The sequence below is a fragment of the Eptesicus fuscus genome, chromosome 4 (assembly GCF_027574615.1).
Source record: "Eptesicus fuscus isolate TK198812 chromosome 4, DD_ASM_mEF_20220401, whole genome shotgun sequence".
In the NCBI taxonomy this organism is placed as follows: domain Eukaryota; kingdom Metazoa; phylum Chordata; class Mammalia; order Chiroptera; family Vespertilionidae; genus Eptesicus; species Eptesicus fuscus.
Genome location: NC_072476.1, coordinates 101,037,137 through 101,109,225, shown reverse-complemented (window position 1 = coordinate 101,109,225; position 72,089 = coordinate 101,037,137). Strand labels below are relative to the sequence as shown.

Below are 72,089 nucleotides of genomic sequence, written 5' to 3'. Positions count from 1 at the left end.
AGAAGTGAGAAACCATTTCCTGAAATTGGGTGCAATCATTGCCCACAGAGTACAGATTCTGGGCCAACACACAAGGATGCATCTGTTACCTACAGTACAAAAGAGAGTTTCTGGAATAACAACATAATTGTCACAATAATTTCAGAGCATCATTATCATAAATAAAAACAAAGCGTCTGAAACGTAACAATGCCACCAAGAAGGAAATGACTTTCATTCGCCACCCACCCAGCTATTTTGATAAAATTATGCCAAACTGTGTCATATGTTGTTTCAGTTCAGAAATGAATTTTGGAAACCTTCATTCAAATTTCTGAAGGTTATGACAATTTCCAAAGACAGCGCTGCAGTTATTGTTGGGTTCTCTCAGAACACTTGTGTGGAGTCTCACCTGGACGGTGCTTTGCCACTGAGGCACAGCCACCATGGAGATGTGGGGCCCCGGGGTCTCTTTCCCAGCCCACAATATGGCAGCAGGGAGAGACGCTGTGAACCAGGGGATGCAGATCACAAAATCATCAGCATGCCTTCTCTGCAGCTGCCTGCTTCCGGTGGGTGTGTCACCCAAGTGCTGCAACAACCAACGCTGACCCGGTTAAACACGTCACGCCAGGGGCCGTTATAACTCAAACCATGGACGTAAAAGGCAATGTTTACCAGGGTTTGGGATGGGCTGGGTTTAGCAGGGTGAGCATGTGTTTTTGTTCTGTATTTATTCTGTGTATTTGTTTTTTGTATACGATTAACAATTACAGAACTCACTCTAGCAAACAGACATATTGGTTACCACAAGCTAAGGGGAACACAATGAAAATGCACGCATGCGGCAATGTCCCAACCAAATGAGTCAACACAAAAGAGGGGGTGACTCTACTCCAGGAAGGTCCCAGTCGCTCCCTTGGACCAGAAGGATGCTCGTGCTTTTGTGGTGCCACCTGGTGGAGCAGAGGAGACTGGAGCAATTGGTCATAAATACGGTTGACTGTCCTCACCCCACACCCACCCTCAGGAGACCTTTTACAAGAATCAAAGCATTGCTACTCTTAAAACTTCACAAACTCTTATGGGGTACTTTGAAAAACAAAAGTATTTAAAGAGAAAACATCAAACAGTTTAGTGCCATTTCTTTATTCTCTTTCTATCCCCACCTGAGTCAACTTTCCCATATTAAAAAGTCATCAAGTCCAAAATAAAGGCAAGGAATGGATAAAAATGCTGAGTGTATTTGGTAACGAATACACTACCAAATCGCAGGAACTGCACTGTTGGTAATGGCACCAAGAAGCTGCGCCTCCTGTGGGACATGAAGACTGCCCCATTGGTCGAATTATATGGATATACGTTCTCTCCTTCCCCCATTAAACTGCAAGCTATTTGAAAAAAGACAAACACCTTCTATACCTCTGAATATCAGTCAATGTCTACACACAGTAGGCTCTACCAACAAGCTAATATAAGTGCATGAAGTTTAACATCTCACATCCTTTCTAGTGGTCCAGAAATAGACACTTCGATTCTTTAGTATCTCATTTTTCTGTTACTTTAAATAAGGATAAGTAAATTACAGCCATACCAGATAGGTAACAAAACCACCATCAATACATGAATACACATCACTTTCAAAGGGTTTCAACCTGGTTATGTATCATGAACTTGCATCCTCTAATAACAAAAACCAAACTCCACGTGGGTTCCCGAGCAGAGATTCTTCTGACCCACAGCACGGTGACAGGAAGAAACTGAGATAAAGTATAGGAAAACTGAGAGGAAAAAGGCCACCAAAGTTAGTGCTATCTTGCAAAAGTTTTATTTTACAGAAATAGAGACATAAATAAATAGGAAACAATGAGAAAATATATGGGATGTGAAGCTCCATTAGCAAGCATCCATCTGTTACTCATATTTTAATATCTTCTGCATCACCCTACAGAACAACACATGCAATTAAGCAGAAATTGCAAAGCCATTTTTTCCCAGTAAGTTATTGTCAACAGGCCGACCACACAGAGCCAGATGCAAATCACTAAGTCAATTTAGCACCAGTTTATAAAGTTTTGATTCATCCTCAACCCATTTGGGGTGATTATAATGCATTATCATTAAATGCAACACACGGTTCCGACTCAATCATTTGTAAATCCGCCACATATTGATGGTGAAGGTGGGGCGGACATCTTCCCCAGGAGGCCTCCGAAGCGATATTCTTTCCAAATGACACAAAAACTGCTCACAAGACACATGTGGAAAGCTGTCTGGCAAAACACCAAACCTTCCAAAGGTTTTAATCACGCTAGCTCTCGGTGTGTGCATTTTCAATCAAAGCGTGCCTCGCTAAACAACCAAAACCTCTCATTTTCCCCCGACGGATCCAGAGGCCTCCCCTTCACCCGGGGATGCGCCCAGGTGATCCAGGCTGACGGAGCCCAGCGGACCACCCTGAGGTGCCCTGAAGATAGGGCGCCAGAGAAAATCCAGGATGCCTAGTTAAATTTGCACTTCAGATACCAAGGGATACCTTCTTATGATAATCATGCCCACACAACCTTTAGGATATACTTAGACTAACATACTGACTAACTCTGGCACCCCGACCCACAGAACATCAGGTGGTGGTGTGTGCCTGGCCGGCCCCGTCCACACTGTTTGTTTCAAAAGACGAAAATGTTTGATGGTGTTCCAAGCACACTTGGTCCCTCTTCAGTCTCTCCCTGCCTTTTTGGCGCTTGCCAACACATCGCTTCTACGCTGGGCCTTGACTCCATAAGGATCTTTTATCAATATCTTCAGAAGCTGCGCTGTTAATTAAAGATCAAACTAAATTCATCCCCTAGTGAAAGAACTAACTACCGCTGCCTTTATGGAAAAAAAATGAAAAAAAAAAACTAACACATTTAACAGCCATTGTGCGAGGCTAACTTTTCCTGCATTGATTTTCTTGATACTCATAATAACTTATAGAAAGACTATGGGGGAAAATTAACAACATTCTAAATAAGACAGTGTTTCTTCAATTTGCTTAATTCACAAAACACATTTGCAGTTTCATACATATAGCTTTGTTAAAATAGTTGCTAACACAATTTAGTCCCTAACCTGTTATTAGAATTTGACTATGACATAGAAAAATAAAATCCATAAATATTACATTTAAAAGTGTAGGGGGCTGCCGAAACCGGTTTGGCTCAGTGGATGGAGCGTCGGCCTGCGGACTCAAGGGTCCCGGGTTCGATTCCGGTCAAGGGCATGTACCTTGGTTGTGGGCACATCCCCAGTAGGGGGTGTGCAAGAGGCAGCTGATCGATGTTTCTCTCTCATCGATGTTTCTAGCTCTCTGTCCCTCTCTCTTCCTCTCTGTGGAAAATCAATAAAATATATTTAAAAAAAAAAAGTGTAGGGGGCTAAGAGAAGAGAAGATAACCTAAATTGCCAATAAATTATATTTTACTCTAAAGACAAACAGCAAAATACAGTCATGTGCCACTTCACAATGGGAATAAATTCTGAGAAATGCATAGCTAGGCGATGTCATTGTGTGAACATCATAGAGCTCATTTATACTTTGCATTTATACAAATATGGGAAGCTTAAAACTTTCTGTAAATTCCCTTATAGAAAACGTAACCTGTTCAATTTCTACGTTGTTCCACTGTAATTACTAAACATATGATGGAATGTAGGTATCTACATTTTTACCACAGCATTGGGACAATATTTAAAATGATCAAACATACCTCAGAAACCAAAATAGTCAAATATCTAATCATGCATATTTGAGTAAACTCCCACTCTGTCCCTAAATAGCATTTTTTAAATAAAAGTGACAATATCGTGGATGTGTCTGAAGGGTCTGAGTTAAATGGGGAAAAGAAACAAGCCCTGTACTCAACATGAATCACTTTTCCTTGAGGTAAAGCTCATTGCTCAGCAGCAGTGAAGATGGAGGGGAGGAACACTTTCCAGGCATAGGTGGAATTTAAATAAAAACAGAAGAGGCCATCTATCTGCAACATGGACCAAGGAGAGCTAGTATTTGAGGACTCAGTACCCAGAGATGTATGTGCATTCTAGAGGCACCATCTGGCCCAAGGTAAGCATGTCTGCCTCCGACAGCCATGTTCCTGAGGACATGTGATTTGAAGTACCTGAGACACCCATACCATGGCAAGCCTGAGGGGACAACAGTGTCCCAGCAAACCTCATTCCAGAAATAGCAGAGACCTTGCCTGGACTCCCTGCCAGCTATGAGGATCTCTAAACATCCTACATCTTGGGCTTACAGAGTTTCCATGCGATTCCTCAAGTGTGAGCCGGCCACTTCTGCGCAAGGAAACACGTGCTGAGCTTGTCACTTGGCACCAGCCCAGTGAAACCAGAGAGCCCGTCCTGGCAGGAGGCCCTGGCACGGCAGTCCTCAACTTCAAGTAGAGGAACAAGTTACGTCTTTGAAATCCCTCAGAGACATGCTGCCTGAAAATGTAGAGGCCACAACATAATGAAATAGTCTTCCCAAATGGTTCCAATTGGGGGCAGAGGGAGGGGAGGAGAAGGAAAGAGAAGCAAGGATGGGAAGGGAAGTGTCAGGGATCAACAGGTCTGGTCCCATTCTGTGATTTCCTGCATATTTTCCCAAAGGGGCACACGAGAACACGAAACTGCTCAGCCCAGGTTATATAAAGTTTTCTTCTAGAGAAGATATTTTCTTGATCCTTTCACCCTGGGCTCTGAATACGTTATGTATCCAAATAATGATAGTATTATGTTTTCATACTATTGTATGCCTGGTGCACCAGCTTGATGTCCAATCACCTTCAGCATTCCTATAACTGCATTTTCCATGGAAATAAAAACTCATCAGCAAGTAATTTCTTCTGACCAAAAATCTCAATGAAGTTCAGAAGGCTGATGAATTAAAAGTCTAATTTAGCTTCCTTATTTATCTTCTATGGGGGCAGAACAATTACAACTTGGGGGGGGGTGCTGGAAACACCCATTCTCTATATCTATATATAATAGAGAAATATGCTAATTAACCGGGATGCCATAACAGGTCGACCGGACAGGAGGAGGTTGCACACGCAGCATTGGGGGTGGGGCAGCAGGGGCCTCCACAGGCCTGATCAGCAGCGGTAGCGGCTGCTTCAAGGGCCAGAGAGGGAGGCAGGGCTGGACCGGCAGTGGCCACGGCTGCTGTGGGGCCTGGAGAGCGAGGCAGGGCCGGACCAGCGACTAGAGGGTGGGCGGCGCCGCATGATTTTGAATCGTGTGCTGGGCTCCTGGTTACTATAATAATTATTAAGCAGTTTCACCTGGGGGGACTAAGAATGCAATACCCAAGTTCCTCCCCCTATCCTGGGTCTAGCTTTCAACAGAGAGCTCATTGGGCTCGGCTTACCCAGTGAAGAAATGGGTTTAGTATAATTTTTTAACATTCTACATCATGTGCTTATGAATCAAACTTTTCAATTACGACCCTATTTCATCAGTTATTTTCACTAATTACCAGCTGGAGATCTCAGGTACAGCCTCACTCTTTAGGGAAACAGGAAACCGTCTGCTGGATGGATCGCAGCCTCATTTCCCCCATGGGGTTGGTCTACAGATTGTCCCAACTCTTTGCGATTACAAGGTGGAAGCTGTTAAACTCCCTCTCGTCCATTTGCCTTCCCTGCACCACTGAATGGAGCATTAGCTAGTCACCCTCTTCCTAAAAGCCAGAGCAGGCAGTGTGCCAGTGCCCACACACAAATAACCCGTCCTGAGACCTGAGGACCCCGAGAGGAAGAGTCTGGGCACATGGCACCCAAACTCCTCTGCCGGCAGTGTTTCCTGAGAGGACCGCCAGATTCCTAAAGCTAAGACAGTGATTTCTTTTCTAACCACTGCAAAGAAAATAAGGTACAGGCTCATGGATGGGGGCATGATTTTTCTTCATTGCCTTTGACTTCCAGGTTTATAATTTCCGTGATCAATGATAAGAACAGCCTCATGGTGAGCAATCAGAAATTCATCCTGGTAGATTAACTGTCATCCAAGCAGCTATTCTGCACATTCACCATGCACAGAGCCAGATGAAATATGCCAAAAATAAAACCACATGGAGTAGATATTAAGAGAAATGGTGCCCTGGCCCACGAAGGGGGTTCTCAAGCTCGTGAAAAATTCCAAATATAGGTAAATTAACACATCCCACCAGTATAATTTATATGATGTGATGGCTACAGACAGATGACATAGAAGGGACCAGATAATGCAGAATCATTCATAGACTGAGCATTAGACAAGTTCCAATTTCACTGTAAAAGTTTAATTTTATATTAGCTGCAACTGGACATTTTTAGCAGGCTACACGTTTTAACTTCAAACCATTGGTTAGAAGTTGCTAAAATTACCTGACATCTTAGTTTGTTCATATCTACATTGAAGTGCTATAATATATATTAATACGTAATTAAGGTTCTAGGCAAGATGTTAAACAGCTCTGATGCTCAACTCCTAAATTACTGTTTTAAACCCAACATTAATATGAAACGTCTCTTTTTGAAAACTGTAAATAACCATCATCAGACAATCTTACGTGGTCCAATTTTTGACAAGATGATGGACAAGAAACCCATTTAAGGAGGAGGCCAAACTTAATTACAACTAAGTGCATCCCCATGGAGCGAGGGGAAGGAAAGGCCCTGGAATAAGGGAGGAGATCTGTGTGGCTTTGTTGGACCCTCACTAACTGTTGCCAAAAATGGCAAGTAGACATGAAAACAATGTCTTTATATCCCAAAGTCAACAGGGAGCTTCCAGACAGCAGATCTTGGTTATAAGGTCCTGAAACACAATGGACCTCAACCACCATGAGCGCACTACCATGCTGAAGCCATGCCCCCCACCCCACATGCTACCCAGATCACCACGTGTCTTACAAGGACCCTTCTCTGTAATTACTCTGAAGCATGAGCTTGTGCCAAGATAACCTTTAAAATTCAATAATTGCCCAGTATTTGTTAAACGCTGATCTGATTTAATGTTTGCCACACACACCAAAAACGAAAAGGGTGTCAATTCCTTATAGACCAATGTCTATTCTTGTGAGAAAAGGAATGAAATTAGGGAGGTAGCATAGGTGTTATTTTACGAGAAATGAAATAAATTCAGTAAATCATGTGGATGCATTCCATCTCAATTAGATCTAATTACATTTATGGCTGTAATAAAGGAGCACGTGCTTTGGATGAGGGAGTCATTGAACTTTCACCATCACCCTGAAATAGCAGGTCTCCACCTCCATTATCTTCGAGTCACTTCCAGGTTAAAACCATCCTGGATTATGCGGAGCAGATTTACATGTCAACTAGTTCCTTAGAGAGAGGGGATGCCATCTGGCCCCCTACGACTTCTCATCAGCAGTGTATCTGAATGCCATCGTCTCGTGTTTCCCACACATGCCGCACTCACCTTCTTCAGGAATACACTGACTCTCTCATCAAACTTCTTTCCCTGTGCCTCTGACACAATACGGATACAGATGCTTATTCCTTCTTGCAGGATGTACTTCTGAGGTACATATTAGAGGTACATATGTCCACAATATGGCCTTCCTCTCTAAGACCTTTTCTGAACCTTTCCTTATTGCTTGGTTTCCCTATCTGATGCAACACCGATAAAGCCTATGACACTATTCTCAAGTCTGCCTACGAGGGAAGCAAACAGGCTCCTGTAATTGCGATACAATAACACAGGCAGGACCCAAGTTCCAGCCTAGAAGCATCCATCATGGAAAGCTATTCTTCATAGCCAAAGGAAAACGTTAGAAAGGCAGTGTGCGGAAGTGTTTCTAGAACATGATTATAAGGCTATGGTAGCAACTGGTGAGAGATGAGTCACTGTGAGTGGGTGAGTTTTAAGACCCAAAGATTTAAATTCATCCCTCTACACCCCACCAACATAACAACTAGTCGCCTTCTCCAGTTTCTCACCTTGGAACACAGCAAAAACCTTTCTTCTAAAGATCAAGCAAACACCAGTGAGTGTCATCTCCCTCTTTAGCACGAAGCCCTCTCCTCTTACCACATCCAACAGGCACCAAATCCTGTACATTAAGCCTCCTAGACTCCTGTTAAATGGACCTATTTCCCTCTCGCTCCACTATTACCTCTGTGATAAAAGCCACCACCATATCAGGCTTGGGCTATTGAAGAGGCTACTACATTGGTCTCCCTGCATCCAACCTTATATCCACCAATCCATTCTCTACGCTGCAGAAAAGGAGGGTTTGTAACATTCCCATGGGTGCATGGCACTGACTGTAGGGATACATGCTGGTTAGATGAACTTTTCCGGTTCTTTGAGAGTGAGCTTTCACGCTCTTCTAGCCTACTAACATGCAGCTCCTTTTGCCTGAACATCTTCTCCCACCACCCACCTCGGCCAGGTCCTCTGCCTTCCATGGTTGTCCACATAATGGCCTTCCTCTATGAGACCTTTTCTGAACCCTTCCTAATTGCCACCTCCTTCCTGATATATACTCTGGAACTTTCTCTACCTTCCCTTCCAAAACCTTCCTCCCATTTCACGAAGTTACTTTTAAAACTTCCCATTTTCTTTGGCCCAATGAAAGTTGCGGGATTGGAGGTAAAGAATCTGGAAACACCCTTTTTAGTTTAGGAATGAATGAAGGTAAAGGGGCATCCATTAGCCTCAGGTTCCTGGCATCGAAAGTTAGAGGAGGTCACAAGTATGGCTCCAAGAAGACCTGAAATAGCCCCAGATCCTCCTCACATATTTCACAGCCTGGGAGCAGATCTGATTCTTCTCAACACCACCCAAAACATAAACACATGTGCAAAATCTTTCCTTTATCCTGACTTCAGCACTGATCAAAACAACTTCATACTTAAGCATTTCTTTTTATATAAAATTATATTTTATTAAATGTTTCCAGAGACCTAATCTTCATGCTCTGAAAAATCCTGAATGGGAAGCAAAGCACACATTGCTAGTTTGCAAATTAAATGGAGGCTCAGCCCAGCCAGCGTGGCTCAGTGGCTGAGCATCAACCTATGACCCAGGAGAATTGGTATGACCCATCAACCAATTCCTGGTGAAGGCGCATGCCCAGGTTACAGGCTTGATCCCCAGATGTGTGCAGGAGGCAGTCAATCAATGATTCTCTCTCATCATTGATGTTTTCATCTTTCTCTCTCTCCCTTCCTCTCTCTGAAATCAATAAAAACATTTAAAAAATAATAATAATGAAATAAAAGAAATGCAGGCTCAGTGCCTGAGGCGACTTGTCTAAAGCTACTAGTATATGGGTAAGAAGTGATGACTCCAAAAGCAGAGATCCTGGTCTTCTGATTCATCATCCAGTGATACTTCTTTCTCTCTTTGTGTAAATCAGGTGTTCATAGTAACTGAGCAATCTCAATGAACACGGAGTGGATTTAAAAGTCAGCGTTCATGCTCAGCTCTGCTACGCTGTGTACGGTATCCTGGAAAGACCTCAAGAAGAGCCTGGTCCCGTGCCAGCAGGAGCGCCAGATGCATTCTGCTTCTCCTTTTAAGGCATTGTAAACTGAAGAAAGCCTCCACACCCTCTCTTTCCGTTCCACGCACAACCAAATCCCTTCAATGAAAGCACCAATGTGGTTTAGTTGCAGATTATTTGTATCTATTTTTGAAAGGCAACTACACTTAAACTGAACAAATATGTTTCCCTGCATGTTTTCCCGGAATTTCAGTCAAAGTTTTTCAGTAATTAGGCATTTTTCCTAGAGTGTTGTGAACCAAATAGTGTTCTGTGCCAAAGCGAGGAACGTATTAATGAAAACAAAGAATCAAAGGGGGCCAATCAAGTAGTGAAAATGTTCTGCCTTATTTCATCAAAAGGAGATGCGAAGGGAAAACATCAAAGTGAGAATTAAAGTACGTTCAATGTTGTCCACGTGAATTATGCCACTAAAATCTTTTAGGAAAATAAATCTCCCATCACAAGAGACCTATATGATCCTATTAATCAATGTCACCCAATAAATTTAATTTTTTAAAAATCAGTCACATGGGTTAAAGGTATATTTTAATAAATGTAAGGACTTTAATGATTCACTCCTAATAACATATTAAATTGGAGAACTTTATTATCGTCTTACAGAAAACTTCAGCCACCAGGACATGTTTGGGTGGGGCTGGGAGAAGAAGAGAAGGAAAGGTTGTGAAGATCATAAGTCCTCAGCAAAACTAACTCTCTTTGTATGATACTGTGGCAGTAGCAGCCCGTCACTAAAAGAGATGGTACAACACACAGCTGTGCCACAAAATACCGAGAAACTAAAGAATCACTGATTCCGTCTACTTCCACAGCTTTTCCAAACAATCTACATTCCAGAATCACTTCAGAATTTTGGCATTGGAATTCTCCCGATTTGAATTCCAACCCCTCCAAACTATTCCAGTTCCACATGGGCTCATTATACATTTGAATATTAATTTTCTTTTTCTTCTTCTTTTTTAAATTTATTTTTATTGATTTCAGAGAGGAAGAGAGATAGAAACATCAATGATGGGAGAGAATCATTGATCAGTTTCCTCCTGCTCGCCTCCTTTTGGGCATGTGCCCTGACCAGGAATCAAACCTTGACCTCCTGGCTCATAGGTCAATCTCAACCACTGAGCCACACCAGCCAAGTTTAATTTTCTTTTTAAAACTCAATGCCCTTAAGCCAAAAACTTACTAGTTAAATAGTGGAGTGGCAGGTTAGTTTCCTCTGTAAGAAATTACTGCTGTTACAAATTACCATAAACATGGTGACTTAAAACAACTCAACTGTATCCCCTGCATTTCTGGAGATCAGAAATCTGAAACCGTTTTTCCTCTGTCTCCTTGCTTTCCCCATCTTCTAGAGCTGCATTCTTGCATCTCTTGGTACCTGTCATCCCGTCACCTTCAAGGCCAGCAAACAGTACAGCATCGTCAAATCTCTCTGCCCCATCTCCACATCCCTCCCCCTCTACATCTGGGGCAAATACTCATCTGCCTACTTTGGGGAAGACCCTTGTGATTACATCCAGAACCCTCCTGCTTGCGCAAGATCATCTCCCATCTCAAGAGCCTTAATCATATCTGCAAAGATCCTTTCACATATACGGTGACATTTACAGGTTCCAGGGATGATGATGGGGCACCTTTGGGACCACTCTTCGGTCTGTCTACCTCTCAGCATCAACCCCACCAAACTATTTCCTAATCATATTCATAAATGAATATATCCTTTCAAAGACACCTTCATAGCAATCAGCTTTTAGAAACCTTTGGTTAGCTTCCATCCCACTCCACTTAAACCTTCACCCTGTGCATTATGAAACCTTGGGAGAAAACTTACGGGATGGAATGCCTTAAGTTCCTTCATTCTGTCAACAGAGACGCTGGAAAGTTTCAAGTCAGATCCGCAAAATGTGTGGGGGGGATTTTCCCACGCCCAAATCATATTTTTATAACAGCAGCCAAAGTCCAACTAGTAATTTTGGTCCTAGTGAGTAATTTTTATACTTCATGTTTTTAAAAAAATTGTGTGTTAATTTAACATCAGCCTATGGTGTCAAGGGATCGAGCGATATGAGAGTAAGACATGAGCAGCTGTGATCATGGGATATTCTGGGTACAAGAGAAATAACTGGACATTTGAGCTCAGACTTGGCTATTTTCAAGGCGTTGCTGAGCTAATTAATATATTTTTAATTAACATGTCAGCAGAAATAAAATTTTCCAGGTATGCTTTTAAGTTATTTTAGCAACAGTCAGATGAAGCAACAGCTTTGGCATGACTCACGGCTGTGGGAACTGCTCTACAGCCCCCAGCTCACTCCTGCTGGAGGGTCACCGCTCAGGCTGATGGACAAGCTGTGCCCGCACCTCACCCACAGCCCAGCGTCTTCGTGCCTCTGCCCACCACACAAACTCTGTCCTCCCACTCCATCCCTCCAGGGCCTCTTTCTGTCTGCATTCATTCTGTTATCACAAATGTCCCTCCCTGCTCCTCAGGTGGCTCTGCCTGTCCTTGGTGACACGCTGTCCTGTAGCCATGGGCTGCTGTTGTTTCTGGAACAAGCAGTCCATCTCTGCAACACAAGGTCAGTCTGGAGGGCAGGACATCCATTCTGCCCAGAGGCCCCATCTTATCCTGCAGTTCCTGGAACAAAGCATCAGAATCCGCTACAGGCTGCAGGCTCTTAAAATAACTCATTAGGTTCGGGGGCAACTAATGGAGATTAAATAAGTAAAGTATACATGACAGTTATTAGAATATAACAGCTCCTTAAAAACGAAAATTAGTCCCCCTCATCCCAAATAATTTATGTAACTCTAATGTTTAATAAGATAATGTTCTTGATGATGATGATGATGATGATACATATATGACATGTACCAGGCACAGTTCTATGTGCTTTCCTATATTAACTCATTGAACCCTAAAAAAATCCCTAAAAGATAAGCACTATCATCTGCATTTTATAGACACAGAAACTGAGCACAGAGAAATTAACTCATTAGCCCACTGTCAAAAGACTAGTAAGTAGCAGAGGCTGTCCAGACAATGGGTGTCCAGAAACACTATTTAGCACATTGAGCATTGGCACATAAAAAAATTCTAGAAGTTTAAGTAATGGAATAAAATATAAGTAGTATATAAAGATCTGATTAAGTAACAGATCAGTTTGTATGAAAAGTTATAAATAGATATATAGATTTATATTCATGCCTATTACACAAGATTAAAAACACAAAACTCTTGCTCTGCCCAGTGTGGCTTGACTGGGTGTCACCCCATGCACTCAGTGTGGCTCCATTGCTGGTTTGATTCCCAGACACATGCCCGGGTTTTGGGCTCAATCCCAGGTTGGGGGTATGCAGAAGGCGGCTGGCTGGTGGATGTTTCACTCTCACATTGATGTTTCTCTCTCTCCCTCTCCCTCTCCTCTCTCTCAAAATAAAAACAAACAAACAAACAAACAAAAACACAACATTATTTATAAATGCCTCAATACAAAATCTTAGCTTTAAAAATGAAATAAAAAAAACTTCAGCCCTAGCTGGTTTGGCTCAGTGGATAGCACATCGGCCTGCGGACTAAAGGGTCACGGTCCAATTCCGGTCAAGGGCACATGACTGGGTTGCGGGCTCCATCTCCACTGTGGGGCGTACAGGAGGCACCCAATCAATGATTTTCTCTCATCATTGATGTTTCTATCTCTGAAATCAATAAAAATATATTTTTAAAAAATACTTCAAAATGTTCTTCTTTGAATTATATTCACTTACATATACATTTTTAACAGAGTTCTTTAACACGTTAAACACCAAGCCTATTTTGTCTTCCTTTCCATTTAGCCCGCGATATCCGATTTCACCGATATGCTGGCGGCACCAGCGACTGACAGGTCCGGATGGAAAGTATAGTGTCAGTAACCAGTGACTGACATGGCGCTTTACATGTTGAATAATGTGAATTATCATAAAAACATTTAAAATCTTATTCAATTTTAAAATATGGTTTAACACTATTCAGGAAAACACATTATAGATAGATAGATAGATTAGATAGATAGATAGATAGATAGATATATTGATTTCAAAGAAGAAGGAAGAGGGGGAGAGAGAGAGAAACATCAATGATGAGAAAAAATCATTAATTGGCTGCCTCCTACAAGCCTTTTACTGGGGATCAAGCCCACAACCTCCTGGTTCATAGGTTGACACTCAACATTGAGCCACACCAGGCAGGCAAAAACACATTATTTTTAATGTTAGGTGTGACTACTTACATATCCCTAGTCCTAGTGTTGATTAGGGAACTCTAGCCTTGCCAAATTGAGATTTCCATCTCTAAAGGGCATAGAAATGGGAGATCTTCATCTCTAAATAGCAATACAATGAGCTGTAGACAGCAAACAAGGTGAGGGTGCAAATTCATCCTGTGGAACTTCCGAGGGCCTATGCAACCCTCTTGTTCTAGGGTACAGATGAGGGGGAAATACATTATTTCCTACTTAATGTCACTCTTAAGTCAGCTTTTCCAATTCAAGGGTGAGGAAAGCTCCCCTAGAAACCACAACTGGAGCAGGGCAGCTTTCCCACATTCTGGGGATGGATACCATTTCTCCTCCCATGGGGCTAGTCCCTGCAGAGGGTCCCTCCTGTCTGTATACTCAGAGCCCCAGCCAGGGGATGGCCTCCCACACACTCCACAAGCAAGTCCTTCCTTCCTTCGCCCAACAGCCAAAGGATGGACATCTAAAACTCCTTGTTACCACACGACACGTTAAGACATGTGTACTATGCATCATATTTGCAGGGACATAATTTTCAAAACCCACTAGTCCATCATGCAAAAGAAAATTGGACAGAAACTTCATAAAAAGCTGATATACGGCAGCTTGTGTGACAGTAAGAATATATGGAAACTGTCATTGAGATCCTGGAAATAGGTGTGAAAAATACATGCTTAATATGGTTACAGCAATATGGAGCTGAGCAAAAACTTGGGAGAACGTGCAATGTTGCCAATTACTCCTAGATCATCTAAGAACCACAAACAGAGACGCCTTCAGCTCTAACGAAACGCAGATATGTCTTATCCCCCCAGCCAGGCCACAGTGCAGGGCGGCCAACCGATGATAACCCAGCAATAGTAGCTACTTTTCAGAGCTGACCCCTAGGCAGCAACCGATAAGACAGAGAGGAGAAGAAAATATTTTAATGGCAGTATGAAGATCTGAAAATACATTAATCATAGGATTTTCATTTCTTATCTCCAAAAAAATGTGTGCTAAAAATCCAGCTGTGTTCCCTGGTGCAGAGGCCCGTGGTGAACCTCACTGTTCCGTCAGAGGCAGTCGGGTGGTGCCTCGCAGAGGAACCGGTGATGGGAATTCTGTTCACTTAGTAATTCCTCCACTCCTTTCTTAATCATGGTAACTGGAATTTGTCAATTCAACATGAAGGCAATATCTTTTCATTCCATCAAAGCTAGTACTCACGCAGTCAATGCAATTAAGTGAACAGATCTACCGAACACCTGCTCTGTGTAATGCATCGTGCAATGCAAGACTGAGGGTGCAAGGCTGGATGTGACTTCAGCTTTGCCTTTAAGGAGGTGAGTGTACACATACACCACATATACACATGCATACATTCACTCACATACACACACCACACACATGCATACAAATATACACTCACATATATACATATTCATAAGTGTACGCATATACACTCAGACACACACATTACATAGGTACATGCACACCATACACACACAGACACCAAACACATCCTATCTAATAAAAGGGTAATATGCAAATTAACCATCACTCCGTCACAAAGATGGTGGTGCCCATAGCCACAAGATGGCAGCGCCCAGTCCTCTCAGCCCCGCCAGAGTCCCCTAGTCCCGGGGGGGGGGGGGGCGGCTGCTCAGAGCGGGCAGCGTTAGCGGCCTGGCGGATTGCTTGGTTCGTCACCGTGGCGACAAGGCAAGCATTCCGCCCTGGCCACAGATAGCCCTCTGACCAAGCCGGGGCATGGAACACTTGCATCGTCGCCTCAGCAACGAGGCAAGCATTCCGTGCCCAGCCGCAGATGGGCCTCTGGGCTGTGGAGAGCCTCTGGGCAGCAGGCACGGAGGGCCAGGCACCACAGAGAGCTACTGACGCATGGATTTGTGTGCAGGACTCCTAGTCTATATATATAAAAGCCTAAGTGACCAAATGACTGAACAACCGGAACGACCAGTTGACCAGTCGCTATGATGCACACTGACCACCAGGGGCAGACACTCAACGCAGGTGCTGCCCCCTGGTGGTCAATGCACTCCCACAGCGGGAGCGCCGCTCAGCTAACCCATGGGTCCCAGACACAGGGCTCCTGGCTGGTGAGTGCTGGTGTGGGGGTGCGAGTCTCTCCCAACACAGCGGGGCCGGGGTGAGTGGGAGCGACAGGCAGGAGCAGCAGGAGGTGTTGGACTGCCAGTTTTGGCCCGATACCCGCAGGCCATGCCGAGGGACCCCACCAGTGCACGGGCCTCTAGTATACACATAAAACACCACACATCAGTACACATACGACACAAAACATTCACATACCACATGCACGCATAAACACACACACAGACCATACAAACATATGAGCATATAGGCATGCACAGATGTGCACACAGATGTACATACATGCATACATATGTCATGCGTATCCACATATACCACACATACATCACACTGGCATGCACATGTAAACATCCACTTGTGTACACAAATACACATGTACACACACACATACACAGAAATACACACATGTAGAAAGCTACACACATATCCATCCATACACACATTTACACATGCATACACATACCATACACCCTCTGATTTACCCATGAAGAGCAAGAGCTGTCTTGTTAATGACATAGAGAACTGAAAGAGATTGTGGAGCACTTTCACTTGGGGTCACACTTCCAATCTCTAGAAAAACCAAGTCCTCCTGTCCACCAATTCTGCATTCTCACAATCCATCCACACATTCCGTTGTTTTAGTGACAGTCCACACACTAGGGAAATTTTTTAAATTTAGAAAACCATCTCCACTTTAGTATAATACAAGAACCCTGTACCATCCCAACCAAGGGAGCCCAGTGCGAAGAGGCACAATGGTTTGTGAAGTCTTCCATGTACTACCCAACGGTTAGACACTGTCTCACGGAAGCACCCTGGGGCCCAGGCAGGGAAGGATGCCAGGCGGCAGCTGTGTGGGAGCAAGGCTGGCTGCCCTGGCATACAACTGGAGAAGTAGTGACCCGAGCAGACCTGGGGCCACACTAGAGTGACACCTGTGGGACACACCACAGGCCCTGGGAGGCCTTTGCCAACACAGATGTCGAGACTTAATGAACACACCCATTAGACTCTGTCTGCCCCATCTCCCAACGGGGGCAAAGAATAACCGTGGAGTTGAAAGGAATTTCTCAGCTCTACCAAATCCTGGTATTCTCACAGCAGCCTCTTTGGAAGAAAGTAGAGAAAAATGTCAGTGTGAACACGGAATTCACTTCATTACATCATACCAGTTCCTGATTACTACCCTCTTCTCAGCCACATTAACACAGGAACACCCATGACTCTATGGTCCAAAAAAAGTACAATGTATTCTTCGCCCCCACACAAAAAATCCCAAACCTATGTGAATTGGGGAGGAAAGTCCATCATTGTTGCCACCACTCAAAGCACCAAACACCGATGGAAAACAAATTCTGTGAAGCCTGTTGATATTTTGAAATACAGAACAGTGAGAATCTGTTTAGATTTTGCCTCGCCTGTACACTAAATGTCCATGCGGGAGGAGCAGCTTTGTACACAACCCCCACTACTCCAAGTGGAGCCCCAAAGCCAGGGGCACCCGTCCTCAGGGAGCTAGAAATGCAGAATCTTGGGCCCGCCCCGGAACCACTGGCTCAGGATCTGCGGTTCTACAGAACCCCAGACGCTCTGGCTGTACCGTTGGGTAGGAGAAGCAGCAATATGAACATCCAAGTGCAATCAAGACAAAAAAGTCATCTCTTGTAGTTTACTTTTTCAAACTATTGACTATCATTTCTGTCATTAATGAAGCTAGTGATGGCTGGAATTCCTTGGCTAACAGAAACTGTCTCAATGTAATTAATCTGTGAAATGGTGAATTTTTGTGCATCATTAAAGTTTACCAAAAATTTCCCTTATGAAGAAAATGTCACAAAAGAACCTAGTAGCTGTACCTTACCAAGAGCTGATTCTGGTTTCCTGTAACCATAGCAACTCTAATTTGCATCTTTAGAACACAAAAAAAAGCAAACAACACAGAGTTTTCTCCCTTCTGGTCATGGTTTGTGGTAGCAACAGGTGAGAAAGGTCAAGAGAAGCAACATTTGCATCATCCCATGAAAAAGAAATATAACAAGTAACTATGGCAACCAGACAAAAACTTCAAAAATGACTTGCAATTTACAAAGAGCAGAGCAACTCTGTTTTACTCACAAAAAAAGTAATAATAACTATAGGCAAATCCACTGAAATGTTTCCCAGGAATAGGTGAATTTGCAGAAGGTAATCACACACACTTCCTACACAGGCCCCATGAGGGATTGTTTATTTACTGTGGAAGTGTTAAATTGCATGTTTGTACAATTGGGTTACTTAGGTGACATTTTAAATCTAGATCTTCTTGTAGTCTGAAGATAAAATGGGCCCTTTCTTGCATCAGCTAATTCCTTAGGAGAAAGGCTTTTTCTCTAGGAGGTGAATTAACTCCTAAAATTCAGTAAGGAGGCATCTCACCAATTTTCGAAGCTCAAGAAATTCATGTAAGTACCACAATATCTAATGCTCACCTAAAAAAGATGAATGATCAAGGATACTGCCTATTGTACATTTGCTACACTGGTAGCCTCTCTAAGTTTCTGATGTAAGCAATCTAAACTTATACATTATTTCTGTAAGTGCTTATTGATTTTTTAGAAAGAAAGAGGGAGAGGGAGAGAGAGAAAACATCGATGAGAGAGAAACATCATCAATCAGTTGCCCCCTGCGCACCAGCAATCCTGGCATATGCCCTGACCAGGAATCGAACCAGTGATCTCTTGGTTCACGGGTCAACACTCAACCACTGAGCCACACTGGCCAGGCGAACCTTATACGTTATTTACAGGGACAAAATAAAGGAGGAAAACTTGAACTACTAATGTCAACCTACCCACTGCCTAGAGGCGAGTATCCAGCTCCGCGGCCACGGCAACTCCCCCACGTGTTGCTGCAGGTCTTCCTATTAATAATCAGTGTGATGCGCTCTCCCTCACTTTCAGATCAGAAATTACTTACTCCCTGTTCAGACCAGCTTGAGCACTGCCTGGTGCTTAATGGATACCCACAGGAGAAAATGACCGCTCTATTAAAAAAAGAGAGAAGATACTGAATCACAACAGAAGGGAGTAAACAGGAAATTTTTACATGAGTCTCAAGGATACTTTTATAGCCCGGAATGACATGTTTATCGTTCATCTATTTTTTTTTTTTTATTCCACACCAGAACAGAAAGTATTTTTTGAGCTTGATAAATGAAGGCTCCTTTGGGGGCACCTGCTCCTTGAATTACCATTCCTAGGGTCCCATTAATAACTCTGGCATATTAGAAAGTCATAACTACCATTTTGAGCTCTATTCTTCCTAGCATATTAATATGAGTGTTTACCTTATTTTGTGTGTTCGTGTTTGGTTTTCCTTCTTTCTCTTTAAGATACCTGTCATTAAGCACTGACGGAGCCCCTGTGCAAACAAAAGCTGACACTGTTTGCAGAGACACCCCTGGTTGTGGCTTTTTTTTTTTAAAGTGAGTGTCCCACTTTCAACTAAAATCTAAAAGGAATTCTAAAACATTTTCAAAATTAAATGTTTGCATTCCACTGTGTGCTTAGTACATTGTTGATGGATTAACTAGAGAAAGAAAAAGAGCTGTAAGTCCAATTCTGTTTTATTATGTGGCTTCAGCGAGGACAAGGCCCCTGAACTTCCCACTGTCCGACTCCGCGTTTATGAAGTGAGAAAAAGCCTTCCATCTCCACAGCGCAGAAACAACCAAACTCGCTGCTGTAACCATCCCAGCGTCATTGTGAGTTGTGCTAATGCTCTAATTTGCTCATTTATTTGCTCCAATCACATAATTAATGCTGAAAGAAGCCTTTTAGGGGTTTGCCACTGAGCACCCTATGTCTTAGTAGAAGGAAAATTCCTTAGCTACGTTCCCAATCGCCATGCATGTACTGAAGCCAAGAACTAGCCAAGCAGAACTACCAGCTCTCTCCAAATCCTAACAATTAAGTGCGCAGACCACAGGGCTGAGAAGCGTAGGACCTCGCCAGGACCAGCACAGGCGGATTTCTGAGGTCTGTAACTCTCTTGTGTTTCAGTACATTCTGTGCCATCATCATTACGTTCTAATACATCATCTATCACATCTATTACATCACCCTTCCTTTTGTTGTTGAGGCATACTTCTGATTAATTCTGACGCATTTCCCTGATTGAAACCCATTTTAATAACCCATAGACAAAGCGCTTCTGCAAATACTCTCACAACACTTACAGCAACCAAAAGTTCAGACCCTTAGGAAAAAAAGCGCTAGAATAAAGGAGTGCTCCTGAACCCCACAATTCTCAGAATATGTTTGTGAGAAAGATTGGCAGAAAAAAAGCCAAGCATACGATTCCATAAATGGTACTACTACGTGGTCCATCACCAATCATCTGTCTTTATTCATTCCAGATTGGAACATACGTAGTGCAGAGAGGACCGTGGTCTGAATGCTGTGGCCTTCCTCCTACAAGTCATTCACTCATTCATTTGTTCATTCAATATTTTTTGAGCACCTATTATGTCCCAGGCACTGTTGTAGGGACTAAGCATACAGTGAACAAAGCAGGCTCTCCGACCTCCTGCAGCCTGCCCTCTAGGGAGGAGACATCCACCAAACAGACAAATAAACCTACACAGGGTGCCCATGGTGCAGGACAGAGCCGGACAAAACACAGCAGCAGTGGGTGGGACAAGTCCTGAGGGATGGCGAAGCGAGAGGGGCTTGGGCAGTGAGTGGGAAGGGAAAGCACATGGTAGGCCTTACTTAGGGCCTTGGACCCCTCTAGACACTGGATTGGTAAGTTATTGCATAGTTTATACTATCTCAGGCAGGTGATCAAGGTCAACATCACCAGTGAGGAGTCCTGTTGATGGCACGTGCCCTTGATACAATGTGATAAGGGCACTACCTCTTTGTGGTCCTCCCCCCCAGAACCAGCAACTACCGTCTAGTCACGAGAAACATCAAACACACTCGAACTGAGGACATTCTAAATACCTGACCCATACTTGTCAAACCTCCCAAGGTCATCGGAGGTGAAAGCCTGGGAAACTGTCACAGTTACGATTAGCCTAAGGGGACATGACAACTACATGGAATGTGGAATTCTGGATGGAGTCCCAGAACAGAGACAGGACATGAGGGAAATGTTGAGTAAGTCCAAATAAAGTACAGACTATAATTAATAATGATGCATTAGTGTTGTTTTCTCGTTGTGACCCATGTACCACACTAAGATAAGATGTTAACTGGTCGTCTGGATGCATGATATATGGAAACTCTCTGTACTGTCTTGGCAACGTTTCCATAAATCTAAACTATCCTAAAATTTTTTTAAAGGTTTATTTTGTTAAAAATATGAAATGCTTTTCTGTCCAGATAATGATGATCCTGGAATACAAACTAAAACAAAAAAATAATAAAGAGTATGTAACAACATACTAATAGAGGTTAATTATTCAGCTTAGTCCTGCTTAAGTAGTTTATTAGATCTATTGGAAGCCTCAAAGCTAGCCCATTCCATTCCTATATAACTAAATTATGAAGTCCCCCACTTCTTTCTTCTGGGGCATAAATGACAAGTAAACCTCCCTTCCTTTCAACAGTCCTTCAAGTCTTTATTTATGGAAAGCGCTTTTCCATTCAAGTACTTCCTTCCCTTTGCTGGCTTCTGAGGGAACTGCACTAACTGTGTGTGTCTGTGTGTCACTGGTGTGTCTCTGCTTGTCACTATCTCCAGGGAGAAGGCCTGGCATTTTCCAGGGAGGCAGCCACGGGTGAGAAAACCCCTTGATATCTAAATAGGGTCACAGATATGAGATGCTCAGGCAGGGCTGCTGCAACACCTGTCCCCGAACCCCTCCATCCCCCTCTACATAGACTGCTCCTTCTACATAGACTGAACCTTCTCAGCTGACCTCACTTCCTGGGCACCTTCCCAGGTCAACACCATCCCTACACCCACGGATTATTCTACCAAGAATGCTGATAACCTCTAAGGAGAAAGGCAAGATCAGGCTAATGTAATAAATGGCATCATACCTCTGGAGCAGCCAGGCTATATGCATGAGAGAGAAAATGAAGGAAAGGCCGTGGGCCGTGTGCAAACAATGGGAGGTGAGTCTCCAAGGATGCCACACTCTCCTGAAGGGTTTGATTCCTGGACTTCCGAAACTAACTAGTTTTATCTGGAAAGTTACGCCAAGCCTTGGAGGTTCTTGATAACTGTGGAATTAATAGTTAGCAAAGTGAAAAATCTCCTCTGAGTTTAGCCTCCGACAGGGGTCCTAATACAATCCAGCTTCTCCCTTTTATGTTTTAGTTGTGGAATTTCTTCAAAGTTCTTGATCGAATTGGTCTTCAACTGAAACCGAATTCCCACAGCCTTTTATGGAGTGAGGACGGACACAGCTGCTCTTACTTAAACGGTTTCACAGAGTTAATTTTTTTTCTTTTCCAAACTCGTATGCACATGCATATTTTGAGCTTAAGACAGATAAAGATATAAGCAATTTTATAAGATAAAGCAATTAGTAAGTGATTGACACAGCTAATAGAAGTGTTTAAAATCTATTATAAACTAAAGAAGTGTTTCTTTTATTTAGATAAAATGGAAATTAGCTCTTCCAATCAAAAGAAAAATGAAATTGAAAAAATGAAAACTATATGAGAGAACTATGTTAATCGCCAGACTGAGCCCCCAAAAGAACAATATGATCTGAGTAGAAGAACAGAGTAAAATCAGTAGCTGTGGACCGCTATTTCAGATATTTGAATGCTGTGCCCTTTTCCAGAGCCTTCTCTTTATGTTAGAGATCTAAGTTCCTGTACTGTCATCTCTCTTAGAAGGTGGTTTCAATTTCTAAAATGACAAACTTAATCATGCTTATAAATCCCATAAAGATACAGGCACTATAAATATTTATAAAGTGAGAAACGTCATAGCATATTTTCAAATCTTACTGTCATCACAGCCTCTGTATATTGTGTAAGATTGTTCACAAAAGCTCAGAAATCAAAGCCATTAAACACAATCTAAGAGTCTACGTTATCATACAAATATACAAAAAGGTAAAAAGAGGAAGCAAAGGGAAGGTGGCATGAGTCAGTGTTTCAGCAGTGACTTATCATCAAATATCACACAATAATCCCCTCCTGGGTGAACTCCCTTTTGTCAATAGTTGGTCTGGAAGAAGCTCACAGTTACATTACCATCACCAAATGTCTATTAAGCACTCGAAAATTTAGTTCTCCATTCTAGATCCAAAGCAAATAACCATCCCAGAAACAGGAAGGTCTCTGTAGACCTGGGGGCTTCTGCTCAGGATGTCACAGGTACACCTCCAGCACCAGGCATCCTGCATCCTCCCCCACAGACAATGCACTGCGTTGGATAGCGGAATGGTGTTCCCCACCCCTCCCCCCAAATTTATGTCCACCTGGAACCTTAGAATGTGATGTTATTTGAAAATAAGTTTTTTGCAGATGTATTTAGCTAAGTTAAGATGAGCTCATACTGGATTAGTGTGGGACCTAATCCAATGACTGGTGTCCTTATAACAAGAGACGCAAGGACACACTCGGGGAACACGACATGATGACTGAGGTAGAGCCTGTCTACAGCCAAGGAACACGAAGGACCTCAGGCAACCACAGGGGGCTAGGAAGAGGCACGGGCAGATTCTCCCTCAGAGCCTCCAGAGGGAACCAACTCTGCCAGCACCTTGATCTCAGACCTCTGGCCTCCAGAACCGAGAGAGAGTAAAATTCTACTGCGTGAAGCCACCAAGTGTGTCTACGACAGCCCTTGGAAACAAATACAGATGGCAACAACCGCAACTATAATGAAAATCCCCTTGGTCACAATATAAGGACTCAGCAAATTCTCAACCACTATTAATGTACTCATATATATACATAAACACGTTTTATGGCAACTGAGAGAATATTTAATAAACTGTAAGGTTTCTTCCAGTGAAGGAATTTTGTGTTTAGTGTTGTACACTTCAGTCATATAATAAATATACATTAATTGGATACCCAAATATTTAAGGTTTTGACTTACACATCATGGGAAGCTAAAATCAAGCCAAAGAAAAGAAAGGGAGAATGGGGAGAAAGAGATTCAGATGCAGTTGGGGTACAAATAAGACACACATCCCGAGGGTAATGAGATTTACAGCAAAGTATATGATATAATCGCTTAAATCCTATAAAAATGTCAGTTGACCATGTTTGAACTACAACAATAACTATTTCATATGGTTTAAGGCAGGGGACTAAATCTGACCCTCGACTTGCTTGTATAAATAAAGTTTTATTGAAACACAGTCATGCCCATTCCTTTGCATACTGCCAATGGCTGCTTTCGCAGGTGCGATCAGGGCAATGTGTCCCCTGAGAGCCAGACTTCAGCTGGGACTTAAGAAAGAGCTAGATTCTGAGCCAGAGGGGACAAGGACTCTGCAGGGTTGATGGAATGACAACAGATCCCAAATGCCAGCAGCAGCCCAGTCACTGGGACATCCACAAATGCCCTCCTGCTTCTAGGCACTGTCTTGGCTGAGACCCCCCTGGGTGAAGTGAAACTAAAACGAGAAAAGTCTGGTTCAGCTTTCAGAGAAGCCAAATTTCCTTGAACACCAGAACTTCCAGTCTAAGAAAAGCTGTCTTTTTAGTTTAGCAGGAATCAATAGAGGTTCGCGACCAAGTAAAATAAAATTGTTTTATTAGGAAAATCAAGTTCTATAGATGTAAAATAATGAATCCAGAGCAAAAATTATTATATTATTTAGAATATCTATGTGGCTCTTTGTAGGGTCACATCATAGAGATTAATTAATTACTGCAATGATTGCAGTAATTATAGTTTAAAGAACTAGGGGAAGTTTCAGACAATTGGAAACCTATTTGGGGATTATTATCAAAATGAGCATTTCTTCCTCATTAATAAGCCACTCACTTCATCCAAAATATGATCAGCTGAAAAGCTTGCATTGCACATTGAGTTGGAAAATCCTTGCTACCAAAGGCTTCCCCAGGAGACAGCAATGCTGAAAGGAGGAGGGGAGTCCTCTGAGCTGGGAGTCTCCTCCTTTCCATTCTTGTCAATTACCCAAAAGCACACTAACCACCAGTGGCAACATTCATTTAAGTTTAGGATTAAGCTAGAAAGCCACGTGGGATGTGTGTACATAAACCAGTAGATAAACAGAAATGTGTGTGTTTATACATCTAAAATTAAATATACCCTAGATCACATTTATGAGGACTATCCCAGGGTAATACAGTTTACTGATTTTATCAAAACTAATTCACAGCATACTCAGGTGCCTTTGATTACATAAACCAGCTCTCCACTGCCCAGTGAAGATGTCAGCTTACCAAACAAGAATTACCTAGTTTAGGGAGAGACAGACAGACAGACAGACAGACCTCAAACACAGGTTTTCCCAGTTTTCTAGCAGAAATACTGTCAGGCCTTAGTTAAGTTCCAGAGGTGATTTCTTGCCATCAGCACCCAAAGGTCCCAGGAAACCTGGGGCACTTGGCTTCAAGCTGCAAGTCCATGTCCTAGGTTCCATCCTCCCTGGTAGCCAGTGAGGCATGGTTGGGAAGAGAGCCAGGATCCTGGTGCTGATTTCAGCACAAGATCATATTTCTGGTCACGTGATCTGCTTCACCCCTCCTGAGCTTTAGGTGACTCAGATTATGGGAGGCTGCCTACCATCAGGGCCCTCAGTAACTCCAAGGTAATGCCTCCAGCTGGGAAGCTCCTTCCTGGCATTAGTCAAGACAACCCAGATCTTATCTGCTCACTGCCTCTTTGCAGGCAGGAGCAGCCACCACAAAACCAATCGAATGTGGATGTAAATGCTAATCATCCTGGGGATGGGGTGTCCAGGGGCCAGGAGGGACAGGGGGTCCTGTTCAGCAGGTATCATGGGTATCTGCAGGAGAGTGTAACACGGGTATCACTAAAGAGGAGGAAACACGTGGTCAGGGCCAGGGCTAGTCACAGTGGCTCAGCTGGCCTGCTGGGCTGGGAGGAGGGGCCATTTTCCAGGTACCAGAGCCCAAGACGGAGCTGGGGAGTGAGGGGGGTGAAGGGTTCTGTGGCCTTGGATGGAAGGAAGCAGCTAGTCCAGGGAGACCCCTCAGGGCACAAGCCCTGCTTCCTGCATGCTCTGCAGGGCCACGGGTGGGAGAAAGCCAGCAGGAAAGAAGCAGAGGGCTAGCAAGCCTTGTGCAGTCCCCGCAGGCGAACCTCCCCCAGTCTGGAGAATGCACCTGAGAGGATCTGCCTGGGCACAGAATATACCCGACACAGACAGATAGGAAATCACCGGCCTTCCCTTTATTTTTCTCTAATGCCAAGAGATATTTGCTTTTATGCAGAGTCAAGCAACAGTGGTCGTCCCAGTTTTATGTCTAGCAATTCCACTTTTCCTCCCACCTCCCCTCCAGGGCTCTGTGTGGGCATCCCTGTGCAGCTGATCCAGTACAGGAGCTGCAACAAGTGCATTGTGGGATGTGTCTTTGAGTAGAGGAAGGTGCTCACCCAACAATGGCTCGGCTCAAGAGAATTCTGATTCACTGAATCATCACAACACTGATACCTGCTAACATTTCCAGTGCTCACTATGGAGCAGGCAATTTACATGTATCAACAGCCTCTATCATTCACAGCCCTAGCTGCTGTGGCTCAGTTGGCTGAGGCATCGTACCCTACACCAAATGGTGGTGGGTTCGATTCCTGGTCAGGGCACATACTCTGGTTACAGGTTTCATCCCCAGTCAGGGTACATGTGGGATGTGGGAGGCAACCAATCTGTGTTTCTCTGTCTCTTTCTCTCCCCCCCTCCCTTTCCTCTCTCTAAAATCAATTTTTTTAAAAAAAGGAAAAAAATCTTGGCCCCTGTGGCTCAGTGATTGAGTGAACCAGGAGGTCACAGTTTAATTCCTGATCAGGGCACATACCTGGTTAGTGGGTTCAATCCCCAGTAGGGGGTGTGCACGAGTCAGTCGATCAATGATTCTATCTCATCATTGATGTTTCTATCCCTCTCTCCCTCTTTCTGAAATCAATAAAAATATATTTAAAAAGAAGAGAAGAGAAAAACCTAACGAGAGGAACTAATCTCACCATTTTAGAATTGAGGAAGGTGAGCTACAAATCTGACCACCTCGATCCAAAACCCTCTCCCATAATCGCTACATTTATACTGCCCTGTAATCATATTGAAACATTTTAGAAGACCTTTATATTTTTAAAGAAACCCTGCAATCTTTCTAGTGGCATTAAAAAAATCTACTTGAGTGAAAAGGATCACCCATTTTGTGATTTGTAGGTTGACATTTGCATGTTGTACTTGCTGAGTACAGTGTGTTAGCTTCCAAATCCTGTCTTCAGAGAATGAAGTCGAGTGTGATTGACTTAAGCAAGTGATTACACATTTATTTTGTCAGTTCCAATACACCAGCAATTTTCAACTTTTTTCATCTCATGGCACACACAAATTAATTACTGAAATTCTGGGGCACACTAAAAAAATATAGTATATTTTTTGCCGATCTGACCAAAAAATAAAAAAACTGTATAATTTTTATTCATTCACACTGGATGGTTATTGTTGTGTTGGCTGTTGTCAATTTTTATTTGACAATCAGTGGGAAAAGAGGTCAGTGCTCCTAAGTAATTAGTCTGGTATCGCATGTTTTAAAAATTCTTACATCATACCAGTTGAAAGTCTCTACTGTATACTATACATAATGTATACGTGTGTGTGTGTGTGTGTGTGTATGTGTGTGTGTGTGTGTGTGTGTATAGCTTCCATGTCTTGGCTAGCATAAATAATGCTGCAATGAACATATGGATGCAGATGTTTTTTTAAGTTGGTGTTTTTGTTTCCTTCAGATAAATATCCAGAACTAGAATCACTGGATCATAATGTAGTTCTATTTTTAATTTTTTGAGGAATCTCCACACCGTTTTCCCTAGTGGCTGCACCAATTCACAATCTCAACCACAATGCATAAGAGTCGCCTTTCTCCGTATGCTCACCAACACTTGCTATTTCTTCTCTTTTTGATGATCGTCACTGCAAGAGATGTGAGGTGGTACGTCATTATGGTGTTGATTTATATTTCCCTGAGTATTAGCAATGTTAAGCACCTTTTTATGTACCTATTCCCCATCTGTATGTCTTCTTTAGAAAAATGTCTATTCAGATCTTTTGTCCGTTTTTAATTGGATTATTTGTGGGGCGTTTTGTTTGTTTTTGTTGCTACTGAGTTGTATGAGTTCTTTATGTGTTTTGAATATTAACCCCTTATCAGATATGTGACTTGCAAATGTATTTCCTCCCATTCCACAGGGTGCCTTTCCGTTTTGCTGATGGATTCCTTGGCTGTGCAGACGCTTTTTGGTTTGATGGAGTCCCACTTGTTTATTTCTGCTTGTGCTGCCCTTAAGTAATCCGTAAGATGGAGCGATTTTATTTGCAGATCTTGGGACTTCTGGAAAACCCATACCCAGGCACCAGGGCAGCCTTCTCTGAGTTTGGAGCCAGTTGTAGAGCTGCATGTGGATGGTTCTGGCTATTCCCGCAGCTTTGAAAGCACAACCAGCTGTCAGCCACACCACCACCTGAGGAACCAGCTAAGGATGACGGCCAGGCCCTGGGTGAGCGGAGCTTCCTGCCTCCGTGCGCCAGCTCGGCCGCCCATCATTTCCACGCGGTTTAATTAAGCAAAAGCCCTCACTGCCTTCCCTCTGGCTGCCAGGCTTGTCAGCAGCTTTCTGAGAGGTCAGGTGCCAGTGGCCAGCCCAGGGGGGAGCCTGCCTCTGCCTGGGCAGCGGGGAGCCTGCTCTTCCCCACCTGCTCCTCCACCAGCTGCACAGCCCCTCCCAGGGGTGTCAGGGACAGGACTGTAGACTTCAGTTCATGGTAAGCTAGTGACCTGATATTACAACTAATAAACTACAATTAAAACAAAATAAAGCATGTGAGCTGTTTGTGCCAGGAACCTTTCAGACATGGACCTAAAGGCCCCTGCCGGCTTTATGAAGACATTCCCTGAACTGGAGCCAGCATTATATATTTCTTCCCACTATAAACTAGTAACTTGCTCTCCAATCCTGGCCTCTTCTTGGTATTTCAGTCCTCATAAAGTTCCATGGTATATTTGAAAGGAATCATGAAGTTAGCTTTCAATTCGTCATTCACTCTGTTTAAAGCTCTTCCGGAGGAGGGGGCGTTAACTTGGGAAGTAAAAGCTCTTTGGGGGCAACCTGCTGTATCGCTCAGCTCTTCCTCTGCTCCTCTCAGACAATCCCTGCTTAACGCCCCCTCGGGTCACTGGAACTGGGGCCTTGGAAGAACTATCTGAAATCTAAGCACCATGAAACCCTAACAGAGTCACAATCAAACAGACTCAACATAGGATCCAAAGGGCTGGGCGGCCGGTGTGGCCTCTGAAGGAGGAACATCCAGGAGCCGCTGGGCAGATAGGTGCGCAGGGGCATGGGCGAGCAGGGGCACCTCCTCCCACGCCCTGCTGTCCCCACGCCCTGCTGTCCCATGCCCTGCTGTCTGGTCTCTGCCTTCCCAGGCTTTCTCGGAGTGACTGTTTCCAGAGCTGTGTGTCACACAGGAAAGTCGGCAGCTCTTTCCTATGTGGGCTAACTCATGAAGAGACAGACCCTGTATTTAAAAACAAAAAGCGCTCTCACGGGGCTGCAGGTGGCCCCATTCAGACTGACGGCCACACTTTTCGGGATAGAGGCATTCACGGCTGCAGAGAACTGATGGGCAATTATAACATAAGCACATATATCCAAATTAAGCACCCAGAAGGACGCAACACTCGTAATTAATAGACTCAAGTCTCAAACAACACCCTGGGGCAGTAGGGAAAGCGGGGAGGAGCCTCCTTTATATCCTCTTATTTCAAAAATACATGTTACAATGAATCCCAAATGACCGTCTGACGTTAGGGACCCCGCTGATGACGGCTCAGCAGATAAAAGCAGCATTTACGATTCAGAGGAGCTTGTGAAAGAATGAGCCTTCTGCAGAAGCACACAGTCTACTGGGACTCTTGGCCATCACTCTAAAAATGAATGTCCACCAAACACCAGACCGCACGCTAAGGAAACAGGGGAGAGGCGGAACGCCCTGACCCCGGCGGAGAAGGCTGGCGGGAGGGACACTGGGCATCTTCCTTACCTGACTCAGCCCCGGTTCTCCTTCTCACACCCCAAGGTTACAATGTTGGGAAAGGTCGGCCTCTCTTTATCCTGACTGCACAGCGCACTAGACACTGGAAAAGACGGCCCTGCAATGAAGGTGAAGCATGTAATTTTGTCCCTAAGAAACATCACACATTTGGGGCCACGCTAGTGAGCTCATCATACAGAGGTCTCGGCATCCAGCTCCCCAATGAGGAAGGGCTCTCGGTGATTCCACGGAGACACAAGGGACTGCAAACTTCTCTGAGATCCAGAAAAGGAAGCCTGGAACATTCTGTCTTTTCCTTCTTCAGCCGGAAGCCATTTCTGGTTTTCAGGCCCTATCTTCTCGTAGAGAACCACCTCTGAAGACACCATACCCTGGCTACAGGTGCTCTGATGGGTGCGGCTGTGCACGGTGAGTGGAGGGTCCCCCCCACAGAGCCAGGAGTCAGGGTACCCACCATGTGTCCGTGCCAGTGGGACATGCACCTTCCAAACCCCCACCCCTCCTTTTCATCCCAGCAAATGAGGCAGCTCTGCATGGGCAGGAAACCGAACAACATTCCCAATTGTTCCCACACTCACTCTCCCTCCCACCTGCCGTCACGGCCATCTGGCTGGAGTTTCTAGGGAATCCTAGGTGTTTGGCTGCACCTGCAGAATCAACTGGGGTTGTGGAGGAACGCTGGAGAGAAATGGCATCCATGCCAGACAAGGGACATCCCACTGGAAAACAGGACCAAGAGAACAAAACCCATCTCTTTCCTCTCCTCACTGTATTCCCAGGGCAGGGCTTGGGGTCTGGCACAGAAGTTTCTGGCAAATACTTCTTGGTTGGCTGAATGCTACCTTTCACCCTAGGGCTCCCCTGGAGCTGGGCTATGGTAAAACAAATGGCCCCGTTATAATGGAGGCCCTATGTAAGCCCCTCACCTCTCTAGGAGGGTTAGAAGAGGCCCTGCCTGGAGACAGAGATGGTCAGCCTCCACAGCAGCTTCCAAACTCTGGAATTCTGTGCAATGGTTACATCAATTAGGAGGCAGTCAGCATTCCACACATAAGACTATAGTTGTATCAAGTGCATTTCCCTTCCTTTAAATCAGATCCACTTCCTATCTGCCGTGTCCATTTGAGTTAAGACAACAGACAGGGTTTGTCAGAATAAAGCTATTAAAAATTACCCCATCTCCTTATGAGCTATGGATTCATTCATAAGCACGCAGAAAACCTTAGGGAGACCCAGGTTTTGTCATCAATGAACCTGACAAAGGACAACTATATGCTGCGCATGAATTTAATAATGAAGTGTTTCTGGAGACGTGGGGACGTGTAAATATAATTCTTTCAAAACGAATGGGTCATTTGTCTCTACAGGATTGGGGGCAACATGTGTGAGAAGGGGGGTAACTGTATCTCTCCTTTTCTCCTCAGATGAAAGGCCAAGGTGATGACCCAGCCTTTCCTGTCCTGAGGTCTGGTCATCCTGCTCCTTTGACCTTCTTTTCATGGAAACAAAACAGAAGAGGGGGAAAAAAATCTCAGCTGTTCTCCTTCATGCCCCTACTGTTAAAATAACAATGCCCCTGTGAAGCATTTAACTGCCCTCATCACCAAGAGACTGACACCTTCCAGGCACTAGGGACTGCTCCCAATTGTATTCACACCCACCTCGCTAGCACCTAATTCTGCAGAGTCTAACCTCTGTGCTCAAAAGGAGGTTATCCTTTTGTTTTCTCCAAACAATGATGTACTGTTTGGCCAAAACCATCAATCCTGGTGTGAGATTTAGGTTGACAATTCAAAGATGTTGAGCGTGCTCACTGTCTGAGCCCTTGGCACTGTGGTGTCCAAGATCCCAGGACTAATTTTGGATCATTGGAAATCGGCCACCACAGGCTACACTTGCACTCGTTAAAAATAGCCCAGCTACCCCTCCGAACATTTCAAGCCACAGACCAGGGCTTCTCGTCTCAGACCCGGCTTGCTCCTCTGGAATGCAGTAAAAGAATAGAATTCCGTAACATGAGATTTTTGAGATTGTCCGTAAGTTTTTTTTTAAATGGACTTTTCACTTCAGAACAGTAAATAATTATTTTAAAAGACTGTGATTGTAGAATTGAACATCTTTTCTTTAAGTAGAAGCAAGCCATATGGTATATTGCAGATCAATAGAAAACAATATTATTTCAGAAGACTCCCTGGGCCTCCACTCCACTTAAATGTGGAGCATTTAATTAAACAATCCAATTAATCATCTGGAAGCTAATATGGGGAAAGGAAACAGCTGACAACTTCCTAATTGCTCAAAAAAGCCAAACATTTCAAACAAGTATGTTTTATATGTACCTCTAATTATGTGTTTATATGAATTCCATTAGCTTTCTACCAATCTTTAGAAATCTAATGCCAAACTCTTACATAAATACATCTACAAAACCTTTCCTTCCCACATATAGGAAAGACACAAGAGATGGCTCTGGCTTGCACTGATGACGCCTGCACAGGGGCTTTTTAAATATCTGACAAAACATGTGACATATTTGGGTCGCACTGCCATTATCAGGCAAAATGGCTAACTGGCAAAAGTCAAAATGTATCCCAACAGGTAGGTTTTAAAAACCCGGGAACCTTTTCCTAAAGAGGCATAAAAACCGCCAGGAGCAGCCCATGCACCTCCCAGCAAGCAGCCTTCCCAACGAGCATCCGATTTGCTTTCATAAGTTTACCCCTGCAGGCTTCAATGAGCCTGGCAGCCAACCCTGTGTTCACTCAAAAGTGCAATTAAAGAAGAACCCACCAGGCCCTGGCGGGTAGCTCAGAACTTTGTCCCGATAAGCCAAGTCCGTGGGTTCGATCCCTGGTCAGCGCACATACAAGTGTCAACTGATGAAAGCATATATAAGTGGAACAACAAACCAACGTTCCCCTCTCTCCTTCTCTCTCTCTCTAAAATCAATCAATAATTTTTTATTTTTAAAAAAAGGAGAATCCACCAACGCCACTTGACCCTATAGGGCCTCCCACATCAGCCCCCAACCTGAGCCACTTACTAATTACGTCCTTGGTCCAGGCCTCCTCAGAATGACTGCCACGCCTCTGATCACAAGCCTTCTTCCCGCTCCTAGCACCGTCTCCAACAAACTCAAGGCAGGAAATCTGGCCCCAAAGCCAGATTTCTTGGGAAGAGGGGGAATGAAAATCCATTGAAAGGCACTTAGTAGCAAATCCAGAACTGCATCCAGGTTCACGCCCTCCCCCACCATTAATTAAAGAGACTCTTGACTACAGGTCGTTGGAAGTGAACTCGTAGCCATGTTTTATGGGCCACAAAAGTGCCCACTCTCAGCAGCAGGCAGGACAGGTGCCAGTCCATGGGGCTGCGTCCCCACACCAAATTGTGTCACCATACTTCATGATAATGCTCACCTGCCATCGCAAGCTTGCTTGTGGGAAGGATCAGAACCACAACGGCTTTTGCAAATAGTGATTGCTGTCTCAGATGCAGGAGGACAGAAGAAGCCAGAGTGGACTTAACATTAAAAGGAATAAAAAGACTAAATGGGACCAGCATTCTCTGGAGCTCAGAGGGCTTTCCATGATTCAGGGTGATCCTTTCCTTTCTGCTCCCTTCCTTCATGTCGACCTCAAATCACCCACCAATGGAGCGGGGCCTTCTGAAGGAGGACAGGATCTGGAGGCCTGTGGATGACGCTCTGGAGAATGATAAAATAAGATCTGCACCTTTATGAGTTTCTCCTTTAATGAATGCTCACTGTCTGAGAGGTCCTGGTGATTCTTTTCCCCCTTGAAACACCAGAGCAAAGTAATTGGCTATGAGAAGAAAAGGGATCTCTAAAAGATTATGAAGGAACTCTCAAGGTCACAAAGATCAAATGAAGAAGGTTTAACAGTTGTTCTCTTTCCCAAACTCACTCCGAAGCCTGGACTACTCCCCTCTACCAACCAAAACAAAGACATCTTATACACTTCTAAACTGTTTGAATCCGGAGTGAGTTATTTTCTGTTATAATTTCCATGATATGATTTGTTTTTCAAAGTCCCTTTTAAATAGCATCTAGATATTCGGAAATAACCTTCTTCTCAGCCCAAAACTTGAAGTGTGGTATTCTCTGTATTCTCTTCCCCATGTTGGTCAAGTCGATCTTCCCTCCAGATATGAGCCATGTTCACATCATTAATATCCTTGAGCCTACCTCAATAAACAATTAGTCCATTGATTGATACTCTTTTAAAAATATATCTTCAAAGTATTTTAATGGACAGATATCTGACCACTATCAAGATTACTGTTCTCCTCTCTTGCCCTAACTGTGGTTTACAGCTTTAGCAACTAAAGTCCAAGTCTAGAGACGTGACCTTATGACACAGATTCTTGGATCAGGGATGAGGGAGGCGTGGGACCTCCAGAAGGCCCTTCTCTAACATCATCTCTGGCGCGTGTCCCCTAAGATCCCCACTGTGAAGCTCCAATGTTTTTCCTGTGCACCAAGACCAGCCTCCAGGAGATGGAAACCCAGCAAGTGGATCTGGGGAAAATGTCCAAAGCTAAACAATATTTGCAGGCATCAGCGTTCACGTGAATGAATCTCTGCAATTCTTACTTGCCAGCTTGCAATTTCTTGAATGATTTCTTCCCACAAGCTGGTAATGGGACCTAGGAATTCCGTCACTGCTGGCCGAGAGTAAATTTGGCCCCGGGCCTGATTTTGGAGTCTGCTTTGAAAGCCTGGACAGCCGATGTGTACTGCGTGGACTTGCAGAGCCCCACCTCCAGCCCCACCCCCTTGACCGCCTCACACTTTACTTTCAAGGGTGGCATTTTCAGCACTGAAAGCTGTAGAGAAAAACACAGCTTTAATGTGTGCATTGTAAAAAAAATATATAAACAAACAAAAAAAGGAACAAGGGTGGATAAGTAGAATGAGAAATACTTTCACCCCAAGCACCTGGGTCCAGGTAGCCCCACCTGCCCAGCACCACCTTTGCGGTGTAGCCAGAGGCTAAGGAAGTGAAACAGATTCAAAGTTGGAGAGGAGGGAGGGCCTCAAGAGGCAGAGCTCCAAGGCTTCAGATCTTTTCCAGATGACACAAGACTGAGGAATGAAGGAGGTCCTACTGCCTTGTGGCGAGTGGTTCTCTCCTCAGAAGCAGGTACATGCTTGAGAGCATCACCAAATGGGAAGCAAATGTTGGGATGTAAGTAGATAGCCCTCACATTCCCGTCATACTCACAACTGACCTAGATGAGGTCTGGTCCAAATGAGCCAACATGAAGCAGCCCAGGAACAAGTCTCTGGGCAAAAGAACATGCCTACAGGGTCCCTGTCATAGCAGCAGCAACTCTGAATCCCCACAGCAATGAGCCAGGTACTGGAGACATGGGACAGTATCAGACACAGATGCAAAACCAAGCAAACCCCCTTTGACACGGTGAAGGGCATTGAAACAGTGAAGGGAAAGGAAAGGGAGAGGGCTGGGTCTTATCAGAAATAGAGGGTCAATGAGAAGTTACTTTGAGCTCATCCTGATTCAAACCTTTCTAGTGAAGGAAGAACATAATAATTAAAAGGCTGCTGGATTAGCAGAAAAATTGACCGCAGGAGGATAATGGTAAGGAGGGAGAAACGGAGAATCCCTCAGATATGGGGGGGAAAGTCATCAAAGGATTTTTGAGGAGCAGCCTTATCAAAAAGGACAGGCAACCACGATCCAGTCTTCTCCTTTCCCCACTGGACATCTGGTCACTTCCTCTTGCGCAAAAGCTCGATATCTGGGCACTGGACTCCTACTTTGTAGAACATAGTATTTCTTCTATATTTACAGCCCAGAAATATTCAATTTAAAGGAATGAAATGCCTACCTTTAACCCCCAGCTCAAACTTTAGAAGAGTTTTCCTTCACTGACCTGATGCCAAATATCCTCCAATTTTTAATTTCAGAGAAACAACAAGAGGTAAGGAGGTTCCAACAGGGAAGAAGGGAGTGCACACAGCACTGCAGACCTGTGCAGTCAACAGTCCTGGCTCTTCCCGAGGCCCGGCCTGCCAGAAGGAAGTTAGGACCCTATTCATTTTAGAGTGTCCAGAATCAGTATTGATGTTAACATTTGGGAGCTTTCCAGAAAAGGAAATGGTTAGAAAAAAAAGTAAAGTCATCTAAAGTAATGATCTAATACATTTTCACCACTTAGGACAACGTCTTCAATAAGTCTGTATATAACACTACGTGTTACTTTAATTATGATCAACTCCAGCTATCACATCCAATACAAATCAACAATTACTCTAAAGGAGGTCTTAAAACAAGAGAAAATTGCATCATTTTCTTATTCCTTGTGTTTCAACACTAAATATATGGCCCGGCAACATGGACATTTTTCTAATCGTGTAACCAGTCAGTCTGTTTAACAGAATGCCTAACTAGCTCTCCTTGAAATCTGGAGAACATTAACTCATAGGAAATAAAAGAAAACAAAACCACACACACACATACACACACACACACACACACACACACACACACACACACACACACAAAGAATACCAACCTAAACAGTATTTTATTGAGCAACTAAAACTACCCAAAGTGACATCAAAAATAAAAATGTCAGCTACTCCTTTGCCATGTTACATACAGAAGGAAATATTCAATATTCATGGGATCTCATAAACAATGCCTGACCGCTCACTGAGGGTGAGTAATAATTTAGGACTGGTGGTAATAGAAAAAACATGGGCATTTTATAAATTTTGCTCTTAATTTGTGTCTAGGTTAGGCTGCAAGGGTGGGAGGAGGCAAATTCAGAACAAGCTAGTCCAAAATTACATTGGCAGGAGGTCAAAAAAAGTGTGGCACAGGGATTTAAACTCTGTTGGTCTCAATTTTGCATACAGCTACTGAATTTTTTAATTTTGCATACAAGGACTGAAGAAATTAGACATCGTCAAAAATGCTTGCTGGAAACATCACAAGGCTGGATCAAAATACTGTATTACTGATAGGGAGATGCATGAGGGCCCTAAGGCTGGTGGGTCTCAGCCAGCTCCTGAAGGCCATGCGGGGGTATCTGGAGCTCGGACGTCTGTGCCAAAGTAAACACTCCCACATGGAAACCAACTGGTGTGGGGAGAGGATGGTGCCCGGAAGAGACCTGAGGAAGCCCCGAGGCAGGGGGCAGAGAGGATGTGAACACACTAAACAGATGCAAGTAGCAATAAACAAGAGGGGAGAACTAAAGTCACTTCCACCCTGAGACAGCCGTGGAGCAAGGCAATTACAGGCAATTCCCAGGTCCCTCTACCCACAGTCTCATTTCAGCTGTACTTGAACTGCAAAACATGGCAAAGCAGAACAGAAAAAGCTCGAAGTGATTCTATACCTCTTCTACGAAGGCAGAAAAAGAGCACATGCCCCTTTAAGTACTCAAACTCGGGGCATTGAAAAACCTGCCTTCTGCCCCGGATCTGGCTGTTGGAAGTCCTGCGCCTCACCTGCAGGAGCCAGTGTTCTGCTGAGAACGTGCACAAGGCTACAGTGCACAAGGCTACAGAGCAGGCTTCCTGGGGGTTCCCTCCGCAGGAGAGCAGCATCGCGTGCTGAGCAAAGCAGTACTCCGCAGCCCTCATGGGACCAGGAGATTCTGTTCCCCATCGTGTCCCCCCTGATCTTGCAACAATAAAAGTGGCGGATGAAAGTGGCAGGAGAGAGGCATATTCCAACAAATGACAGGGGGTTGGAGTGAACTAAACTGAGCGGTGAGGGTGGCTGATTCATCTAACGGCCTGATTAAGTTCCGTTTCGTGGTCTCATCTGGAGACAACCGGGGTTTGCTTGTTTTCCTAGCAGAGAGCCAGCTCTGACACACTTCCTCCCCATCAAAGAATCGCTGCTCATCCCGGCATCCGACAGCCTCAGCACCAGGCTCTGTGACAATCCTGGAGACACGGACTCCAGTTCCCAGAGAAGGCAGCAGACTCAGTTTAGGCGGTTTAACATCCACTACCTTTAGCGGTTATGCCCCAGATTCATTTTTAACAACTCTATTGAGGTATAAGTTATATCCCATAAAATCAACTCGTTGCAAGTGTACAATTTCAATGATTTCTGTACATGAAGCGTTGCGTGATCATCCCCACAATCCAGGGATAGAACATTTCCATCATCCCCAAAGAACTGGTCACCCATTTGCTGTGCCCCGTTCCCATCCCAAGCCCCAGGCTACCATGAATCTACTGCTGTCTGTCTCTCATGGGTTACTTCTTCCAGACATTTCATATAAACGGAACCACAGGATACGTGGTCTTAGGTGAGTGGCTGCTTTCACTAAGCATGGCGTTTTGAAGTTCCCACGTATCGCAGCATGAGCTCATTTTATTGCTGAATAGTAGTCCATTGTATGGCTATACCACACTGTGTTTATCCACGCATCTGTCTCAGCTTATTAAATCCATAAATCCAACTAAGTGACAAGGCTTACTGGCCTAATAACAGAAACAAAATAAGAAAGCCTGCCATATTTCTAATATACTCTAGAATTTCTAAAATATCTGCAATGTGTCAAAATACGTAATAAGGACACAATACGTTCCTTGGAATTTTTGTGCGTGAGGGCAAGGGAGTGGAGGGCGGCTGTTTTAACTAAGACAACACCTCTGAGTTTCAATTCTTTTATTTTTTTAATATACATAAAGTGTTTTAATACATATAAAGTGTTTTTATGCTAATTTCTAACTCAAGCAAGGTCATCCATTCATTTAACAAGCATTTACTTACTGTGCAAATAGCCCTGAATTAGCATATATGAAGTATATACAGTCCTTGGCTTACAAAGGCATTTGTATTTCAAGACTAGGCTAATGAATCAGCTTGGGGGGTTTTGAAACATTTTTCTCCATTTACTAGTAAAGAATATAATTAGTGTTTAGCTCCCATGGCCACGGTCCTTTATCTGGGATACGATGGTGCAGTCTGTACTGTTTATAGACTACATAAAGGCATTTATTGATCCATTCACACATCACACATGGACCAAGAGCCACATGTGTGCCAGGCACGACTGCGGCACCCGGAGACACCAATGACAGCCTCGTCTGTCCCCGAAGCTTACATTCTCTGTTGGTGAGAGGCTTGAGGAAATAAATAGTGTGGCGGATGATGCAAAATGCTATGAAGAGGAAAGGGGAGGCTGAAGGAAGAGAGGAAAGAGGGAAGGCTACTTCAGACAGGGTGGTTTGAAGATGCCCTCAAAGCAGGGAGATCCAGAAGCAGTGAGCCATCAAGGACAGTGGAGGGAGAGCCTCCCCAGCAGAAGGAAGAGAACACACACAGAGGCTGGAAGGGGGTGGGAGGGGCCGCAGTCAGGAGGGAGGGACAGCGGCCGGGCCAACTCAGGTCAGGGAGCCATGGTCCCAGAAGCCTCTTCCTGTGTCCCAGCCTCAGGTGCACAGCAGCCTGGCCCCCCACCCCCACTTGCCCGTTGAACCAGTTCAGTCCCCACTGCAGGTCTCCGGCCCAAGGCTTGTCCTGCACTTAAGCTTTGGACCCACACTCCCAGGCAGGTAGGCCTGCTAGCTCGATTCTATCCTGACATCCAAATTCAGGGGCCTCCGTCCTGCGGTGCCCTTGAGCTGTTCTCCCCATCAGAAGTTAGTTCCAGGAATGGGTTTTGTGTCATCATTCCCAAGGCCCTGCCCTGGTAACCAAACATCCTAACCACTCTTGGAGACAAGTCCTGCCAGACTTCCTGTCCCCACACCCCCTTCATCTTCTCGAGGCCCTGTTTCTGTAAGGTCCCACAGACCTCAGGCACACGTGGATTCTGACCCACCACTGACATCTCCAAGTCCATTCATAGATTCCACCCACAAACTCAGGGCGGGGCCCTCACAGGACCTCTATCCAACACCCCCAAGTCACAGAGGGCCAGGTATGCCACTGTCAACTGCTGCTGCCCACACCACGCCTCCCCGCCTCTGCCCAGTTCTAGCCAGGAATTCGTCCACCACTGCTGACATCTCTCCACCACAGTGGGCGGGCCTGAACCCTGGGGACCTCTCCGTGGCCAGTGAGTGCATTCAAGGCGGAGGCCTCTCCAGGCTCCCTGCCCAATTAGGCAACCAGCTCTATTAAACCGTGGGCTTGTGGTGTGTATTCTACCGGGCTTTCTAAGCTCTCTAGTGCTAACTTTCTGAAAGCCAAGTCCACAGCCAGAAAACACGAGAATTTACAAGATAGACGTCCTAGAAGCAATTCCTTTCGTTCATATTTGTATGTCAACTGGCATGAACAATGGCTTTATTACACTTTCCGCTGGACAAGGGAAGTTTACCATCCAAGGCAATTCTTTTTGCTTTATGCCACCACGCACAAACAATGTTCCCGGCTTTACAACTGGTAAAGTTTTATGGCAGATCTAAATCTCAGTCCTGTAAAGGAAGTCACAGAAGCCAGTGTGATTCTAAAACCCACTTGATTGCAGGAGGTCCGACCATGCGTGTGCCTGGCCTCAGAGGTGCTCTCTCCACAGCACGCGTGCGCAGTCCCGGCAGCAGGCAGCCTCCAAGGCTGACTGAGGACAGCGTGGGAAGCCCTCTCCAAACTGTGTCACATCTCCAGGGTTGTTGTTTTTTACAACAAGGGGAGTTCTTTGCGTGGAATTTTATCTGGGCTTGGTTTTATGAGGAATGCATCTCTTCGGGGAAGTTGTAGCCAAGCACTAACCATTTTCCAGACAGCTCCCAGGAAAACTGCTCAGCAGAATTCTCCTCCTCGTGACTTTTTCTTGGCTCTGCTTTTCCTGCACGGGCGCCTCACAGATCACTGTTAGGTGAGTGTGAAGTGATGGAGAAGAGGCTCTATTTCCTGTGAACAATTTGTCCTTGCTCAATCCTGATTGTCACTTGCCTAAAACTTATTTAATTTCACATCTCAGCAAATACAGTATTATGTCTCCAGTACAGTTGGTTTCTGATAGCATCACTCTCCTGGTTACTTATCATACATATCTGCAATTGCATTACCTGTTACAGTAATGTGATCTACTCTCAAAATGTACATAAAAATGCAACATAAAATAAAATTTTATGGGTATACTTCCTCATCATTCTACAAATGCTAGGCTAGCCAATTCCATAGAGACACAGTGACAGATAGTGACTGAAAGATGAGAAGATAAAAGATTAGTGAGTTCAGGGCCTTCCAGAAATAAAAGAAATTCACCCCCTAAAAATGTATTCTTTTAAAGCATAGCACTTCATCAGAAAACAATGTTATTGTATAAGATAAAAATGAATAGAGAATGATTTTTTTTTCAAATGCCAATATATTTTAAAACTTAGAAAAGGGAAATTAAGTGTGTTCATCTTTGCTCTTGTCAAACAACCATTAATCTTGGACAAAAAAGAAGGGATTGAAAAAAAAAGACAACAGCAATTCCTATGAGAAAATGTTCTGTTTCCTTGAGCCCACTGTTGGGCTAATCCTGTTTTAAACGCCAAGCGCCCGGTGAAATATAACTTGTCTTTGAAGTTGCCTGGCTTCAAAAAACTCTTGTGAAATTGAGAGCCAGGTTTCCTTAACTCTAGAACCTTCAAGTGGCAAAGAGTAACTGTGTCAATACCGGTACATTATAATAAGTGACTTAGTAAGCGCTACCTTCTCTTGGACAGAGCTTGCATTTGCTTTGTCCTGTATGGCTTAAATTCTGAACAAAAGTTTGGGGAAGGTTCATTGAAAATGAAAACTTTACTATGTAGATTCTAACGCACTTTTATTTTTTTTCTCCCTTTCTTGCTGTTAGAAATTGATTTTATATGTCAGATAACAGGACCTGATGAATTCACATCAAAGAAATAAGTGACATATGTAATCAAGCATACCAAAAGGCAAAAGGTACTTCCATCAACCGGCTTGCCAATGAGCAACTCCTCACCTGTTAAATTTAACTTTAGGATGCGACCAACTTGTACAGGAATTAGAGACAGCAGATTGTCCCCTCTCTACGGAGGTCATTTCTACAAGGCAGAAGGCAGAGTGATAAAAAAAAACCATCAATTTTCAACAAAACTGCGTCTCAATTTTAAAAGGTTGCTGGGAGCATATGTGAAAATGTCTGTGTTGTCACAAAGAGAACGTAGAATATAAACAACTTAAAACACATATATATAGTCATCTTAGAACTCAAGAAAAAGGTTCACTTTTCTCTAAATTTGCCAAAAGATGCAGGTGGGTGGAAATATACAAAGTCCCGCTTACACACTTTGCACTCTGGTGTAGCTCAATTTGTTAGACACCGTAATTTACATTTAAAAATTATTTAACACTAAACATAAAAATCGGTCACCTTGGTGTTATAATTATACCCTAAGCACTTTGAGTAACTATAGCAACAATTTCAGAGGCGTTTTTAAATACAAATTTGGTATAATTATAGAATCGAGAATTATGGAGGAGGTACTGAGGGATGTGAGATTTTTCTGCTACACTGGACACATGCTACTACAGAAATGGATTCCTCGACTGGGGTGTATTATTAGCTAATTGATTTGTTCTACCTGCAAGCTATATGGTTTGGAATCCAAACCTCTTCTTAGGGATTAGTTTCTGATCTTAGTTAACTCCACAATTCATGATTATTTGCTTATGTGATGGAATACCCTTTTACCTTTAGCTGGATATGTATGTGTATCAGAAGCAAAGCTTCAATTTCAAGGACTTGACAACAACAACAAAAAAGACATTTGGAATCATTAAAAAAATAATCATCAAGTTAATGAAAAACTATGCAATGGTTCAGTTAAGCAGCTCCCTCTACTAACATAGTCTCAAGGAGCTGGCATCTGTTATTTTAAGGAATCGGCATACAACGGAGAGAAAAGTTTGTTGGTTTTAACGTTTGTCCCTGACTCATAGTCTAAAGTGACTGTGAAGCAAGATTCCTCACTGCAAAGCCAAGGATGTGGCTTCGGAAGGTCCCCGAACTCTCTGAAACTGAAGCCAACGTTTCCGTGAACGTGCACGTATTCATTAGATCCACGACACCGCAGCATTAGGTGCTCCTACGTTTCACTCTATCCAGCCGTGGTGAAGAAATAATTTTAAAAGGAAAGGGCAGTGAAGAACACAGGTCTATTTAGTTACCAAATTCGAAACATCTCAAAAGCATCTTTTGGACAGAGACAAGCTTGACCACCCCGGAGACTAAAGTCTTTGCTCTCAGCAGGGCTCTCCCAGCTGTTTGCCATTAAAACCATCAAATCCGTTAGTACAATTCGTAAATGGCATAAAATGATTAGCATCGTCCTAAAAGCATGTAAAAGCAGGTACTATCTAGTTCATCACCTCACAGTTCCAGGAGTCTGACCATGCCACACCCAGGAGAACTGCTATCTTGTGGCCAAGATTTCACAAAAGAGAAACTCAAGCAACATTAAATCTGTGTTTCAAGTGACCCAAACTGTTACAATGGGCTTTTATTACAAACAAGCATGGATACAAATCTTCGGGGGTAAAAAAATATATATCTATGTTTCCTCTGGGATAAACACAGGCATACACCCGAAAAAGTTATTTAAGTGATACACAACATATTATCTGCCTGAACTGAAATTGTGAACTGGTCACTCAAAATTGTGAGTGCAAGATAAACTTTACTCTCTCTTCAATAATAAAACTGGCATTAACAATTAATTTAGCAATGCTATTTAGGCGTTTAAAACCTTCCCCAGTAAAGTCTGTTTTTGTCTTTCAGTGCCTCCTTAGGAGAGACTAACTATAATTAATAACATACTAGCTGCTATCCCCAAACTTGGTCCCGATGATGGAGCTCTTCTGGAGAAGCTCACGGTGGCATACGATTGTTTTCCTTAAAAACAAGCTGCAATGATCATTTGTAACTCCTGGCATGTTAACGGATGTTCTCCTGAGGAACAGAACTTTATGTCAGTATTAAACATAACTCAGATTACCTTCACGCAATTTCGATTATTTTTTTCCCATGAGTTAAAGACAATCGTCACAGGGAGGAAGACAGATAGATGCACAGACAGGAAGAGTTTGCAGCGATATGTTTTCTCTAGAAGGAACCTTCTATTGAAAGGACTAGTTCAGCAGCCACCTTTCCTGTCCCTCCTCCTAGCAATGCTGACAGCTCCCTCTGGTCAACAGATCAGCTGTCGCCACCCTCCACCCCTATGACATTATTGCAAGACCTGCCTGGTCCTGCCGTCTGCCCAAGGGGACCCCCACCCACTCACCCAGGACCTAGTCGCAGCTCTCAGCATCCTCCCTTCTGGCGCTTCCAGCGCTCGCTCTCAGCGCCCCCTTCCGGGGATCCCCGGGACGCCGCGGGCGCAGGAAAGTTAAATCCCAACTCTGAGCGGCTGCATCCAGGTACAAAGCGAGGAAAGGGCGAGGAGGTGGACGCGCTTCCCGCCAAAGCCGGGGGGATGGGGATCTGTGGGAGGCCCCCCACCGGGCGCCGCGAGCAGCTATCCCGGGAGCACCACTCCTCCGCGGGGGCTTCCTCACACATCTTGGGAGGACCAGTTTCCTCCGCGACCCAGATTTGCCTCCAGCCCCGAAACCCTGAGCCAGAGGATGCGAAATGCGTGCGGTGGCGGAGAGATGCTCGCGGAAAGGGACTCGCCAGCCTGCTGCCCAGGGGGTTCTCCAGGCCGGGACTCCCGGGCCGCCGCACTCAGGACGGCCCCCAGCCTCAGTCTCCCTCACTAACCAACGCGCTCGGCGGAGTTGAGCCCAAGTCCCACCGCCTCCCAGTTTCTCACGTGCGCCTCCAAACCGCTGTAACTCAAACAGAAACAGCAGCCCCAGCCCGGAGGCTGCAAGGCAGCGCCTACGAGCCCGCGAAGCCCCGGCGACCCGGACCCCTGCCCTTCGCTCCAGACGATGCGAGGCTGGGCGCGCGCCGGGTGCGGGCACACTTCCCCAGCGCACCGTCCGGAGGTGCCGGGCAGGGGTCCCGTCTCGCCCACCGACCGCCCCTAGGGTCGCTTCCGCTCCTAATCTCTGCACGCTCAGGCCTCGGCAAAGGCAGGGACACAAACTTCCAGCTGGTGCACTAGCCCAACAGCGGGACCCCCCGCAGGGAAGGTATCCTTCTAATCCAGTGCGCGCCACCACCCGCTGACCCGGCTCCGGCCTGCAGACCGCCCCTGCCCCAGATCCACAGGACCCACCCGCCCACCACTGCCGCCCCCCGTCCCGCCTGCAACGCGGCGCGGTGGGGGCTGCAGCCACGGCCACTCAGGGATGGGGCAGGGGGTCCCTTACCAGGTGGGACGCGCGCTCCTCGTGCCAGTTATCCCGCGCCTGGAGCCCCGGAGAGGTCTTAGGGTCCTCTTCAGCGCCCGATCAGGAAAGTCGAGGCAGCAGCCGCCTCCGCCCCCTGCCACTTCCTCAGAGCCGTACCCCACTTGCTGCGCTCTGGGCTGGGGGCGCCGGCGTGAGCGGCAGGCTCACCGTCCCTGGCGCGCGGCCGGGCCGGGGGTAAGCAGGTTCGCTCCCAGCGGGGGAGACGGCAAGGAGGCAAAGTTGAGTGTCCGAACCAGCTCCGCAAGGGAGCCCCCGGGATGGGTCCCAAGGACCGGGCTGCCCCCGCGGAGGAGAGGTGGAGGATGGGTGCCGCCGCCCGGCAGGGGCCGCGGCTGGTCGTGGATGGCAGAGCCCACCCGCGATGGGAAGGCAGCGCACGGGAGCGGGCGCGGCGAGAGCAGCTGCCTCTGGCGCCTCCTTCCCCGCGAGTAGAGCGGCGCGGGGAGCGCGGGGCCGCCTCGCCCCGCCCCCGGCCCGCCCCCGCCGCGCCTCCTCCTCGGGAGTGAAACCCGAGTGCTCCACCGGCGCCCGACCTCCCAGAGCCCCGCCCCCGGCACCGCCCCTTCCCGGGCCCGGGCCCCCTCTGCTCCCCGGGCACCCCTGCACCCCAGGAGCCCCACTTGGCCTCCCTGGTGCAGTGCGCCCAAGCCTGGACTTTCGGGGGCTGGCTTCCCCCCCCCCCGCCCCCCCCGCTCCCTCGCGCGGACCGTCGGTGGCTCCCCGCGCCTGTCCCGCCGCTCGGACGTGGCTACTTTGGGGATGGGGGTGGGGTGGGGAGCGCAGTATAAAGGGTCGGAGGCGGCGCGGGCCGAGACCTAGACGTGGCGCGTCCACTCTCCCGGCCTCCGCTCCAGGTACGTGTGCGTCCCCCGGCCGAATCGGCCGTGCGGGGTGAGGGTGGGTGGGGGTGCGTGGGGGTGGGCGGGGGCCGCGGAGTCCTCTGGGACTCCCCAGATGTGTAATTTGTTTCCCCTTTTTGTGTGACATCCTCTTGCGGGCCCTGAACTGGAAACTCCTTAAAGACCAAGAGAGTCGCTGCCGGTTCTTGGAGGACCGATTTGTGGGGTGAGCCTCCCGCCTAGTTTGGGTCGATTTCAGCGGAGTTCAATCAGAGACAGGAACAGATCAGATGAACCAGGGAGGCAGCTGAGCATTAAGAGAGGAGCTCCCGGATGGACAAGGTTAGCTCGTCCAATTCTGGGGCCAAATGTTACCTGTTGCACTTTTGCAGAATCTTTCAGATCTATGGAGCAAGTACGCAGGTGAAAAGATTCATAAAAGAAATTAAAGTACCTTTCGAGGCTCCTAGAATTTGATACTTTTTAGCACAGCTTCTGCTCAGAACTCCAAAGAGCAGCGCCTGTCCCTTTTCCTCTGGGTGAGGGTGAGGATGAGGGTGGGGACAGTGTCTCTGGGCCCTTTTGTCTCCACCTGGGCTTCCCGAGGGTGGCTTTCAAGTTCGCCCTGCATAGGGAAACGCATAGTGACAGGATGTCCCTATGACCCACACTCACGAATGGCTCCAGAGCGGGTTGTGGACATGCCCCAACGGGAAAGGGGCCAGTATGCCCATAACTGTGCCATTGAGCTCATCTGTGCAACAAAGGACCTTCCACTGGCTGGAAGGTGTGTCTTAGCCTGTCATATCCAAGAGAAAGACGGTAGAAATACAAATTGACATTGCATTTTTACTTTGTAGAAATAGTTTTTAATAAAAGAATTAAATGAAAGCAATCCTGACGGTTTCCATAGAAGCCTAGTGCAGCCCAAAATCTCCAGATCTCCAGTCCAGTCTCTCTCCCCCCCCCCCCTCTCTCTCTCTCTCTCTCTCTCTCTCTCTCTCTCTCTCTCTCTCTCTCTCTCTCTCTCTCTCTCTCTCGTACTCAGCTGCCTGGGTACTCAAGGCCTCACTCGGATTTCCTCTAAGACATCCGGGAGGAAATGCCTGTAGCTGGGAGCCTCTTGGAGAAGCATTCTTCCCTGGGTTGAGTTGGGGGCACTCGGGCCTGGCAGCTGCCTGGCTCCTGGGGACCTCACTGAACAGCTTAACAGTTGTGTGCTTGGCATGAGGGGCACTAGCTCCATTGCTGACATTCCGATTCTCCTGCCTACGTGGCACAGAGGCCTAGGAACGCCCTGGGAGGCGGAGGCACCCTGGGAGGAGGAGGCTGCCAAGGTCTAGCCTGGCTGCTCTGCTCCTGGGTTGGGGGGGAAGGGGAGGGAGGACACTGCCTTACCCCTGACTTTGCAGCCCTTGGGTGCTTGGGTATCTTTGGAGCCTCCAACGCCAGGGCAAAGGGAGACGGAAACAAAGATCCCGACGTGTAATTAATCCTTGTCCTTGCCTTTCAGAATTACAGTTAAAGGTGTGTACACTTAAAAAAAAAAACTCTTGGCATACAGAGAGAGCTTAGCAGTGGGAAGAAAATAGCTTTCTACACCATAAACCCAGCAGGGCTGATAAGATAACGTTTAACTCAATAAATTATGTAACTTTATGTGTATGTGGGGGAGAGAGGTCAATTAGACGGGCAGTGTACAGGCTACACCCAAGCATTGTTAAAATATGTATGTTCAATGATAATGAATTACAAATTAATACTGAAGACAGACGAGAAACAAGAGAGTAAATTAGAGGGCGTCCTTAAAGTAAAATGGCCCTCATCTGAGGTCCATTGATTTCACCTTGTGTCTTAGGGAAAGTTCCTTAACCTTCCTGAGCTACCCTCTCTTCACCTGGAGCTCACAGGAACCTGCTCTAGGTGTGTCCTTTGTAAGCACTGAAAGAGAAAGGAGGTGATGTAAGTAAACACCCAGGGCCCGGCACAGAAGTAGGCTCTCTACAATAAATTATTTTAAAGGATCCACAGGTGTCTCATTCTTCCAAATGAAGTTTGAGTATGTTTTTTGTTATTTTTTTTTAATGTTTGCTCACTGTTCCAAAGTAAGCTTCTTATCACATTACTAGAGGCCCGTTGAACGAAGAGATTCGTGCAATAGGCCTTCCTTCCCTTGGCTTCCAGCACCAGTTTTCCTCTGGCACTCAGGACCCAGGCCTTCGCTCTAGCCAGAGTCTGCCATCTTCGTCTTCTATGCAGACTCCGGAGTCTGCAATCTTGTCTTGGCTGCAGCACTCCACTCCTGTAGATCCCTTCGTGCACCACCGTCCCTCCGCCCCCACTCCCCGCCCTCCCTATCATAGCAGGCATCCTGCCCTGCCTGGCCACTCCCGCCTGGAGCAGCTGGGAAATCGCCATCTTTGGCCTTCTAATTTGCATATTCACTCTGATTGGCTGTGGGCGTAGCGGAGATACGGTCAATTTACATGTTTGTCTATTATCAGGTAAGATAGACTTAGAGGTGATACTTTTCAAAACAAAACTCTTTAGTTCTCTCTTAAAAATAAACTTAGGGCTCTCCCTAACCTTTTATGTCAGCCATGCACATGATGTAAAAGAATGAGAACACCAACCAAGCACTCGGTGAAAATGATGAATTTTGGGGCGCTGATTCATGTGACCTGAAAAACGCCATCCATTTCCTGATTCACCTCCATTTCTGTGGCCAAAGAAGGATCTCTTATGTCTCTGAAATAATTAACGACTTTTTTCTTGTCTTTATGTCTCTCCCTTGTGCTTGAATTTCAGCTCCATCGATAAACTGCCACCTCAAGGGGAGCAGCAGGGAGGGGGCCGAAGAGACTGTCACCTGGTAGAGCTGCAGATGCTGCTGTGGTCAGGGATGACCTTCAAGGGAAACCTCGGTATCTGTGACCTTTACAACGCCCGGAGTTGTATTAGTGTCATGAAAAGCCCCAGTCCAGAAATCATGGCTTATGGATATTTACATCTTAACTGGGTTTTCCTACAAACAAGCCGGGGATACATTACAATTCTCCACAAGTGTTCCTTTTTTCTACTGTTTTCCTTTTTTCAGATCTGTGGCATTTAAGAATTGAAAAAACTGCAGGTCCTCTGATCAGCCCCATTAGTTTTTTTCTTAAAAATGGCCAAACACTGGTAAAACGACATGCAGTTTTTATGCCTCACTAAGATTGCTTCATGCTGGTTTTGTTTAAGTATTTGAAAGACTCATGATATGGCTACAGAAAATGGTGTGATGCTCCCCAAAGTCTTGAGAGAAGAATCACCAAGTAGGGAGAGTTCAGGGAGCCTTGAGCTGCACCAGGGTTGCTTAGGGTTTCTGCCCCTATAAATGCTCACTCCCCCTTTAGTGTAGCAGCCCACTCCCATGACAGAGATTGACAGAGATAAGCAGGCGAGTTTTATTCAAAACAACAACCAGAAACTATAACAGAATACAAATAAAATAGTATGACACATCTGAGAATGAGCATAAATGGGGATGGGACAGAGTGTGGGGTCCTGGACCTTAAAGGGAAGGACCAGCGCAACTGCTGGCCAGCCCTCTGCCCATCAGTACACTGGACACTCCGTCACGCTCCCTTCTCTGAAGTCTGAGTTCCACCCACAGCCACCCAGGGCCTGCTTCCAGCTCCTCGTGTCAGCCAGCAGCGTGTGCCCCTGCCAGCTGTTCCACAGAGGCTGGCTCCGAACACCCTGGTCATCGTCCAGCCCAGGTGAGCTTCCTCACCTTTTCGCTCTCTAGACCAGAGCTCACTCCATAGGGGAAAACCACCACCGGAAGTATTTTTGCCTTGTCATTTTTCTTTTTATTGTCTTGTCTTTATGGTTAAATTTCTTCATATATTTTTCTAGCAACCCAGTTCCCTTACAATAAAATTGTTGTGCTCAAAATACCTCAAGTTGTCTTTTTATAAGTATGTTCTGAGGAGAGGGAAAATGTTGGGTTTAAAAGATTTTTGGAATACCTAGAGGAAATTTGGATGGTTTGTGGCTTGGAGATAAAGCATCCATATGGTTTCCCGAGTGTTATTTTCTGACATGAAGCCTTGTGTATATCTTGAGTGTCTATAAGTGAAGAATGGCTGTACTTTTATAACAGATATGCTTGATGCCCATTAATCAATGTCCTCTATACTCCTCTCTTTGAAAATAGAATTTTTGGGGGGAAATAAGTACATTTGGAAATAAATTTTCAAAAATAATGTTCATCCTACATAGATTTAGAAACAAAATTACTCTGCCTTAGTTTATTCCATGATTTACTAGGGAGATTAACTCATGATGCCCTTGAGGTAATTGAAAAGAATATCTGCTAAGTGAAATTGACCAGGAGGCAAAGTGTCTCCTGAAGCATATAAGTGGGAAGATGAGCTGTCAAGGATCCCGTCACCCTTCTGTCAGTTCTCATTTCAGATCCTCCTTTCTATTCCTACTGTTGCCTCCTTAATTCAGAATATTAGCTCACCCCGAGCACCAAAAACTCTTACTGGCCTACAGGTCTCCCTGTGCCCGTGGGGTCTATACCACTATACCACAGTGATCATCCCAACAACACCCACCCCAGTCATCCTTAATAACAGGCCTGATTTTATTTGAATTGCAATCTGCCTGGCTTTAAAAGATTAAAAAGGAAAAAAAAGCAACTTTCCTAGAACTTTGTAAGATGCAAACTGGTGGTAATCCAAGAAAGTCTTGGTAAGAGGGAGCAACAACTAGCTGTGTGTGATCTTTCTTGCCCTTCCCTCCTGAAACTGAGGGTCCATATGACTTTGATTAAATTTATTTTTAAATCCTAGCTCTAGAAATCATCTCTCTCTCTCTCTCTCTCTCTCTCTCTCTCTCTCTCTATATACATATATATATATGTGTGTGTGTGTGTGTGTGTGTGTGTGTGTGTGTGTGTGTGTACACACACTGAGTGGCCAGATTATTATGATCTCTGAATGCATAATAATCTGGCCACTCAGTATATATATATTTTAGAGGCCCGGTGCATGAATTCATGCATGGGTGGGGTCCAGCCAGCCTGGCCAGGGGGAGGGGACATGGACAGTTGGCGGCCTACCTGCTGGTCGAGGGGACAATTTACATATTAGCCTTTTATTATATAGGATATACACTGAGTGGCCAGATTATTATGTGTTCAGAGATCAAAATAATCTGGCCACTCAGTGTGTGTGTGTGTGTGTGTGTGTGTGTGTGTGTTTATTTCCCTCAGAGACCTAGCCTTTCCCCCACATAATCAGTAACCCCCAAGGCAGCAGAAGACCATAGCCTGGACCTGCCTAATGGTCACACACACTGGAGCTCTGCAGGCTAAAGATGACATCTTGACCTTAAGTTACATCTCAGTTCTTGAGCCTAAAGCTGAAATGACTCCCTGGCTACATTCCCATGAGAGTGGACAGAGGGACTCCAGAAAGGACCCCAAAGTTGCCTTCAAGACCTTAAGGAATTATTACCCTTATGTCACCTCTGATCAATCTGCTCCCAGCATGGCCCTGAAACCCTAATGGCTGGGGTTACCAACTGGGACCAAAGATGTTACCAGGGAGACGTGTAGACTTTGGTTCTTGTCTTCTTGGAGGAAAGGTTTCAATCAAGAGACAAAGTGTAGAAAAGCAAGCAAGAATGTATGACTGTACCAAAAACACACAGTTTAGGACAGTGAAACAAGGAAGGGCACAGAGGAAGCAACAGGAGAGCCTAGGCTGAGCTGCTTTGGCTCAGTGGGAAGTCAGAGAAAAGGACGCCTTGGAGACAGGTTCAGGGGTTAGCCCAGGACAAGCTGCCGCTGCCCACTACTCCTCTGGTTGCCAGTCTCATGGGGTCCCTTAGAGGTTAGGGATACATGCCTGTGGGGGGAAGGAGAGAGGAAATGGAAAGGCACAGGCATGCTCCCTGGAGGGAGAGTGCACTGGGACCTTCATTTTCAGGGGTTTTAAAGGCTGGGCATTTAGTGGAGGTTTTAGGGGAGAATCAATAGACTATTCATCAGCTTTATGCTAATGTGAGATTATGCAAAATGAGATTCATTCTCTTTAATTCGTCTGTCCTTAGGTGTGGTTGGCAAATGGCACTTGTTGGATTTGTTACCTGTCTCCCTGAGGAAGAGGATTTAAGCTATTTACCCTCCCATTGGGGAGGAGAAGTGCAAACCATTTACTCTTAACTGTCCTTGGTTTAGGGAAGATAGGATTTCTAGGTGGGTGCAAACTGCTGTTTAACTATGTCTTAGTTTCCCTATTCTGCTTGTCCTAGAATTTTCCTAGCTTCTTAATATTCTGTAACAGTCACACTGTCGGGACCTCTGGCAGGCTAAAGAAAACATCTTGACCTAAGTTAGGTCTCATTTCCTGAGCCTAAAGGTGAAATGACCCCCTGGCTTATTCCCATGAGATAGGACAGAGGGACTCCAGAAAAACATCAGAGCTGCCCTCAAGACCTAAAGAAATGATTTATTACCCTTACCTCACTTCCAATCAATTTGCCCCCAGCATGACCCCAAACCCTAACCCATGGTGTCTTGTGATTTTGCCCTAAACATATAATCCGTAACCTATAAGCCATCTGGGATCCTGATTTTTAGCGTTAACTCCCAGTGTCTGGGCTAGCCAATTCAATGTTAAACTATTTTGCAAACTCCTGCTAGTGCATTTCTTTGGGGCAATGTGTGCAGGCAGGCAGACCCAAGGAAAAACACTGGGGTTCTAGTAACACCTCACTTCTGAATTCCTGCCTGGAGCTTGACTGTGATAGTTGAAATTTCAGCCAACCTCTAGGACTGTAAGGTAACCTTGAGGATATAAGCCATGAGCCAAGAACAGGAGAGCTGCAGATAAGGAACCTGAATCCCTGGTGACCCTCTGGAGCCCACATCTCAGCCATGGACTGTCACCTCCAGACTTCGTAACAGGAGAAACAAATAACCTTCTCTTCAGTTTTGTCGGCCACTGTTTCCATCTGGGTTTAGCAGGAGAATGTGATTCCTAGCAGAAGAAGGTGGAAGGCTTGTCCCGATCTGGCCTCCCTGCGTCCTCCTCTCTCAACATTACCACCCACTTGGCCCTCCCTCCGGCTCTGCTTCCAGCTTTCAACCAAGTTTGTTGCACAGCATGTGCCCTGGCACAGACTGTGCACTAAGAATAGAAGAGAGCAGCACAGAGCCAATCCCTGCCCTTGTAGGAATTACAGTCTTTGGGAAGAGGTAGGGATCAAGCACTGAACCCACAAGCATGTAATCATAAGCTCTGCTAAATGCTAGGAAAGACAAGTTTGGGGGTGTCTGGTTTAGTCTGGAGAGTCAGGACAGGCATCATTAACGGTGCCATTTGAGCTGACATTTGAGGGATGAGTAGAGACTAACAAATAAGGGAAGAAAGTGAGATTCCAAGGAAGAGTGGAAATATTTTAGAATTTAGCTCAAATACACTTGTTAAAATTTCTAGCATGGTAATTGAAAAAAGAAAAAGGAGAAGAGGAAGAAGAAGAATGAGGAGGAGGAGGAGGAGAAGGAGGAGGAGGAGGAGGAGGAGGAGGAAGAAGAGGAGGAGAAGAAGAAGAAGAAGAAGAAGAAGAAGAAGAAGAAGAAGCAGCAGCAGCAGCAGCAGCATATAATCTCTAAGACAGTAGAGAGGGGGAAATGAAATGAAGATAACTTGATCAATCCAGGCGAAGGCTGGAAAGAAAAAAAAAAAGAGAGAGAAAAGAAAATAAATGTAGAAAGAGAACTGGTAGAATTTCAGTAAACATGTTGTGGACAAAAAAGGGGCCACACACTAAACATGACAAGCTCAAGGGAGGCCTGCATGGGCCTTACAAACTCAGCCATAGGAAGGTCTGAAGTGAAAACTTTCTAACTAAAAGCGGTTCATGGCAGGTAGTCTCCTAGGGTGGTATTTTTCCCAAATAAATGTGAATCTTTACCTTAAGGAGTTTGTCAAGTCTCCATTTATCCCGCTTTATATCCTCCTCTGCCCTCCCCCTTGCAATCACCACATTACTGTCCAGGTCCATGAGTTGTTTGTTTGTTTTTCTTTTTTGCTCTATCTCTTCCCCACCCATCCAGTAAGTCACATTTATGATAACTTATGGAACATAGAAGACAATGAAAATCAGAAAGATTCATATTTTGTATGAAAATACAACATAAAAAGTTTATGTGATGTAGCTAAAACAGTATTTACAGAGAAAGCGTTAAATACTTATATTAGGAAAGAAGGACTGAAATTGACAAGTTAAAAGTCCAACCAAAAAGTCCGAAAAAGTGCAAAGGGAAATAACATAGTTAATATCACATATTAACAAAAGACTATAAAGGCACAGTAGAAATAGTCAACAATGTCAAAGCTGTTTAAAAAATAAGTTGAATAAAATAGACCAACCTCTGGTAACATATATAGCTCACTCAAAAAAATTTGTTTTAGGAAACTAAAAAGGAAATAAGAATTCAAATACACTTGCAATCATTAAAGAAACTGAATCAATAAATATATAACAAATATAACAGACACACATTCCTGAAGTGGTTTTCTAGAAAGATCCTACCAGATATTCAAGACTCATCCCTATTTTATGAAAGTTATTCTAATGAATAGAAAAGTCAGAGGCTAAAGTCACAAAATTCAAGGATGTTTTATCACTAGAAAACATACTAATATAAATCATCTCACTGTCAACATAAGAAATGTCCAAACTGTAAAAATGTTTATGAGTTTATTCGAGCCAAACTGACAACAATTGGCGGGAAGCAAATTCTCAACAGACAGAGAAAATGCTCTGGAAAATGTTAGTGTTACCACTTATTTTATACATCAGAATCAAAGGGCAAGAAATCATTGGGATTGGATAAAAAGTAAAAGGAATAGGCACATACTTATTTTACACAGGTGGGCATAGGCTAGTTAATAGTCAACAATTAATACAATAACACTATCAATGAAGGGATCTGTGGTCTCCGCTCTGGTGTGTAACTGTACCCTGAGGGGGTCTGGAAAAAAAAGGAAATTACCCTGACATTCTTCCAGAGGAATGTTATCATGATGCAAAAAGACAATAGACAGGCTCAGTTAAGGTAAAGATTCACCTTTGTCAGGGAAGATACTGGCCTAGGACAAGACTACCTGCCATTATCTGCTTTTAGTTAGAAAGGTTTAATTTCAGACCATCCTGTGTGGTTACCTGAGGTCTCTGAGTTTGTAGCAGGACTCCCATGCAGGACTCCCCTGAGCTTGCCAGGTTTAGTACATGGTGCCCCTTTCATCCATATCAACAGAATTAAGAAAAACTCTATGATCACTTCAACATCTACATAATATACTTCGATAAAATTTAACATGCATTTATTATTTTTAAAAACCTCTCTTAACTAATAGACTAGACGAAGAAAGGAAATTTACCTAACCTGATAGACTACCTACCAAAAAACAAACAAACAAAAAAAAAAACCAAGAAACTTTACCTATAATTGTGAAAAGTTAGAGATATTCACTTGAAAGGCAAGTGTGCACATATCTTCTATTCAACACTGACACAACTGGTTGAAAAGAGTTGGGCAGGGAAACTTTCCCTTTACTTCCTTTCCTTATTTCTGGCTGGTCAAATCATTCAAACGACAGACGGCAGATTAACAGGAGAAAATTAAATTTTAATATTTACATGCTGGGGAATTCAAATAAGCATGAAAATTCCGAAGACAGTGAGGCAAAATGAGGCAAAATGTCATTTTGGGTTAAGGAGGGGCAATTTACAGGTAAATGAGAAAGCAAACAAACAAATGCATGCAGAGTCACCCAGAAACAATGGCACAGGGGGGGATCTAGTCAGAGCTTTTGTCTTGGATCCTCCCGTCTGCCACACTTCATTCCTAGGTGCTCAGGTGACTGCTCAAGTTCCCTTCCTGAAGCAGGTTTGCTGCCTGGATTGCTATAGGCAGGTAAAGAGGTAACAAACTCTTCCTGAGTTGCTTGGGCTTTAATTGCTTTCAGCTGGAAATAATCATGAATATTCTGGGTAGACTCACTCCCAACCCCTACCAAAGGAAGAAACAAACTTCTAATTGTAGACAATATAATTGTCTCCAGTAAAAGCACTTAAGAACATCTACAGATAAATAATTAGAAGAAAGAAAAGTTCTGCAAGTCTGCTAGCTAGACTCCCAATATACAAATCAATTGTGTTCCCATAAACCAGCAGCAAATATGAGAAAACATAATTTAGAAAAGGTAACATTAAAAAAAAATCAATATGTTTCCTAAGAATAATTTTGACAAAGACATGTTGGACCTTTGTGGAAAACGTATAAAACTAAATTTAAAGGTCTTAAAGAAAGCTTAGATAAGTTGATGCTATCCTATACTAGTATTTATGCATGGAATGATTCAGTATACTAATACAGTATCTTGAATATTTAATATTCATTCAGAAAACCCATGCTCCTCAAATTCATCCTCAAATACAATGCAGATGCAATCAAAATAGCAACTGGCTGGATGGAACTTATGTAAATCATAAAAGTTATAAGCAAAGCAAGATCTCAGGTCTAAGAGTGGTTAAGGAATTCCTGCAGAAAATGAACAAGATAGGTGAGAGTTGTAAGGTGTCAATATTGTTCATAAAGATAAAGAAATTAAGACATTGAGATACTGGCACAGGGACTGATGAAGAGAACATGACCCAGGGTTCATAAACAGACCCACATATATGCCGTCTTTGACAAGGGCTCACTGAGGAGAGGTGGGACTCAATATGCAGATCTAAAATAAGGAACAGTCCCGCTGGGCAAACACTGAATTAGAAACTTCCCTGGAGCCACTCATAGAAATAACTTCAAAGTAGATTAAAGCTAAAGTGAGAAAACATGAAAACATTAAGGAAAATATATAAGAAGCTATCTATTTGACCTCTGGGTAGGGAAGCAGTTCTCAAAATAAAAGACCAGCCATAAAGAAAACAAAAAATCAATACAGCAAACAACATTAAAGTTTAGACCTTCCGTATGACGAAATTCAACTTAGAAGCAAGTTTTAGCCTGGGAGAATTTTCAGTGCATACAATGGACAAAAGATGCTACACAGAATATATTTTCAAACTCTTACCATTCCACTGGAGAAGCAGGAAGCAATAGAAACCTGTGCAAATGAAACAGGAAGCTCAATGGCCAATAGACATAAGATGAGACGATAACCTCCCTAATAATCATGGAAATTTAATTAAAACAATATGGCACCATGTCATAGGAATCGGATTGGCAATAATAAAAAAAGTCTGGAGATACCAACTGTTATCAAGTATTGGCAGGGGGAACTTTAGAGGTGTAAATTGGTATAATCACATGGGAAGGCATTTTGGCCATTCTAGTCAAGTTAAAAATGTCCATTCCACACAGCCCAATTGGCAAAGTTGCAGAGGACATGCAGTATACTGCCAGTTTATATAAAGTATTAAACCAAAAAATCATATCTACATAATGCATGAATATATACACAGTAGTTAAATAGTACAGAAATGATAAACACTAAATTTGGGTTATTTGTCTTGGGTTGGGTGGGATAGAGGCAGAGATTGTGAAAAGAGAACTTTATCTGTTATTGTGTTTTCCATTAAAAAAATAAATATGAAATAAATATTGAAAAATGTGAAGGTTGGATAGAAGTGTCTCGGTGGGTGTTCATTAGATTATTATCCTTTTCTGTATGCCCACAAAATGTCATAATTCAATAAAGAAGGTTAATGGGAAGTAAGGAAGTGCAGACCTAGGCAGAGGGAGCTCATTAGAGCAGCTTTGTCCTGCAGAGGAACAAAGAGACTGGTAGCAGCTGGAGGGATGTGAGCACAGAGGGCTATTCTTTAGAGTGGGTCATTGGAAGCATGTTGATACACTGATTGAAATTCCTTCATGGACAGAGAGACATTGACTATGCAGTAGAGCAACAAGATAATCCCAGGAACAAAGGCCTTGGAAAGATAAGAGGCAATAGAATTTGGGTTTGGGGAGAACAGGGGCTCTCTTAGCATTGTCATAGGCGGGAGGACCAAGGGAGACCAGGCCCAGGCAGGAATGGAAATTCTGTTGGTGCACATGAAAACCCGCCCCTCTAAGAACTATTTGTTTTCCTAATGAAATGCAGTCTTCCCTCGGTACCTGAGGGATTGGTTCCAGGACATCTCCACCTGCCCCCAACACCAAAATCTACAGATGCTCAAGTCCCTCACATAACATGATGGAGTATGCATATGACTTATGCACATCCTCTCATATACTTTACACTATGTTACTTACAATCCCTAATGCAATGTAAATGCTATGTAAACAGTTGTTACACTGTATGGTTTAGGGAATGATGACAAGAAAAAAAAGTCTGTTCATGTTCAGGACAGACACAACCATCATAGGTCTATCTACACAGTACATGTCAGCAACACTGTAACATTTTCTCAAATACTTCCTATCCACAATTGGTTGAGTCCATGATAGGGAACCCACAAATATGGAGGGCCAGCTAACTGAATAAGGTCAGGTTTCAGTGACAAGTACGGAGATGGCAAGAACATTAAAGTAGAGAAGCAATGCTATGAAATCAACATCTTGGAAATCAGAAAAACAAACTTACTGTCATCACCAAGCTGCAATGAGTGGCCAGTTGAGGCTGAGCTCAGCATCCTAAAATGAACTCCATCCACATTACAGTGGAATTATCTCCAGCAAACTTCAGCATCTCAGGCTCTGGTGCAGAGAAGGCCGGTGATTGGGTCCAACCAGGAGATGGTTTCACCAGGTAACAGAAAAAAAGAGAAGCAGAAAAGCTAATGATGTTTGCAAGGAAGTGATGCAAACTAACAAAAATGACGATGGTGTCAATGGACTGGAGGAAAAGACGAGGTCAGTCATTGCAATGGGAGCCTGGAGGAAGTGAACAGGAGTTGTTGTGGGGGCGGGGTTGGTAGAGGAGACACAGTGGTCCCAGGTGTATCCATGACAATGGGGGATGAAGTGAAGACATTAATGATGTTGAAAGCAGAGAGGACAGATGGGTCATGGAACAGAAGGCAAGCATCTTACATGTGTGCCCAATGTTGATGTTGAAGTTATCAAGAGGAATCTTTAGTGAATGAGGCCGTGTGATCCAGGAAGTTCAGAAGACAGCAGCCAGGAGCAAATGATTACTGTTGTAATCATTTTATAGAGCTTGAAAATGTAGTTCAGAGAGGGTGTGCCTCTATGAAGTAACATGCAAAGGAATAACCCGAGGAACCCAAGAAGTATTTGACTTTGAACTCCATACTCTTCCTACTGTACCAGACTTCTTATACAAGTTTCCACACAGGAAATTTGAATGACTGTACAATGAAATGTGATTTTAATCTCCAATATCTCCTTTGGACAAAGCCAGTCACCATGACCCTTAACCAGTGTGACTAATCAGAACTATCTGGGGAGTTTTTTCAACATAAACCAGCCCAGGTTGACCCTACACCTCGTGAATCAATCTCTAGGGGGTGAGCCCAGACCTATGATTTTAAAAAAGGACCTTGGATGAATCTGATTCATAGCCTTGTTACCAACCATTAACCTCAGGTTACAGTCAGTACAAAAGCTCACCTGCCTTCCAAGCATAAATGGTTCTGACAGTCCTAAAAAAGAAATGATCCAAGAGAACAAAGACTTGAGTGTCCAGTTGTGAGTGTTTTCCTGTCTATCCCTAGGGTTACACTCTGAGTATTATATATAGCAACTCATTCCATACTAAAATCTATTGAGAGAATCAGAGAATATCTTAAATGTTTGCTCATCTTACTCAAATATTCACTAAAATATCAACTTTTATCAGTTGATTTCTATAAAATGTTTTGCTTATCTATATATATATATAAAACCCTAATATGCAAATAGTCTGGATGGTGGAACAACCAAACAACTGAACAGCTAAACATCCAGTTGCTATGATGTGCGTTGACCACCACGGGACGCACGCAGAACATGGCAGGCATCAGCCGAGGCAGGATGGTGGAGCAGGTGAGGGGGGCACCAGACCAAGGCAGGGCGCTGGTTGCTGTCATCAGACCAAGCCTCTGGTAGTTACTGAAAATTCTTTGCTCCCATGAGCCGCGTTCCCACTGGGCACTCGCCCCTGCTGCCAGTGCCGGCCTCACTCACTCCTGCTGCTGGTGCTGGAGCTGCCACTTGCACCCGTTGCTGGCGCCCAGTGCTGGCACCAATCACTTGGTGCCATCAGCGGGTGCAAGTGGAGGCTGCTGGCCATGATCACCCCTCAGGAGCAGGGGGAGTTGAAGAAGCCCTGAGGGGCGACAGCCCAGCTCGCACCCTCAGTCAGCTCTGGGGCCGCCACTTGCACCTGCTGCCAGCACCTGGTGCCAGTCCCAATCACTTGGCACCATCAGTGGGTGCAAATGGCAGCTGCCAGCCCTGATAGCCCCAAGGGCTTCTCTACCTCACCCTGCTCCTGAGGGGCAATTGGGGCAGCAGCCACCACTCGCACCTGCTGAAGGTGCTGGCCCTGCTTGCACCCACTGCTGGTGCCAGCCCCATTCGCTCCACACCATCAATGGGTGCGAGTAGGGCCGGTGCTGTCAGCACATGGGAGCGGTGGTGGTGGGAGCAGGGCTGCAGGCAGACAGGGTACCGGGGGGCCATGGCAGGAGGGGCCAGGCAGGAGAGCAGAGGATGGGCCGAGACCTGCCTCTGTGCCCATTGAAGCCTAGCGGCCCACAGTTTCTTTCAAGGTGCACGAATTCGTGCACTGGGCCCCTAGTCCTATATAATAAAAGCCTAGTATGCTAAGTGTCTGGTCGTCCGGTATGCCGTTCAACCAATGAAAGCATAATATGCTAATGATATGCTAAGGCTGCTCAACCACTCGCTATGATGTGCACTGACCATTAGGGGCAGATGCTTCAACCAGTAGGTTAGCTTGCTGCTGAGGTCTGGCCGATTGGGCCTGAACAAGATGGGCTGGACATGCCCCAGAGCCCTTCAGCGGTCCCTCCCTGGCTGGCCAACCTCCCGCATCCCTCCCTGGGCCTGAGTGTACACCGGTGGGGTCCCTTGGCCTGGCCTGTGCCCTCTTGCAATCTGGGACCCCTCAGGGGATGTTGGAGAGCTGGTTTCAGCCCGATCTCACAGGCCAGGCCAAGGCACCCCACTGGTGCACAAATTTGTGCACCGGGCCTCTAATCTGTAATATAACCTGAAAAATGTTTGTTGCTTTGGGGAATGCCAGTATTATGGGGGCCACTCTGCCTCTCTCACTCTGTCACACACACATCTCTTTTCTGCTAGATCAGATGTAAAGCTGTGTGCATGAGTGGAAGGAGCCTCCTGTGGGATACAACCCGAGGAAGCACCCCATTGAGTAGCACAAGACAATTTTGACCATTGTTTACTCTCCTTCTGCCTAACTTCCCAGATCAAAGAGCAGAGATATGGTTATCTAATTATGCCAGCATAAGAGCTACAGTAATATTTATTTCACCTTCCCCTACCCTCAGGAGATGTTGTTCCAATTCTGCCCAGGGAAACATGTCAGGATCTGGGGTGGGAGGTGAAATGGCCTGTAAGTACCTCATTCCCAGAAACTCGTGCCACGCCTTCCGGTGCCCACCAAGATGAACACTGCCACTCTCTCTGAGTGGGCTGGATTGTCTTCGATTTCCTTCTCCAGAGCCCCGAGCAGTGACTCATCCACCGCCTGTGGTGACTGCATCAATGAAGTCACAAACATCTGAGGCTCAGGCAACCCTCAGTGAGTGTCTTGCAATGTGTCTTTTGTGGAGCTGACATGCATTGAGTTTCCTGCTTGCCAGGCTCTGGTTTCAGAGGTTTAAACTACCATTAACCTGTCCACCCATAACTCTGAGTGCTGGGAACTTTATTAATCATTACTTCCTGGATGAGAACACTGAGCAGAGAGAGGTGAAGTCATTTCCCCTCCGGGATGAAACCCCCAGGAGGTGTAGGTGGGATTCAGATGGCACCACTGCCTCTACTGTGCACTAGCCCAAGGTTTGGCCAACTTTTTTTTTTAAGAATATAGAATTTTTATCTTATTTTAGTTAAAAATATTACTACGGTAATTGTACCCTGAATGAAGAAATTGGTCTTGGGTGGAGGGTGGGGGAGGGAGGGAGTGAGAAGGGAGAAAAGAAAAGCATTAAGCTAAAAGAAAAAGAACTTCTTATATTCATCTGTGTAAACAGATCCACTGAGGCAAACGCAATCCAGGGCCAGGGCTGCTGCACGGGGTCAGTACCTCCTAATATCTGTAGAGACTAAGACCAAAAAAATAAAATCTCTGTATGAAGTCCAAACAGCAGGGACGCTGTCATGACACACACCGAAAGTTGCATAACTGTGGCATCCATGGCCGTTCACTTGTTTGACAGGATGACGGACACAGTTTCATGACACAGCAACACACACACACACACACACACACACACACACACACACACACACACACACACACACACACGTGAGCAAGCACATGGGGGGGCTGCGTGGGGCCGGGCGAGGGCCAACTTTACCTGCAAGGCCCAGAGAGTAAATATTTCGGCTTTGTGAGTAACTCTACAATACATAAACGAATTGTGTCCCAATAACGCTTTATGTAAAAAGCAGGCAGAGGGCCACATCTGCCCCCAGGTTGTGGATACCGCTCTAGAACAGTGGTGCTCCGACTTGAGCATTTTTCAAAATCATTGGGAAGGAGTGTTAAAATTGAACTCGTGCCCAACAGCCTCCTGAGTTTCTGACTCACTAGGCCTTGGTGAGGCCCAACACTGGCATCATGTAGCCTGTCTCCAGGCAATCTGACACTAGGGGTCCAGGGACCACACTTTGAGAACCACTGACTAGAGCAGTGGTTCTCAACCTTCCTAATGCCGTGACCCTTTAATACAGTTCCTCATGTTGTGGTGACCCCCAACCATAAAATTATTTTCGTTGCTACTTCATAACCGTAATTTTGCTACTGTTATGAATCGTAATGTAAATATCTGTGTTTTCCGATGGTCTTAGGCGACCCTGCTAGCGGTTCTCAACCTGTCGCGACCCACAGGTTGAGAACCGCTGCTGTAGAGCCCAAGACCATCGGAAAACACAGATATTTACATTACGATTCATAACAGTCGCAAAATTACAGTTATGAAGTAGCAACGAAAATAATTTTATGGTTGGGGGTCACCACAACATGAGGAACTGTATTAAAGGGTCGCGGCATTAGGAAGGTTGAGAACCACTGCTCTAGAGGAATATTAACACGCACAGCCTGCACACTCTCGTCTGAAAGCAAATCAGAATGAATATAAAAGACTGCAATTCCTGTGACTAAATCCCTATCATTCCCTGCCCTTGCAGTCTGTATTCTCAGGAATTTTGTTTTCTGGAACATCAGCTCCTCAGCCAGGAATCTGGTGTTATCTTCTCAGTATTCACAGTGCCTGGTATAGTGGTTTGCGTTACCAGGTGCTCAAAACTGTTTGCTTGAAGAATGAGAAGAACATGAATGACTCTATTGCTGCTATGTTAGATCGCTTCCAACAATTTTAAAATGTGCTGTAACTCAGAGAATGTCATTATCTAGTGTGAGGAAAGCATTTGTCTTGTACTGTAGCTCATTCTTCCCAGTTGACACATTAAGGAAAATCTACATTTTAAGACAGTCTTGAGTTTCATCCACGTCACATTAAATGCAGCCTGCTCTGAGTTTGATTCCCCTTAAGAAGAGCCGTTGCCTGTCAGGATAGTGTTCCTTAGAGATTGGGGACAAAAGGAGTTGCAGGTTAGAGATTCACAAAAGGCATTGCCAAGCTGGGCAATCACAGACCTTAGAGTTAAATGGTTGGGATCAGGCTGACTGCGCATGTCTAGAAATAGCTCTAGCAGAGGATACCTACCAGGACCGACTCCCCCTTGGGGCACAGAGCAGATGTAAAGCAAGGAGCTACTTACAGATCTCTGTGCTCCAGCGAGTCTTACAGGCCCCAGGGCCCCGGGGGTCTTTATTTAGAATAATGGGTGAGAAATTAAAATGTCCCCCAAATTATGTGAATTTTTAAAATGAGAATCTCATTTGGTTTTGAAGTGTGACTTTTCTTTTTCCTCACCAATGCTGAGAAAAACTGAACTCAGCAGGAGTGTGAAAAGACCGCTGGCTGTCTTTGGTCCACCCACATCAGGGCTTTCTTGTGTCCAAATGTTAATTTGAACTGACAAAACACTCTTGGCACTTTAATTTTATTTTATAACAAAAAGGCAGACTGAACTTCTATGCGTTTTTTATTCCAAGTTTAATGGCTCACGTTCCTGAGGTCGGCAAGCAGATGGAGTTGAAGATGAGAATGTATAATTGCAGATTATGAAACTGCAAAATTAATATTACTTTGTGAATGTCGAGATAAGGTTTGAGAGCCAGAGGGATTTTTAAGATCATTGATCTTAAACCTCATCACACAGATGAACACTCAGAGGCTGGGGTGATAATGTGTCCTTCTCAGGTTCACACAGCCAGCTGGGAACAAGCGACATCTAATGCCCAGTCTCCCGGCACATCAACCATTCCAGGCCCCCCTACCCCCACCCCCCAGGCTCCACTATCCCCAGTAACTTCTTACATTCTTACATGGAAGGGGATCTAATTTATCCTTCTTTGCTTCGCCGTCAACAGTGCAAGGGTGTGTGTGTGTGTGTGTGTGTGTGTGAGAGAGAGAGAGAGAGAGAGAGAGAGAGAGAGAGAGAGAGAGAGAGAGAGGGAGGGAGAAGGGGATAGAAGGGCAGGAGAGGAAAAGGGAAAAGGAGGGAAGACAAGACAAGACAGTATCGGGGGCACATCTACAATAGTTATTTGGCTATAAATGTAGTTTAGTCCACTATTTTGAGGTAATTCTTCATTTACTTGGACCTGTTAATAAAACATTGCACAAAGACCATGAAAGAATTAATCAGGAATGGCCTATCCTTACCACGTAGAGTAATAGGATTTCATTGGACTGTATATGACAGACACCCAGAATAACAAGGGCTTCAGCACTGGAGCTCTTCGGGTAAAGGAGGAAGCCAGAGCTGCTGTGGTGCCATGCTTCCCAGTCCCTCAGGGGCCCGGCTCTCCCCGTAGCTCTGCCACTCCACCTAGCAGAGCGGGGGCCTTTCCATTTTTCTTTGATGGCTGGCTGCCCTGGCTGGAGTTCAAATTCACCTCTCTTGTGTGCTAAGTAGCAGCCAGAACACAGCAACATTCTGCATGTTCTGCACACATCCCTGAATGCTGGTGACGGCACATGTTCTGCCTCCCACAACACTGCAGGTGACAGAGGCACCGGATCCTTTTCACAGCGTAACAGGGATCAGCAGAGGCCCAGCCACCGGGACCTGAGTCTCTGCCGCCCACTCTCGCAAGGCTTCCGCCAGGCCAGGGGCATCAGGTGTGGGTTCTAACAAAGGCAACTTTGCACTTTCAGGTAATGGAATTCTGCAGGTGTGTGTGACAGCGACCCCAATGCATGGTGGCTTAAGCGCAAAAAAAGTTTAGTTCTTTCTCACATGAAATCTGAAGTGCTGCCTCTGCCCCCCAACGCTGTTGGGCCCCCAGGCTCCCTCCTCCCGGGGGCTCTGCCTCCCTAACTGTCTTGCCTTCGTGGCCCAACATTTCTTACACCGTGTCCCCCGGTAAGGAGGCAGAAGAGGGATCCTATGTCCTTCATTGTTAAGGCACAACATGGAGATTTCACACATCGTTTCTGTTCAATCCCATTATTCAGAAATTAATCTCAAGAATAAAATCATTTTTCAACATGGCTCAGCGTTCAGGCAAAACTCGGGGTTCTTATCACTACAGGAGTCAATATCATGGAACATGAGCTGTCACGGCCACACTATGGAATCTTTTGAATGTTAAGCATAAATAGTTAGAAAAGCAACCTATTATTAGTTTATTGCAGTGTGACTATACCATTTCCCTCTAAATCCCCCTTGTCTAGAATATTGGTGATACTGCCAGCAAGGAAATTCCACATCCGCAACTTTAGGGTGACCTGGGCCTTCACTGTCACTTTATCTTTCCTCTACTCCCAAATAATAGGCATCCACCCTGGAGTTCAAATTCACCTCTCTTGTGTGCTAAGTAGCAGCCAGAACACAGCAACATTCAGGAAATAAGGCCTTGGGACATGCATGATGATATGAAGAAATTGCTCCCCCGTCCAACCCTACCCCAAAAGCCAGCCTTATTGACTGCTTATGTCCTCTGTGACAGGGTATGTAAACCACCCATTCACCACCAGAGATAATAAAACTGTCTGACATCACTCCTGGGATACCCAAAGCCTTCTCCCAGGGGCATATTTTAATCCAGGACACTCACAGATAGAGCCCCACTAAGTACAAACTCACAATTCAAATTTAAAAATCACAAGAGAACAATCTACCACGTGCATAGGTGGTCAGCAGAAAACACAGAGATATTTTGTGCAATATCTCTTGTACCTGAAATTATATTGGAGCCAGTGAATAACTCCTTACTGCTCAAGGTTCACATTTTGAATACATCTGGTTAAACTCCTTGTTTTAACTTGCCCATTAAGCTTTTATTTTCAATGGACAGGATTTTCATGGGTAGAAAGCACAGATCTTTTTGCAAAAATATCGAAGTTCTTTTTTGTTTTCTTTTGTGCCTTAGTCTCCTCAACTGTGCTAATTTCATAGATTCAGAATCTCTGTGTTTTCTGCTGATCACCTACGCACGTGGTAGATTGTTCTCTTGTGATTTTTAAATTTGAATTGTGAGTTTGTACTCAGTGGGGCTCTATCTGTGAGTGTCCTGGATTAAAATATGCCCCTGGGAGAAGGCTTTGGGTATCCCAGGAGTGATGTCAGACCAGGGCTACTTTACTGTTGGTGACAGTTCCTCCTTTGGAGATCTCAGGTATAGTAATGCCAGCTCCAAACTTTCATGGGAGAAACCTGGAGGTTCTCACTGTAAGGGAAAGAGTTTTTCTCACCAAAGGGAAGAGCTTTTCTCCCCACGAGCCAGGAGTAGACAGTTTTATTATCTCTGCTGGTGAATGGGTGATTTACATATCCTGTCACAGAGGACATAAGCAGTCAATAAGGCTGGCTTTTGGGGTAGGGTTGGACAGGGGAGCAATTTCTTCATATCATCATGCATGTCCCAAGGCCTTATTTCCTGTGACCATTAAAATCTAAGTCCCGTGGTTACTGGTTGCTAAGATAGGCATGGCGCGTTTATCCTCCCCTGATTCACACAATGCAACCAAGCGAATTTCTATTCTTTCTTTAATTTCTAGCCTTTGGGAGTTTCATACTTTCTTGTGAGCTCTGCTATGCATTTTAAAGAAATTTAGTTGATCTTTATCCAGACTTTTCAGGTGTTCTGTAGTGAGAAGAGCTTCAGAACACATCATGGACCATGTTTCTACAGAGACAGGCCAACCCACTATTTCATTCACATAGAAGCAAACCAAGTTACATACTCCAACCTGGTTAATTGTAATGGGAGCCACAGACTGAAAGAAAATATTTGCAACATTTGCCACAGAATAAGGCTTAGTGTGCTCACACAACAGGGCACAGCTGGCTATGTGAGTTGGACCCCAGATGCTCCGAGGTACAAACACCAGCTTCCCTTCCCGTCACCAGTCACTCACCCCTCTCTGAAGCCTGGCAAGTTCGTGCATCCAAAGGACAGGCATCCACAGAGTTTATAGGATTGGCACTTCTGTTTTCCACCCCAGAGAGGACCGCTTCTCTGTTAACTTCAGAGCATATTCCTGACAATTGGTAGCAACGATGTGGCTTCCTCATATGGCATTCTCTGGTAGAAACAGACCAGAAGGAGCCAGAACAACAAGATGGGCAGAGAAAGTGGGGGAGCAGGCAGTGATGGCAACTCACTGCTGGACTTATCAGCATGTGGAGGAATTCCTCCAGGCTCTCCCGGAAGTAACAGGAGCAGGTGCTTGGTAGTGAGCTGATTCCAGCAATCTGCCTGGTGGCTACTGAGCTCCTATAATTGATTGAGTCCCTAAAGCTACTTTATACTACTAAGATCTGAGCCATCTGGGTGATGCTAAATATATAAAGTGCTTAAAAATGGGAAAATCCCAAATAAAAAAAATAAATGAAGGAAAAATCATAAACGGAGCAATAAAATAGATACCAAGCCTAAAAATTAATTTTGCTCAACAATTAAAAAATAAAAGATAACTTTTTCATCTACTAAATTGACAAGGATATATATTTTGCCCTCTTATTTGCTTGACTGGTGGGCATGTAAATTTGTATAAATGTTATGAAGGGAAATACTTAGCAAGAGCTTTTAAAATGAACACACAATTTCACTCCAAATTAATTTAAAGAAGTATAAGAGGTGAGAGGTTTACAAATGTTGGGGACAGAGATCGTCCCTGTAGCACTCATACAGAGTAGAAAGAGGGAAGCAACATGCGTAGCCACAATAGAAGAACAATCAGAGGTCATTTCATCTACTACCTGGCATGGAACCACTTAAATCTTACTGTCTTCTCACAGCCTATGTAACACATGGGACACTGTTGATGACATTCTTATGAAAATTGTTTACAACATAATTATGTTAAGATACAGGTTGTGTATCAACATCTCAAGTATATAGTTCTAGCCCTGGCCAGATTGGCTCAGTGGATAGAGCATCAGCCTGAGGACTGAAGGGCCCCGGGTTCGATTCCAGTCAAGGGCACATAACCTCGGTTGCAGGTTGATCCAACCCCCGACCCTGATCAGAGCTCATGTGGGAGGCAACCAATCGATGTGTCTCTCATGGGAGGCAACCGATCGATGTGTCTCTCTCTCATCGATGTTTGTCTCTCTGTCTCTCCCCTCCCTTCCACTCTCTCTAAAAATCAATGGAAAATATCCTCAGGTGAGGGTTAACAAAAAGAAAATAAAGTATATAGTTCTAATTTTGTAGTTTAGACAAGTATGCATAAAAAAACAACACTATGTACACAGATGAGTGATTATTATTTTCTCTATTATGATTTTGTATAGTTTCTAATATTTTCACAATGCACATGGTTATCTTACAGTCAGCGAAAAGGGCAGTGAAAGCTTTTGCTATGATTATATTGCCTTGGGTTTCCATGGCTCTAGCTTTGGCTCCCATTTCCCTGATGCACACACCTGGAGAGATGCTCGAGGGCAGGAAGGCTCCATGACCAGGCCAGCCCTCCAAGCCAGATGTTCCCCAAGCTGTTCCGCATTATTAAGAATTGCATTTCTCATTATTTTTTGTTTTGCTTTTCTTTTTTCTTTACTCTGAGTCATTTCTTTCTGAGTTGTTCTGCTAGTTAGCAATTTCATCACTCTTCATATCACTCCTGTACATATTAGGTTAAACCAGATCAAAGTGCCAATATTTAGCAATATTTTATAACTAGAGGTCCAGTGCACGAATTCGTGCACAAGTGGGGTCCCTTAGCCTGGCCGGCAATCCGGCCGATTGGGGCCATCTCACCCAGTCCCGATTGGAGCTGATGGGGGCCGGCCGGGGAAGGACCACAGGAGGTTGGCCAGCTGGCCGGGGAGGGACCACGGGAGGGCTCCAGGGTGTGTCCAGCCCTCTTGCCCAGTCCCGATCAGCTGGACTCCAGCAGCAAGCTAACCTACTAGTCGGAGCATCTGCCCCCTCGTGGTCAGTGCACGTCATAGTGACTGGTCGAGTGGTCGACCTATTGGTTGACCAATTTGTGGGACACTTAGCATATTACACTTTTATTTTATATGACTAGAGGCCTGGTGCACAAAAATCATGCACTTGGTTGGGGGGGAGTGTCTCTCAGCCCGACCTGTGCCCTCTTGCAGTCTAGGAGCCCTCAGGGGATGTCTGACTGCCATGGAGGTGGGAAAGGCTCCCGCCACTGCCACTGCACTCTCCAGCAGTGAGCCCAGCTCAGGGCTTCTGGCTAAGCGGAACTCCCCCTGTGGGAGTGCACTGACCACCAGGGGGCAGCTCCTGCATTGAGCGTCTGGCCCCTGGTGGTCAGTGTGCGTTATAGGACCAGTCATTCCGCCATTCAGTCGGTTTGCATATTAGCCTTTTATTATATAGGGTAGACCTGACTGGGGTGGCTCAGAGGTTGAGCATCAACCGGTGAACCAAAAAGTCACCAGTTTGATTCCTGGTCAGATCATATGCCTGGGTTGTAGGCTCTATCCCCAGTAGGGGGTGTGCAGGAGGCAGCAGACTGATGATGTTTCACTCTCATTGATGTTTCTATCTCTCTATCCCTCTACTTTCCCCTCTCTCTAAAATCAATAAAAACATATTTTTTTAAAAAAGAGAAAATAATATTTTACAATAGAAAGTACTTTCAACTGGTTTAACCTACTTTGATTACATCTCTTCCCCATTTAGTAAGAAATCTTTTTCCTGATTGATTAGAAATTCTAGTTAATTGGTTGCCCCACATAGGCAGTGGTGCTGGGCAGAGTCCCATGGGCTCTGAGAAACAGGACTACAAACTGGTTGATGGTTACTTAGGTGTTTTTAGAATAATACTTTCCTACTAGTCTAAACCACCAATTTAGAGAGTCAGCGTGGAGTATTGACAGAGATTAAGCTTCATCTATAATAATAAAAGCATAATATGCTAATTAGACTGGACCACCTTCCAGACAAAGCCGCGGTGGCGGGGGCCGAGGCAGAGGCAGCTGCTGCTGCAGCAGGGGGCCAAGCTCCTTGCACGAATTTCATGCACCGGGCCTCTAGTACATATATAAAATAACCATTTTCTCCTGCCTTCTATTTAAAAGAATAAGCCTGGAAAAAAAACAAAACACAACTTTCACATTTTATACATTGATTAGATTTGCAGGGTATTTAAAAAATAAATTTTAATTCAAAATGTTAAAACCTACTGATGATTGGAAATAATGCAAAAACAGAAAATCCAAGTTAAACTTACATACTTCATGCTGGCATAGAAGAACCAGGCATCTCAAATTATTCTTGGAGACCTCCAAGTAGAATAAACAAAATGTTAATCTAGAAAGAAAAGCAGAAACATGTTAGCAGTTCCTTGGCAATGATTAGAAGTGGGTCAGATAGTCACTATTTAATATAACTTTCATTCCCTTTCTAAGAGTATACTGCTTTTAATCTTGGTTTAAGAAATATTATTCTCTTGGAACCAGAGTGAGGACAGAAAGTACTTCTCAGGCGGGCAGTGGGGAATGCACACATCTGAAATTCAAAAGAGGGGTTTGGGGGTCTTTATTGCAGAGAGGATTCGGCAGGATGAGAGGAGAGATGAGTAAGAGCCCCAGCACTCAGAACTGGGGGGGGGGGGGGGGGGGGGAGGAGGAACCAGCAATGGATTCAGGAGGACCCAACGGGACAGGAAGCAAGCTAGAGCACTCAGCATCCTGGAGGCCAGGAGAAGGAAGGAGGACCAGGAAGAGGAAGAAATCAGCTCTGTCGAAGCTGCTGAGAAGTTAGCTGAATAGAGATGCACCCACTGGATATAACCACATGAATCTATGACAGCGGCTCTTGGGAGTGGAGGAGATGAGGGAAGAAATGGAGGAGTGTCGGCTCTTTTTAAAGTTTTGCTGCACAGGGTGGTGGTCATGGCTTGAATTCTAACACGCAAGAACAGAAAAAAACTATAAAGAGGCCTAGTTAA

At 44.8% G+C, this 72,089-nt stretch overlaps 1 long non-coding RNA gene and 1 other non-coding gene across 2 annotated transcripts; both read left to right on the top strand.

Moving 5' to 3' along the window:
- The first annotated feature begins 46,070 nt into the window (after positions 1-46,070).
- On the top strand, positions 46,071-50,281 carry LOC114235206 (uncharacterized). Its single transcript, XR_008555711.1, has 3 exons — positions 46,071-46,361; positions 46,530-46,688; positions 49,155-50,281. It is a non-coding gene; the product is annotated as an uncharacterized LOC114235206 (long non-coding RNA).
- LOC114235216 (small nucleolar RNA SNORD123) lies at positions 48,989-49,058 on the top strand. Its single transcript, XR_003621391.1, has one exon. It is a non-coding gene; the product is annotated as a small nucleolar RNA SNORD123 (small nucleolar RNA).
- Positions 50,282-72,089: the final 21,808 nt, after the last annotated feature.